The sequence below is a fragment of the Oncorhynchus keta genome, chromosome 15 (genome assembly GCF_023373465.1).
Source record: "Oncorhynchus keta strain PuntledgeMale-10-30-2019 chromosome 15, Oket_V2, whole genome shotgun sequence".
Taxonomy (NCBI): domain Eukaryota; kingdom Metazoa; phylum Chordata; class Actinopteri; order Salmoniformes; family Salmonidae; genus Oncorhynchus; species Oncorhynchus keta.
The window spans coordinates 14071959-14144047 of record NC_068435.1 but is presented as its reverse complement, the minus strand read 5'-3'; the positions used below and the strand labels follow the sequence as shown (position 1 = coordinate 14144047).

The 72089-nt window shown below is 44.2% G+C and overlaps 1 protein-coding gene and 1 pseudogene across 1 annotated transcript; both read right to left on the bottom strand.

Annotated features, from left to right (window-relative positions):
* Positions 1–14457: 14457 nt before the first annotated feature.
* On the bottom strand, positions 14458–20116 carry LOC118394463 (CMRF35-like molecule 8). The gene is made up of 6 exons (XM_035787665.2): positions 19905–20116; positions 19286–19627; positions 16875–17084; positions 16215–16319; positions 15696–15745; positions 14458–15364 (listed from the first exon to the last, which is right to left on the bottom strand). Exons 1-6 carry the CDS (start codon positions 19948–19950, stop codon positions 15044–15046), a joined length of 1074 nt encoding a protein of 357 aa, XP_035643558.1. The 5' UTR covers positions 19951–20116; the 3' UTR covers positions 14458–15043.
* Positions 20117–28453: 8337 nt separating this feature from the next.
* On the bottom strand, positions 28454–53636 carry LOC118395179 (polymeric immunoglobulin receptor-like; annotated as a pseudogene).
* Between the last annotated feature and the right edge of the window lie 18453 nt (positions 53637–72089).

Below are 72089 nucleotides of genomic sequence, written 5' to 3'. Positions count from 1 at the left end.
CCTCGTCTGGCGAGGAGGAATTTACCCTAGAGTCACAGCTCAGTGAGCCTCTGCCGGCAGTTTACCCTTGGAGCCACAGGTCATATTGGAGCCATATGTCAGCCAAATTGTGGTGGATATTATAAAATAAGGATCTGCTGGAGTTACACAGAGCAGTGTGGACAGTCTGAAATCTGAAGCATTGGGTGATAAGCACATATCTTTATAGTTCCTGTTCTTGGGTGGGACTCTCAGTTCCCTTTTCATCTATACAAGGACACAGGAGCAAACTGGTTTGAAACACAGGATTATACTCCCAAGAACAGGAGATTATAATAGGGCAGTTTCACACAGTTTCACAAGGTTAGTCACATACTCAGTTATGTGGACACATACAATTAAAATGTTACATTACAATGGCCCTCCCCTTCCTCTGAGGAGAAGATTCCACTGCAATATGTACATACAGTGGGGAGAACAAGTATTTGATACACTGCCGATTTTCCAGGTTTTCCTACTTACAAAGCATGTAGAGGTCTGTAATATTTATCATAGGTACACTTCAACTGTGAGAGACGCAATCTAAAACAAAAATCACATTGTATGATTTTTAAGTAATTAATTAGCATTTTATTGCATGACATAAGTATTTGATCACCTACCAACCAGTAAGAATTCCGGCTCTCACAGACCTGTTAGTTTTTCTTTAAGAGGCCCTCCTGTTCTCCACTCATTACCTGTATTAACTGCAGCTATTTGAACTCGTTACCTGTATAAAAGACACCTGTCCACACTCTCAATCAAACAGACTCCAACCTCTCCAAAATGGCCAAGACCAGAGAGCTGTGTAAGGACATCAGGGATAAAATTGTAGACCTGCACAAGGCTGGGATGGGCTACAGGACAATAGGCAAGCAGCTTGGTGAGAAGGCAACAACTGTTGGCGCAATTAGTGGAAAATGGAAGAAGTTCAAGAAGACGGTCAATCACCCTCGGTCTGGGGCTCCATGCAAGATCTCACCTCGTGGGGCATCAATGATCATGAGGAAGGTGAGGGATCAGCCCAGAACTACACTGCAGGACCTGGTCAATGACCTGAAGAGAGATAGGACCACAGTCTCAAAGAAAACCATTAGTGACACACTACGCCGTCATGGATTAAAATCCTGCAGCGCACGCAAGGTCCCCCTGCTCAAGCCAGCGCATGTCCAGGCCCATCTGAAGTTTGCCAATGACCATCTGGATGATCCAGAGGAGGAATGGGAGAAGTTCATGTGGTCTGATGAGACAAAAATAGAGCTTTTTGGTCTAAACTCCACTCGCCGTGTTTGGAGGAAGAAGAAGGATGAGTACAACCCCAAGAACACCATCCCAACCGTGAAGCATGGAGGTGGAAACATCATTCTTTGGGGATGCTTTTCTGCAAAGGGGACAGGACGACTGCACCGTATTGAGGGGAGGATGGATGGGGCCATGTATCGCGAGATCTTGGCCAACAACCTCCTTCCCTCAGTAAGAGCATTGAAGATGGGTCGTGGCTGGGTCTTCCAGCATGACAATGACCTGAAATACACAGCCAGGGCAACTAAGGAGTGACTCCGTAAGAAGCATCTCAAGGTCTTGGAGTGGCCTAGCCAGTCTCCAGACCTGAACCCAATAGAAAATCTTTGGAGGGAGCTGAAAGTCCGTATTGCCCAGCGACAGCCCCGAAACCTGAAGGATCTGGAGAAGGTTTGAATGGAGGAGTGGGCCAAAATCCCTGCTGCAGTGCAAACCTGGTCAAGAACTACAGGAAACGTATGATCTCTGTTATTGCAAACAAAGGTTTCTGTACCAAATATTAAGGTCTGACTGGGAGACCCATGGGGTGGCACACAATTGGCCCAGTGTCGTCCGGTTTAGGCGAGGTTTTGGCCGGCAGGGATGTCCTTGTCCCATTGCACACTAACAACTCCTGTGGTGGGCCGGGTGCAGCACACGCTGACACGGGCGCCAGGAGTATGATGTTTCCTCTGACACATTGGTGTGGCTGGCTTCCGGGTTAAGTGGGCATTGTGTCAAGAAGCAGTGCGGCTCGGTTGGGTTGTGTTTCGAGTCCGTTGCAGCGATGAGTTGCAGCGATGAGACAAGACTGTAACTACCAATTGGATACCACAAAAAATTGGTTAAAAAAGGGGTTAAAAAAACATGATATATATATATTTTTTAATTACTATCCATTTTAGAATAAGGCTGTAACGTAACAAAATGTGGAATAAGTCAAGAGGTCTGAATACTTTCTGAAGGCGCTTTATATAGCCAAGTTATCATTAATCATTGTGTATTTATTATGTTACTTTTTTCTATTTGTATTATTTCTCTTTTTTCTCTATCCGCATTGTTGGGAAGATCCGTAAGTAAGTATTTCACTGTTAGTCTACACCTGTTGTTTACGAAGTAAATTGAATTTAATCCATCGAGGTCCTACACGTCTCCAGGTCAAGTAATCATAAAGGAACAGTTTGTGACCCATATCACTTAACTTCCTGCCTAGTAATAAAAATGCAATGTTTAGAGAGAAGGGGGAGACTCCACCCAAAATGGGGTATAATACAGTTGAAGTCGGAAGTTTACATACACCTTAGCCAAATACATTTAAACTCAGTTTTCACATTTAATCCTAGTACAAATTCCCTGTCTTAGGTCAGTTAGGATCAGCACTTTGTTTTAAGAATGTGAAATGTCAGAATAATAGTACAGAGAATGATTTATTTCAGATTTGATTTCTTTCATCACATTCCCAGTGGGTCAAAAGTTGACATACACTCAATTAGTATTTGTTAGCATTGCCTTTAAATTGTTTAACTTGGGTCAAATGCTTCAGGTAACCTTCCACAAGCTTCCCACAATACGTTGGGTGAATTTTGGCCCATCCCCCTGACAGAGCTGGTGTAACTGAGTCAGGTTTGTAGGCATCCTTGCTCGCACACGCCTTTTCAGTTATACCAACAAATTTTCTATAGGATTGAGGTCAGGCCTTTTTCATGGCCACTCCAATACCTTGACCGTTGTCCTTAAGCCATTTTTCCACAACTTTGGAAGTATGCTTGGGGTCATTGTCCATTTGGAAGACCCATTTGCAACCAAGCTTTAACTTCCTGACTGATGTCTTGAGATGTTGCTTTAATATATCCACATCATTTTCCTTCCTCATGATGCCATCTATTTTGTGAAGTGCACCAATCCCTCCTGCAGCAAAGCACCCCACAACATGATGCTGCCACCCCCGTGCTTCATGGTTGGGATGGTGTTCTTCAGCTTTTAATTTTTTATTTTTATTTCACCTTTATTTAACCAGGTAGGCTAGTTGAGAACAAGTTCTCATTTGCAACTGCGACCTGGCCAAGATAAAGCATAGCAGTGTGAACAGACAACACAGAGTTACACATGGAGTAAACAATTAGCAAGTCAATAACACAGTAGAAAAAAATGGGCAGTCTATATACAATGTGTGCAAAAGGCATGAGGAGGTAGGTGAATAATACAATTTTGCAGATTAACACTGGAGTGATAAATGATCAGATGGGCATGTACAGGTAGAGATATTGGTGTGCAAAAGAGCAGAAAAGTAAATAAATAAAAACAGTATAAAAACAGTATGGGAATGAGGTAGGTGAAAAAGGGTGAGCTATTTACCTATAGACTATGTACAGCTGCAGCGATCGGTTAGCTGCTCGGATAGCTGATGTTTGAAGTTGGTGAGGAGATAAAAGTCTCCAACTTCAGCGATTTTTGCAATCGTTCCAGTCACAGGCAGCAGAGTACTGGAACGAAAGGAGGCCAAATGAGGTGTTGGCTTTAGGGATGATCAGTGAGATACACCTGCTGGAGCGCGTGCTACGGATGGGTGTTGCCATCGTGACCAGTGAACTGAGATAAGGCGGAGCTTTACCTAGCATGGACTTGTAAATGACCTGGAGCCAGTGGGTCTGGCGACGAATATGTAGTGAGGGCCAGCCGACTAGAGCATACAAGTCGCAGTGGTGGGTGGTATAAGGTGCTTTAGTGACAAAACGGATGGCACTGTGATAGACTGCATCCAGTTTGCTGAGTAGAGTGTTGGAAGCCATTTTGTAGATGACATCGCCGAAGTCGAGGATCGGTAGGATAGTCAGTTTTACTAGGGTAAGCTTGGCAGCGTGAGTGAAGGAGGCTTTGTTGCGGAATAGAAAGCCGACTCTGGATTTGATTTTTGATTGGAGATGTTTGATGTGAGTCTGGAAGGAGAGTTTGCAGTCTAGCCAGACACCTAGGTACTTATAGATGTCCACATATTCAAGGTTGGAACCATCCAGGGTGGTGATGCTAGTCGGGCATGCGGGTGCAGGCAGCGATCGGTTGAAAAGCATGCATTTGGTTTTACTCGCGTTTAAGAGCAGTTGGAGGCCACGGAAGGAGTGCTGTATGGCATTGAAGCTCGTTTGGAGGTTTGATAGCACAGTGTCCAATGACGGGCCGAAAGTATATAGAATGGTGTCGTCTGCGTAGAGGTGGATCAGGGAATCGCCCGCAGCGAGAGCAACATCATTGATATATACAGAGAAAAGAGTCGGCCCGAGAATTGAACCCTGTGGCACCCCCATAGAGACTGCCAGAGGACCGGACAGCATGCCCTCTGATTTGACACACTGAACTCTGTCTGCAAAGTAATTGGTGAACCAGGCAAGGCAGTCATCCGAAAAACCGAGGCTGTTGAGTCTGCCGATAAGAATTTGGTGATTGACAGAGTCGAAAGCCTTGGCGAGGTCGATGAAGACGGCTGCACAGTACTGTCTTTTATCGATGGCGGTTATGATATCATTTAGTACCTTGAGTGTGGCTGAGGTGCACCCGTGACCGGCTCGGAAACCAGATTGCACAGCGGAGAAGGTACGGTGGGATTCGAGATGGTCAGTGACCTGTTTGTTGACTTGGCTTTCGAAGACCTTAGATAGGCAGGGCAGGATGGATATAGGTCTATAGCAGTTTGGGTCCAGGGTGTCTCCCCCTTTGAAGAGGGGGATGACTGCGGCAGCTTTCAATCCTTGGGGATCTCAGACGATATGAAAGAGAGGTTGAACAGGCTGGTAATAGGCGTTGCGACAATGGCGGCAGATAGTTTCAGAAATAGCGGGTCCAGATTGTCAAGCCCAGCTGATTTGTACGGGTCCAGGTTTTGCAGCTCTTTCAGAACATCTGCTATCTGGATTTGGGTAAAGGAGAACCTGGAGAGGCTTGGGTGAGGAACTACGGGGGGCGGAGCTGTTGGCCGAGGTTGGAGTAGCCAGGCGGAAGGCATGGCCAGCCGTTGAGAAGTGCTTATTGAAGTTTTCGATAATCATGGATTTATCGGTGAAGACCGTGTTTCCTAGCCTCAGTGCAGTGGGCAGCTGGGAGGAGGTGCTCTTGTTCTCCATGGACTTCACAGTGTCCCAGAACTTTTTGGAGTTGGAGCTACAGGATGCAAACTTCTGCCTGAAGAAGCTGGCCTTAGCTTTCCTGACTGACTGCGTGTATTGGTTCCTGACTTCCCTGAACAGTTGCATATCACGGGGGCTATTCGATGCTATTGCAGTCCGCCACAGGATGTATTTGTGCTGGTCGAGGGCAGTCAGGTCTGGAGTGAACCAAGGGCTGTATCTGTTCTTGGTTCTGCATTTTTTGAACGGAGCATGCTTATCCAAAATGGTGAGGAAGTTACTTTTAAAGAATGACCAGGCATCCTCAACTGACGGGATGAGGTCAATGTCCTTCCAGGATACACGGGCCAGGTCGATTAGAAAGGCCTGCTCACAGAAGTGTTTTAGGGAGCGTTTGACAGTGATGAGGTGTGGTCGTTTGACTGCGGCTCCGTGGCGGATACAGGCGATGAGGCAGTGATCGCTGAGATCCTGGTTGAAGACAGCGGAGGTATATTTGGAGGGCCAGTTGGTCAGGATGACGTCTATGAGGGTGCCCTTGTTTACAGAGTTAGGGTTGTACCTGGTGGGTTCCTTGATGATTTGCGTGAGATTGAGGGCATCTAGCTTAGATTGTAGGACTGCCGGGGTGTTAAGCATATCCCAGTTTAGGTCACCTAACAGAACAAACTCTGAAGCTAGATGGGGGGCGATCAATTCAAAAATGGTGTCCAGGGCACAGCTGGGAGCTGACGGGGGTCGGTAGCAGGCGGCAACAGTGAGAGACTTGTTTCTGGAGAGAGTAATTTTCAAAATTAGTAGTTCAAACTGTTTGGGTATGGACCTGGAAAGTATGACATTACTTTGCAGGCTATCTCTGCAGTAGACTGCGACTCCGCCCCCTTTGGCAGTTCTATCTTGACGGAAGATGTTATAGTTGGGTATGGAAATCTCTGAATTTTTGGTGGCCTTCCTGAGCCAGGATTCAGACACGGCAAGGACATCAGGGTTAGCAGAGTGTGCTAAAGCAGTGAGTAAAACAAACTTAGGGAGGAGGCTTCTGATGTTGACATGCATAAAACCAAGACTTTTTCGATCACAGAAGTCAACAAATGAGGGTACCTGGGGACAAGCAGGGCCTGGGTTTACCTCCACATCACCCGCGGAACAGAGAAGGAGTAGTATGAGGGTGCGGCTAAAGGCTATCAAAACTGGTCGCCTAGAGCGTTGGGGGCAGAGGATAAGAGGAGCAGGTTTCTGGGCATGGTAGAATATATTCAGGGCATAATGCGCAGACAGGGGTATGGTGGGGTGCGGGTACAGCGGAGGTAAGCCCAGGCACTGGGTGATGATGAGAGAGTTGTATCTCTGGACATGCTGGTTGTAATGGGTGAGGTCACCGCATGTGTGGGGGTGGGACAAAGGAGGTAACAGGGGTATGCAGAGTGGATCTAGGGGCTCCATTGTGAACTAAAACAATGATAACTAACCTGAACAACAGTATACAAGGCATATTGACATTTGGGAGAGACATACAGCGAGGCATACAGTAATCACAGGTGTTGAATTGGGAAAGCTAGCTAAAAACAGTAGGCGAGGCTAATCAGCTAGCACAACAAACAGCAGGTAAAATGGCGTTGACTAGGCAACTGGGCCGACAGATAAAACAAACAAGCAGAATGGAGTACCGTGATTAATGGACAGTCCAGCGTGCGTCAGCTATGTAGCCAAGAGATCAGTGTCCAGGGGGCAGCGGTGGATGGGCAGGGAAGCTGGGCTGGCGAGTGTTATCCAGGTTTTTAAAAAAAAAAACTAACAATGACTAAATAGCTTGTAGCTAGTTAGCTGGTTAGCGTCTGGAGGTTCTTGAGTGTGTCATAAAAATAAAATAAAAATTAAAGGTGATAGCGATTCCGTATCACAGTGGGTGAGGCAGGTTTCCGGAAGGTATAAACAAAATAAAAATCAAAGAGAGATAGAAAGTAAATGGGTTCAGAGTGTTTGGGATGCGGTGAGCCAGATGGTTAGCAGGCCTGTGCTAACAAGCTAACAGTTCGTAGGCCCGGGCTAGACAAGCTAGCCGTTAGCAGGCCGAATTAGCAAGCAGGGAGATAGCGAGGGCTAGAGAGCTAACCTTTGGGGGACGTCGCGATGGGGTGAGTCTGTTTATTCCTCTTCTTGCGGTGACATCGACAGACCGGTCGTGGGCCCGGGTAAATTGTAGCCCAGGAGTATGCTACAGGAGCTCTAGTACGCTGGGTGAGCTGGAGACACAGCGTTTCAGAAAGCTCGCGGGCCTTGGCCAGCAGATGGATCTTTGGCGATGTCGCAACGAAAAAGCCTGTTGAAACCACCTCGGACGATTATGTCGGCGGACCAGTCGTGATGGATCGGCGGGGCTCCGTGTCGGCAGTAAAGGGTCCAGGCCAATTGGCAAAAGAGGTATTGTTGGGCCTCTTCGGCTAGTCGGGAGATGGGCTTAGCTCAAGGCTAACTGTAGCTTGTTTTGGGACAGAGACGTTAGCCAGGAGTAGCCACTCGGATTGCAGCTAGCTAGTTGCGATGATCCGGTGTAAAGGTACAGAGCTTGCGGTAGGAATCCGGAGATGTGGTAGAGAAAGAGCAGTCTGATATGCTCTGGGTTGATGTCGCGCTGGTGTCCTAGTTAGCTTAGAAGACCGCTAGCAATGGCTAACTGAGTACGAGCTAGTAGCTAGTTAGCTGGCTAGCTTCTGATGGTGGTTCCGGTTCTAAAGTAAAGTATAGAAAAAGCAGATCCGTACCACATTGGGTGATGCGGGTTGCAGGAGAGTATATTCAGCTCTAGTTTGAAAGTGAGATTAAAATATGTACGAAATATATACAGAAAAAAAACCGAAGAAAACTATATTTACACTAGACAGGATGGGACAAGACAAAACACACGTCCGACTGCTACGCCATCTTGGAAAAACCAAGCCTCCCTTTTTTCCTCCAAACATAATGATGGTCATTATGGCCAAACAGTTCTATTTTTGTTTCATCAGACCAGAGGACATTTCTCCAAAAAGTACGATCTTTGTCCCCAAGTGCAGTTGCAAATCGTAGTCTGGATTTTTCATGGCGGTTTTGGAGCAGTGGCTTCTTCCTTGCTGAGCGACCTTTAAGGTTATGTGGATATAGGACTCGTTTTACTGTGGATATAGATACTTTTTTGCCTGTTTCCTCCAGCATCTTCACAGGGTCCTTTGCTGTTGTTCTGGGATTGATTTGCACTTTTCGCACCAAAGTATGTTCACCTCTTGGAGACAGAAAGCGTCTCCTTCCTGAGCGGTATGACAGCTGCATGATCCCATGGTGTTTATACTTGCATACTATTGTTTGTACAGATGAATGTGGTACCTTCAGGCGTTTGGAAATTTTCCCCAAGGATGAACCAGACTTGTGGAGGTCTACAATTTTTTTCTGAGGTCTTGGATGATTTCTTTTGATTTTCCCAGGATGTCAAGAAAAGAGGCACTGAGTTTGAAGGTGGCCTTGAAATGCATCCACAGGTACACCTCCAATTGACTGAAATGATGTCAATTAGCCTATCAGAAGCTTCTAAAGCCATGACATAATTTTCTAGAATTTTCCAAGCTGTTTAAAGGCACACTCAACTTAGTGTATGTAAACTTCTGACCCACTGGAATTGTGATACAGTGAATTATAAGTGAAATAATCTGTCTATAAACAATTGTTGTAAACTTTCTATGTCATGCACAAAGTAGACGTCCTAACCGACTTGCCAAAACTATAGTTTGTTAACAGGAAATGTGTGGAGTGGTAGAAAAATGGGTTTTAATGACTCCAACCTAAGTGTATGTAAACTTCCGACTTCAACTGTATACTACCACTGGTGGAAATATGTCTTTGTCTTATTCAGCTGTGTAACCTAATGGGTGAATAAACTTGGTTTAATCTTTACTAATCGTAATTTAAAACCTAACAGGTGGCGCTGTGAGCAGGGTTCACCATGATTTACAGTCAAACTAGAAATTCTGAATCAGTGAACAGGAGCCAGCACCAGAAACAAGGTAGGCACAGTTCCTACACCTGTTATCACTCATTCTGAAATCTTGAGGAGACGAGAGTCGTGAAACATTTTCCGTCACCAAACTGTTCCTGGATGGTTGGGAGAAGTTGCCCTTGGAGGATGTGTTGGTACCATTCTTCATTCATGACTGTGTTCTTAGGCAAAATCATGAGTGAGCCCACTCCCTTGACTGAGAAGCAACCCCACACATGAATGGTCTCAGGATGCTGTACTGTTGGCATGACACAGGACTGATGGTAGCGCTCACCTTGTCTTCTCCTGACAACCTTTTATTCCGGTTGCCCCAAACAATGGGAAATGAGATTCATCAGAGAAAATGACTTTACCCCAGTCCTCAGCAGTCCAATCCCTGTACCTTTTGCAGAATATCAGTCTGTCCCTGATGTTTTTCCCGGAGAGAAGTGGCTTCTTTGCTGCCCTTCTTGACACCAGGCCATCCTCCAAAAGTCTTCGCCTCACTGTGCGTGCAGATGCACTCACACCTGCCTGCTGCCATTCCTGAGCAGCTCTGTACTGGTGGTGCCCCGATCACGCAGCTGAATGTGGAAATAGGAAGAATGCGTATTTTGTGGTTTATGAAAGTGTTGAAAACAAAGTGTTGAAAACAAAGTGTTGAAAACAAAGTGTTGAAAACAAAGTGTTGACAGTGGCGAGTAAGAAGCTAAACACGAACTCACTCATAAAAACAGCAGTTCTACTTTTGACATTTGAGTCATTTAGCAGACGTTCTTATCCAGAACAACTTACAGTCAATGCATTCATCTTAAGACAGCTAGGTGGGACAGCCACATATCACAGCCATGTGCTGTATTCGTTGACAGCCTCTTTCTAGTTATGGTTTTAAATGTTTTGAAATCTCACACTATCAATTTTTCTGTAGCTTTCTCTTATGCCTGCTAGATTACTGCAGACACGGTATTCTGAGCCATCCGATTGGCTAGCAGTAGAGATATTTAGTGCACTTGATTTGCTCTCTGGGCCCACCGGGAAGGCAGAGTTTGAACACATGAAATGGTTCCACCTGGCAACAATTCTACCACCAACAGCCCAAGATGAATAACAGCCCAAGATGAATAACAGCCCAAGATGAATAACAGCCCAATATGAATAACAGCCCAAGATGAATAACAGCCCAAGATGAATAACAGCCCAAGATGAATAACAGCCCAAGATGAATAACAGCCCAATATGAATAACAGCCCAAGATGAATAACAGCCCAAGATGAATAACAGCCCAAGATGAATAACAGCCCAAGATGAATAACAGCCCAAGATGAATAACAGCCCAAGATGAATAACAGCCCAAGATGAATAACAGCCCAAGATGAATAACAGCCCAAGATGAATAACAGCCCAAGATGAATAACAGCCCAATATGAATAACAGCCCAAGATGAATAACAGCCCAAGATGAATAACAGCCCAAGATGAATAACAGCCCAAGATGAATAACAGCACAAGATGAATAACAGCCCAAGATGAATAACAGCCCAAGATGAATAACAGCCCAAGATGAATAACAGCCCAAGATGAATAACAGCCCAAGATGAATAACAGCCCAAGATGAATAACAGCCCAAGATGAATAACAGCCCAAGATGAATAACAGCACAAGATGAATAACAGCCCAAGATGAATAACAGCCCAAGATGAATAACAGCCCAAGATGAATAACAGCACAAGATGAATAACAGCCCAATATGAATAACAGCCCAAGATGAATAACAGCCCAAGATGAATAACAGCCCAAGATGAATAACAGCCCAAGATGAATAACAGCCCAAGACAATAGAAAAATAGGAACACATGGCTTTATCGTTGGGCTTTGTACACAAATGCTTAGAGATCGACCAGTCGATTGCGATCCACCGGTTGGTGACTACTGCTCTAGAAAGTTGAGTAAAGTTCAATCTCGTGCTACTCTCCGTGGGCTGATTTTCTTCTTCATGGCAGTCTCGGGGTACTGCTCGCCAGCGCGCAGTGCAGTTTAGAGGCAACATTGATGGTGAGTATTACTCCTCTGTCCCATTGGATGACCTGACTGCAGGACACAAGTCAAAGACTGCAAATACCATAGACCACCACTAGATGGAGACCAACACCAGGGTTACAGACGTACAGGAAGAGACTGTTATATATCAGTTCACCACATGGCCACCAATCAAAGTAATTTTCTCAGGCAAATTACAAATTATTTTGAGAGGCAGTGTGTTTATGTATCTAGTTGACAGGGACAACACACATTCATAAACATTTCAATTTTCACGTTGATATATTTAGTAGTATTTACTATTTATTAGGATCCCCTTTAGTTGTTGCTGAAGCTACTACTCTTCCTGGGGTAGTCGTGGAAATATTTGGTCAATCATATTTCACAAATCCCGGAGCATGTGAGTTGAAATAGACTTTTTATTACTTCATAGTAAAAGCCGAGCTGGAATCATGAAAACAACTGCCTTCCAGCCTTTGCACAGAATACTTATACATTTGTCCTTCTTACATCATTCTCATAGTAACTCCTCTTAATGGCTTATCACTTCTGGCATTTAGCCACCATTATCATGTTGTCTTCAAATTAGGACATGCAACCTGTAGAGTCACAAAAATAGTTTCATGTAGGACCATAGCAACAGACCTTGGCACTCTACAGGATTAACCAATACATGACATCCTGCTGAATCCTCTGAAAGGGGAACCCCTGTTCTGGAAAAGATCCAAGAGGTGTAACCATAGTTGGCTATAACAGTTACAAGAATAACCACGTGCATGTCTAATGGTGTCCAATGACCTAGAGCACAAGGAGTGCACAAGTTTAGCTGGCTCCTTCTGAAATAAATAATTTGCACATGTGTACTGAAAAAATCACAATGGGGACCAAACATTAAACAAAATAACAAATAAAGTACATAATATACAGAAATATACAGCACTACATTTACATTGCAATTGAGCCATTCAGCAGACACTCCCATCCACAGCGACCCACAGCCAGTGGATTCATTTTAAGACAGCCAGACGAGACAACCACACATCAAAGTCATATCCTAACCATGTATCACATACATAATACAACACGTAATACAATGCAGAAAACAATACAACATGCATAAACATGTCTGTGTCTCTTCACAGTCTCCATCCTGCAATAAGGTGGTCTTTTATCTGTTAGCTTGAGTTACCTGGGGTGGCAGAGAGTTCCATGTAGTCATGGCTCTATTTAATACTGTGTTTCCCAGCCTCTGTTCTGGCCCTGAGGACTGTAAAGAGACCTCTGGTTGTCTTGTCTGGTACCAATGAGTGTCCGAACTGTGAACCAACTGCCTAAACAGACAGTTCGGTAGCTTCAACATCAACATCTCGCACAAAGACCAATAGTGATGCAGTCAATGTTTCCTCAACTTTGAGTCAGGAGAGACTGACATGCATGTAGTTGACATTTGCCCTCTGTGTACATCTAAGTGCAATATGTGCTGCTCTGTTTTGTATCAACTGTAACATACTGTATGTGAAAATATCAAATCAAACTTAAGGCCCCCATGCAGTTATTTCAATGTCATTTTTATATAGTTACTGTGTGTGTTTATTTGATAAAAATAAGTCAAATGTATATTTTTTTATAATGTATTTCCCTGAGCCTCTTTTGTTAGGAAACAAACACAGCCCTGATTGGCTGATAGGATGGCCTAGAGCCCACCCACTTACCTGGATGACCCGTCATTGGTCCCTTACAATCAGATCAGATTGTGGCTTCATGAACATGCTGAAATTCCAGGCATTCTTTTAAAACAGCTCTCACACAGAAAGGTAATTATCATAAATTTCACAATTTCCTAGTGTTATTTCCACCTATCATAAAAAAACTGGGAAGTCAAGTTTTTAACTGCACTTCCCCTTTAATTTAAATTGCATTTACAATCGCAACACAATTCACAATAAAACAATCAAATGAAAAAGTAGAAGCAAACAGGAAGCAGTAAAAAGGATAAATGAAAGAACATAAAACACAGAGGACGTCTAAAACAATCACTGGTTAAAGGCCAAGCTAAAAGGCACCCTTTATCAGGAGTTTATCATGACATCATTAATGCTTATTTAATCATTTACAAATGTGTAAAAAAAAAAAGTTAATAGACAGTTATAATGCCTTGGTCAAAAGCTGTGATACCTTTTTAAGTGCTTGCCAAATAGTGAGACAATATTTATCTGCAGATATGACCATGCAATTAAATGACATGAAGACAAGTTGAAGAGAGACATCAGGGAAGCACATCTGATGGAAGAGAGAAGTCAGGGAAACACATCTGATGGAAGAGAGAAGTCAGGGAAACACATCTGATGGAAGAGAGAAGTCAGGGAAACACATCTGATGGAAGAGAGAAGTCAGGGAAACACATCTGATGGAAGAGAGAAGTCAGGGAAACACATCTGATGGAATAGTGACATCAGGGAAACACATCTGATGGAAGAGAGAAGTCAGGGAAACACATCTGATGGAAGAGAGAAGTCAGGGAAACACATCTGATGGAAGAGAGAAGTCAGGGAAACACATCTGATGGAAGAGAGAAGTCAGGGAAACACATCTGATGGAATAGTGACATCAGGGAAACACATCTGATGGAAGAGAGAAGTCAGGGAAACACATCTGATGGAACAGGGAAACACATCTGATGGAAGAGAGAAGTCAGGGAAACACATCTGATGGAAGAGAGAAGTCAGGGAAACACATCTGATGGAATAGTGACATCAGGGAAACACATCTGATGGAAGAGAGAAGTCAGGGAAACACATCTGATGGAAGAGAGTCAGGGAAACACATCTGATGGAAACACATCTGATGGAAGAGAGAAGTCAGGGAAACACATCTGATGGAAGAGAGAAGTCAGGGAAACACATCTGATGGAAGAGAGAAGTCAGGGAAACACATCTGATGGAAGAGAGAAGTCTGATGGAGAGAAGAAACAACACATCTGATGGAAGAGAGAGGAAACACATCTGATGGAAGAGAGAAGTCAGGGAAACACATCTGATGGAAGAGAGAAGTCAGGGAAACACATCTGATGGAATAGTGACATCAGGGAAACACATCTGATGGAAGAGAGAAGTCAGGGAAACACATCTGATGGAAGAGAGAAGTCAGGGAAACACATCTGATGGAAGAGAGAAGTCAGGGAAACACATCTGATGGAAGAGTGACATCAGGGAAACACATCTGATGGAAGAGAGAAGTCAGGGAAACACATCTGATGGAAGAGAGAAGTCAGGGAAACACATCTGATGGAAGAGAGAAGTCAGGGAAACACATCTGATGGAAGAGAGAAGTCAGGGAAACACATCTGATGGAAGAGAGAAGTCAGGGAAACACATCTGATGGAAGAGAGAAGTCAGGGAAACACATCTGATGGAAGAGAGAAGTCAGGGAAACACATTGTGAGGACATGAAGCACATTATGCAGCTGTCAGCTAAAAACAGAGCTCAATGTTCAAGAGGCTGTTAGTGGCAAACGTAGTTCATGACATGTTTCTTGTGATTGGTTGCCAGTATGTGTATGTCCCTTGTGATTGGTTGTCAGTGACTCAGGTGTCTCTGGATTTGCTCACTGTGGAGTAGATGGGAGGAGCCTCAGAGGAGCTGTGTGGATGATTGACAGTAGAGTAGGCAGGGTTTTGAATTATGTTGGCATAGTCACCAGAAAAAGTGCCCTTTTTAGCGATGGCGACAGTGGCCTCATTGGGGCAGCTGGGGTTCTTGTGGAAGTTGACACTGGCATAGTTGAGAGAGTCAGAGGGGCTTGTGGGTAAATTGGCAATGGCGTAGATGGTGGGGGTCTCACTACCTGAACTGGACTGTAGGGGGCGGTCCTTTATTTCCTCATAGTCACCATCACCATGACAACCCTGGAGAGGAGGAAAAGGAGGAGAGGGACAGGATGAAAGAGGGAAGAACATGCATATATATATAGAGAGACACAATTTTATTTATTTTATTTTATTTTACTAGGCAAGTCAGTTAAGAACAAATTCTTATTTTCAATGACGGCCTAGGAACTGGGTTAACTGCCTATTCAAGCTTGTCAGCTTGGAGGTTTGAACTTGCAACCTTCCGGTTACTAGTCCTAACCACTAGGTGTGTGTGTGTGTGCTACCCTGCCGCCCGCTCTAACCACTAAGATACCCTGCCGCCCGAAATGACGCTCACAGGCAGGCGCTTTCACACACACACACTGACCTCTATGTTGAGCCGAGTGTCTGTGTTCACCCTGGGTGCTGAAGAGACAGCTGTGGAACACAACACACACACACACACACACACACACACACACACACACACACACACACACACACACACACACACACACACACACACACACACACACACACACACACACACACACACACACACACACACACAGTGTTATACACTTCACACATGTCAATATTGGGCTGCAGCAGTCTGTTCAGGAGGTTTTCAGAGCCCTGTTCTCAATGAGACCTCTATTTCTCAACCAGGGTCAAAGGAAGATTGTATATGCAAGTTTCTTGCAATTTAAGATTGGGTGTGAGTAACTTCCCCTTGTGTGTGTGTGTGTGTGTGTGTGTGTGTGTGTGTGTGTGTGTGTGTGTGTGTGTGTGTGTGCGAGTGTGTGCGTGTGTGTGTGTGTGTGTGTGTGTGTGTGTGTGTGTGTGTGTGTGTGTGTGTGTGTGTGTGTGTGTGTGTGTGTGTGTGTGTTGTGAGACTGTTTCTCACCTGTTTCCTTGTTGAATTTCCATCTATAGACTATGAGCAGGCTAACCACAAGCACCAATAGCAGCATGACCAGAGTCACAGATACTATGATGATCACTGTTGTATCTGAACACAGAAACAAACAGTACCATTAGAACACATACTTTACAATCAGCACTTCTGTTCAACTTACTTACTTTTACACTGTGAAGTAAGATCTGCCTCTCTTCCACTTCAGATGTGTAACTTTTCTGTTTACTTCCTGTCCTGACAGGATGTGGTGGCCAACAATGTGTAAACGCAGCCTCATACAACAAAAATGCTGTCGACTGGTATTAAAGTAATTATTGCAGGGGCATGTGGAATCGGAGAGACATGATCTTTTCACTACCACTCTAAACCAGGAATCTGGTATAGAAGTGTCCCAGATTACCTCAAGTCAGATTTGACGCCAGATCAGTCTCTTTACATCACAAAATGATGTGTTGAGAAACTGGTTTTAAACTGGTGCAGCGTAAAAAGGCTCATAGGCTGCATTGACACAGCTTTTTTCCACTAATTTGTCTTTTGAACAAAGATATCAGATATTTTCACATCCTATCTTTTTCAGGGCTGATCTGATTGGTCATATTTTTGGGCTGTTTAGATGTCTGTTTAAAAGCAGCCATAAAGTTTATTTACCAAATCCATTTTGTGTTGATGATGAGATGGATGATGGTGTTGAGATGGATGATAGATGAGAGATGGATGATGATAATGAGATGGATGATGGTGGTGAGATGGATGATGATGAGATGGAGGTGGCTAAGGATGATAGCGTTGGTGAACCTGGGTTTGATGCTGTTGTTTTTGTAGCAGGTTTTCTTGTGGTGGTGGTTATTGTTGGTGTCGCTAAAAAACAAAGGACCACAAAACACAGTTGTTGTGACAATGTGTGGACATTTTTCACTTGGCTAACACAAAAAAAATGTTGTCTACTGGTATTAAAGTAGTTATTGCACAGAGATGTGTTGTCAGAGCACCATGTCTTTACACTACACCACCAAGAGAGGGAATCTGATTCCAAAGTCAGATTTGACGCCAGATCCGTCTATGTACAATACACACATATGTTTATGTGATAGAATGAAATGTGCCTTAATAATAACTAAATAATAACACAGCATCATAATGTGTACCAGGAAGTAATATGCTCTTCATTTATCTGAATGGTGATAATATGATCTGTGTGCTCTAGTGATGTCTGGACCACAAACACAACAGTGAATTCAGCTCACTGCAGTGGCCTGCCCAATCACCGGATCTCAATCTAATTGATTATCTGTGGGATGAGATTGAATGAGCTATTTGGAGTAGAAATCCACTACCAGCCAACTTGATTCAACTGTGGGAAGCATTGGAGTCAACATGGGCCAGCATCCCTGTGGAACGCTTTGGACAGCTTGTAAAGTTCATGATCTGACGAATTGAGGCTGTTCTGAGGGCAGAAGGGGGTGCAGCTCAATATTAGAAAAGTGTTCCTAATGTTTTGTCCTCTCAGTCTATAGTCTGACTGCTGACATGGTATCGATGTTGTGGTTGTTCTGTACGCCACATAGATATCCCCCAGCATCCTCTTGGGTTAGCCTGGTGATGGTCACGGTGAAAACTCTGTCTGTCTTGTTGTGGAACAGTGAGAACCTCCCGTTCTGGCTTTTGGTTGTTATCACTTTAACATCACCTAGACAATTCGATCGTGTCTTTTCTTTGCAGAAGTATTTCTGATTGTCTTCATACTTTTCATCATAAACATAGTGGATGGAGACTGAACGTTCTTCATACTGTAGCCAGTCACTGCAGTGCGATTCTCGCAGCACCAATCTGTCATTTTAAACAAACATGTAGGCCTAACGCTCAGAAAGAAGTTCAGCCGATGTATTATCGAATAAATATATACCATAACAGAACAAGAAAGGTTTGGAAACTCCAATGACAAAAAATTGTACACCATGAAACTTCCTTGTCTCATGTCCAGACGCTGTCCTGTCCTGTTCCTTGTCTCATGTCCAGACGCTGTCCTGTCCTGTTCCTTGTATCATGTCCAGACGCTGTCCTGTCCTGTTCCTTGTCTCATGTCCAGACGCTGTCCTGTCCTGTTCCTTGTCTCATGTCCAGACGCTGTCCTGTCCTGTTCCTTGTATCATGTCCAGACGCTGTCCTGTCCTGTTCCTTGTCTCATGTCCAGACGCTGTCCTGTCCTGCTCCTTGTATCATGTCCAGACGTTGTCCTGTCCTGTTCCTTGTCTCATGTCCAGACGCTGTCCTGTCCTGTTCCTTGTCTCATGTCCAGACGCTGTCCTGTCCTGTTCCTTGTCTCATGTCCAGACGCTGTCCTGTCCTGTTCCTTGTCTCATGTCCAGACGCTGTCCTGTCCTGTTCCTTGTCTCATGTCCAGACGCTGTCCTGTCCTGTTCCTTGTCTCATCTCCAGACGCTGTCCTGTCCTGTTCCTTGTCTCATGTCCAGACGCTGTCCTGTCCTGTTCCTTGTATCATGTCCAGATGTTGTCCTGTCCTGTTCCTTGTCTCATGTCCAGACGTTGTCCTGTCCTGTTCCTTGTCTCATGTCCAGACGCTGTCCTGTCCTGTTCCTTGTCCGTTGCTCAATAAATGTTCTCCCTGTACCTGCTTTTCGTCTACCAGCGTCGATCCTTACACTCACATTTAAAGACAGAGCTATAGATGCAAGGACTGACCATCCACAAGATCAATATTGTAGTTTTAACCATGGTTTGAGTCTTTACAATGTTTTTGTTAACAATGACATCATTTACAAACAATGGAGCAAAGAAAGCAAATATTTTGAATTTACTGTGGTATTGAATTGAGCTCATGAGGCATTAATAAGTTATATATTTCAAGAATAAATGGGTAAATATCATTCATTCTAAAGTACAAAAGTTTGCAAACGTGAATGTAAATATGGAATGAAGTGGAAGGATCTCAAGTTAGGATTCGGGGTCAATAGCAGAAGCTTGATTAGGAATGTATATTATAAAATGTCTAGTTTGGAAGTGATAAAGTTTCGAGGATGAGAATCAAAGGTTTACAGTACCTCTAGAGACTGCAAGGTTGACTTCAGTGTAGACATCTACAAATGAATTGGTCACTCCACACCAGTATTTCCCAGCATCATTTAACGTCAGGTTGGTGATGGTCACAATGAAGACACTTTCCTTTCTGTTGTCCTTCAGCGAGTATCTCCCGTTAGAAGCACTGTTTTCCCCTGCCTCAGTCTTAATAACTTTGTCTTTATTAAAAACAGGACAATCCCCTTTACAGAGGTACTTCTGGTGGCTCCTCCACTCCTCTTTGTAGGGGCATCTGATCTCTGCCTTGCCCCCCTCATATCCTTCCACTGTGATCAACACTGCTGAACACACACTCCACACAGCAGCTGCAGGACACACCAACAGTCTCATTACAAACAGTACAAACACCCCAGCTTCCATTTCACATACTGTAAGAGTGGATTCTGGTCTGGTACACCACTGGTGATCACCATCACATCCATCAGTACATACTGGACCTTGTGTTCCTCAGTGTCCCCTCCCCTTTATCTAACAGCATTATCAGTGAGTGAATGGAGTTACACTGTAAAATGTTACAACCAAATGTATCCAACTATAGAAAGGAGTCACTGGACATGTGTTCATTCAGTCCGATGTACTCACCTAGGGGGAGGACAACCTTCAGTGTGAGGACCAGCAGGTTAACCATGATGACTTGTGGCTCCCAGCTAGTTCAAGTCTCTTTAGACCCTGTACACCCTGTTTACTCCAGTCCCCTCAATACTTCTATGTCCAGTTACCACCCCAGTACAGGAAGGTCTGCTCCTGCAGTGTGTATGAGAACCCCTCTGAGAGTGATTGTGTCTACGCTGAGCCACACAAGTCCTGCTGTTTCACTTCGTACTTCCTGAAACCATTTCACTTCTCAGGAACACTTTAATGTCCGTCAATAAACCATTTCTAAGAAATGTATAAAGAGTTTGCTCACCATTTATTAATAATTTATTCCTCCAATATATGTTAAATAAAAACAAAGTCCTGCTTTAAATGAAGTGCATCTTATAAAGCCTTTATAAAGCATTGTTAACCACTACATGAATGTGTTACAAATCCTGTTTTATAAAGGGTTCATAAATTTGTCTTAAATGTGTGACATAACCACCATAAGCTGTAGACCACACTGTTTACCAAGATATATTGTTAGCTGTCTATTCACCACCACAAACGATGCTGGCACTAAGACTGCACTCAACGAGCTGTATAAGGCCAAAATCAAATAAGAAAATGCTCATTCAGAGGCGGCGCTCCTAGTGGCCAGTCACTTTGGAGCAGTCATAGACGGATTACCAGGACATGTACTCAGAGCATGCTCTTACCAACTAGCAAGTGTCTTCACTTATTATATTTTCAACCTGTCCCTGACCGAGTCTGTAATACCTACATGTTTCAAGTAGACCACCTTCCCTGTTCCTGTGCCCCAGAACGCCAAGGTAACCTGCCTAAATAACTATCAACCCGTAGCACTCACATCTGTAGCCATGAAGTGCTTTGAAAGGCTGGTCTACCTAAATGACCTCGTACACTTGCACATCGACTCGGTACTGGTACCCCGTGTACATAGCCAAGTTACTCATTGTGTATTTATTCCTTGTGTTATTATGTTTCTATTTTTCTATTATTTCTCTATTTTCAATCTCTGCGTTGTTGGAAAGGGTCCGTAAACAAGAATTCCCCTGTTAGTCTACACCTGTTGTTTATGAAGCATGTGACAAAAGCAACTTGATTTGATTCCATCGAGGTCCTTTACGACTCCAGGGCAAGGAAGCTTACAGGAAAGATCAGCTGTATAGCCACTATACATTTACATATCTGCTCATTCTCTTATAGCTCTATGCTCACTCTACCTAGCTGTATATACTGTATGTAAACTCTGTTGTGTGTATTCGGTCTCTAAATTCGGTCTCTAAATGTTATCTATCACTATCACTAGCATGTTGTCTACCATTAGCATGTTGGCAAATCACTATCATGTTGTGTATCATTAGCATGTTGTCTATCACAAGCATGATGTCTGTCATTAGAATGTTATCTATCACTGCCATGTTGTCTAACACTAGCATGTTGTCTATCACTAGCATGTTTTATATCACTAGCATGTTGTCTATCATTAGCATGTTATCTATCACTAGTGTCATGATGTTGCACTCTTTGGGTACAGCGAGCACCATCCCCCTCTCTCTGTCTCCTACAACCAGGCTGCTGTGGTCAACCTACACTCGATCCCTCCGATGTCAACAACTACAGACCAGTATCCCTTCTCTCTTTTCTCTCCAAAACTCTTGAGCGTGCCGTCCTTGGCCAGCTCTACCGCTATCTCTCTCAGAATGACCTTCTTGATCCAAATCAGTCAGGTTTCAAGACTAGTCATTCAACTGAGACTGCTCTTCTCTGTATCACGGAGGCGCTCCGCACTGCTAAAGCTAACTCTCTCTCCTCTGCTCTCATCCTTCTAGACCTATCGGCTGCCTTCGATACTGTGAACCATCAGATCCTCCTCTCCACCCTCTCCGAGTTGGGCATCTCCGGCGCGGCCCACGCTTGGATTGCGTCCTACCTGACAGGTCGCTCCTACCAGGTGGCGTGGCGAGAATCTGTCTCCTCACCACGCGCTCTCACCACTGGTGTCCCCCAGGGCTCTGTTCTAGGCCCTCTCTTATTCTCGCTATACACCAAGTCACTTGGCTCTGTCATAACCTCACATGGTCTCTCCTATCATTGCTATGCAGACGACACACAATTAATCTTCTCCTTTCCCCCTTCTGATGACCAGGTGGCGAATCGCATCTCTGCATGTCTGGCAGACATATCAGTGTGGATGACGGATCACCACCTCAAGCTGAACCTCAGCAAGACGGAGCTCCTCTTCCTCCCGGGGAAGGACTGCCCGTTCCATGATCTCGCCATCACGGTTGACAACTCCATTGTGTCCTCCTCCCAGAGCGCTAAGAACCTTGGCGTGATCCTGGACAACACCCTGACGTTCTCAACTAACATCAAGGCGGTGTCCCGTTCCTGTAGGTTCATGCTCTACAACATCCGCAGAGTACGACCCTGCCTCACACAGGAAGCGGCGCAGGTCCTAATCCAGGCACTTGTCATCTCCCGTCTTGATTACTGCAACTCGCTGTTGGCTGGGCTCCCTGCCTGTGCCATTAAACCCCTACAACTCATCCAGAACGCCGCAGCCCGTCTGGTGTTCAACCTTCCCAAGTTCTCTCACGTCACCCCGCTCCTCCGCTCTCTCCACTGGCTTCCAGTTGAAGCTCGCATCCGCTACAAGACCATGGTGCTTGCCTACGGAGCTGTGAGGGGAACGGCACCTCAGTACCTCCAGGCTCTGATCAGGCCCTACACCCAAACAAGGGCACTGCGTTCATCCACCTCTGGCCTGCTCGCCTCCCTACCACTGAGGAAGTACAGTTCCCGCTCAGCCCAGTCAAAACTGTTCGCTGCTCTGGCCCCCAATGGTGGAACAAACTCCTCACGACGCCAGGACAGCGGAGTCAATCACCACCTTCCGGAGACACCTGAAACCCCACCTCTTCAAGGAATACCTAGGATAGGGTAAGTAAGGGTAAGTAATCCTTCTCACCCCCCCCCCCCCAAAAAAAGATTTAGATGCAAGTGGCTGTTCCACTGGATGTCATAAGGTGTATGCACCAATTTGTAAGTCGCTCTGGATAAGAGCGTCTGCTAAATGACTTAAATGTAAATGTAATGTAAATGTCAGAGAGGTCGTAAATTCCTGGAGGAGATTATCTCCTCATGGCCACAGTATATAGAGAGAGTGAGTTTTCATAGAGAGAACAAAGGAATTTCTTCCACCTCACAAAACTTGAGGTCCGAACAACATTTATGTTCTGGAGAAGGTATAAAAGATAGGTTAAGAATCCAGCTACGAACTGGTCCGTTTGGTTCAATTTTGTGAAACTCGTGGGAGATAATACCGCCACATTACCATAACGCTGTTTATACCATAGCCTCAGATATGAGGCTTACATGTAATCGTTGTATAAGATGAATGAGTGAGGATGATACTGTTTGTTAAATTGTGGAATGTGATTTTGGACTGTTTTAATGAAGGAAACTCCAATTCCCTTCAGAGTTGAACTAAATCAGAGGACCGCCCATGAGCACAGATATGGTCTGGCGTCATGAGACAGGCCCTTTTCTGTTCTTCTGAATAAAACCCTCACCTGGGTTTTCTATCACCAGACCATGTTTCTCTCAATTACGAGAGGACAAAGGTTGCAGACCAGCTTACCTCGATAACGATAGGGCCAAGGTTTGAGAGTTTACCACGTGGTTAAACTCTTAGACTATCGATACCGACAGAATAAGAACAAGTCTTTGATATTAATTACTCGTCTTCAGATAGGAATTCAGTATCATTGAACTCGAAGACCGACAACCGCCGAAACATCTATTCTATAACGACATGAATGAATGTCACTCTGAACTATCTTTCTAACCACAACAGAGAGAGGGCAGACAAACTCTCCAACAGAAATGAACTTTTCAACAGAGATCCCGACGACACAGTGAGCGTATATATATATATATATATATATATACAGTGCCTTGCGAAAGTATTCGGCCCCCTTGAACTTTGCGACTTTTTGCCACATTTCAGGCTTCAAACATAAAGATATAAAACTGTATTTTTTTGTGAAGAATCAACTACAAGTGGGACACAATCATGAAGTGGAACGACATTTATTGGATATTTCAAACTTTTTTAACAAATCAAAAACTGAAAAATTGGGAGTGCAAAATTATTCAGCCCCTTTACTTTCAGTGCAGCAAACTCTCTCCAGAAGTTCAGTGAGGATCTCTGAATGATCCAATGTTGACCTAAATGACTAATGATGATAAATACAATCCACCTGTGTGTAATCAAGTCTCCGTATAAATGCACCTGCACTGTAATAGTCTCAGAGGTCCGTTAAAAGCACAGAGAGCATCATGAAGAACAAGGAACACACCAGGCAGGTCCGAGATACTGTTGTGAAGAAGTTTAAAGCCGGATTTGGATACAAAAAGATTTCCCAAGCTTTAAACATCCCAAGGAGCACTGTGCAAGCGATAATATTGAAATGGAAGGAGTATCAGACCACTGCAAATCTACCAAGACCTGGCCGTCCCTCTAAACTTTCAGCTCATACAAGGAGAAGACTGATCAGAGATGCAGCCAAGAGGCCCATGATCACTCTGGATGAACTGCAGAGATCTACAGCTGAGGTGGGAGACTCTGTCCATAGGACAACAATCAGTCGTATATTGCACAAATCTGGCCTTTAAGGAAGAGTGGCAAGAAGAAAGCCATTTCACCTGGGAGTCACACCAAACATGTGGAAGAAGGTGCTCTGGTCAGATGAAACCAAAATGGAACTTTTTGGCAACAATGCAAAACGTTATGTTTGGCGTAAAAGCAACACAGCTCATCACCCTGAACACACCATCCCCACTGTCAAACAGGGTGGTGGCAGCATCATGGTTTGGGCCTGCTTTTCTTCAGCAGGGACAGGGAAGATGGTTATAATTGATGGGAAGATGGATGGAGCCAAATACAGGACCATTCTGGAAGAAAACCTGATGGAGTCTGCAAAAGACCTGAGACTGGGACGGAGATTTGTCTTCCAACAAGACAATGATCCAAAACATAAAGCAAAATCTACAATGGAATGGTTCACAAATAAACATATCCAGGTGTTAGAATGGCCAAGTCAAAGTCCAGACCTGAATCCAATCGAGAATCTGTGGAAAGAACTGAAAACTGCTGTTCACAAATGCGTTACATTTATAACTGCCCGAACAACTGCTTAAATGTCATTTTAAACTGACCTTTAACAATTGTTTTCAGATTTTGTTGGTGTCCTTTTGTTAAATACATCATAGATTAAAACTTTCTGGTCGACACATCCAAAAACATTTGATCAGATTTGTCATTGCTTTTTCTTTTTAGAAATTGCCATGGCCTAATTCCATACAATACAGTTCCCAATTATTCAGCAATTAGGGCGTTATTTGTAACCTTAAAAGGTGAATGAGGCGCGTTTTCCAGACGGAGTAATAATACTTGTTTACACATGTACAGTTTCAGGACGAGTCTGATTAATAACGGGAAATATGGGTATGTATTTTAGAAATGGCTGAAGCAGGTAGTTGTGTGAAATTGATTGCAGGACACGTCAAAGAATGCAAAGACTAAAGACCACCACTAGGGGGAGTCGAGCGCCAGGGTAACAGACGTGACTTGTAACATGACTGTAAACCTGGGGACTGTTAAATCAGTTCACTATAAACTCAGCAAAAAAATAAATGTCCTCTCACTGTCAACTGCATTTATTTTCATCAAACTTAACATGTGTAATATTTGCATGAACATGATAAGATTCAACAACTGAGACATAACCTGAACAAGTTCCACAGACATGTGACTAACAGAAATGGAATAATGTGTCCCTGAACAAAGGGGGGGTCAAAATCAAAAGTAACAGTCAGTATATGGTGTGGCCATCAGCTGCATTAAGTACTGCAGTGCATCTCCTCCTCATGGACTGCACCAAATTTGCCAGTTCTTGCTGTGAGATGTTACCCCACTCTTCCACCAAGGTGCCTGCAAGTTCCCAGATGTGTCCCTAGCCTAGGATGAGTCTGCAGGAAGGGTACCACATGAGGGAGGAGGATGTCTTCCCTGTAATGCACAGCGCTAAGATTGCCTGCAATGACAACAAGCTCAGTCCAATGATGCTGTGACACACCGCCCCAGCCCATGATGGACCCTCCACCTCCAAATCGATCCTCTCCAGAGCACAGGCCTCTGTGTAACAAATTAAAAGACATTGACAGTGCACAGTCCTGACTGGTCTAGAGCTCACCCCTTTACACAGATGAACAGTCATTGGTCTATTATTGTCACTGGCTGTGTACTGGAGGCGAAGTCAGGTGCAGGAGAGCAGAGTGAAGTGAACAGGCGCACACTTTATTCCGGTCAAATATCAAAAGCACAAACAACGGAACATAGACAGATGTCTGGCGCGTAACAAAAACAACAATAGACAAAGTACACATAACACAAACAATCTTACACAAAGACATGAGTGGGAACAGAGGAATAAATACATGTAGATTGATTGGGGAATGAAAACCAGGTGTGCAGGGAACAAGACAAAATAAATGGATACATGAAAAATGAAGTGGCGATGGCTAGAAAGCCGGTGACTTCGACCGCCGACCGACTTCGGTGGAATTCGTGACAATTATAATCAGATCTGGGCCAAAAACTCCATCCCACCTGACCAGGCTGAAAATCCAGGCATTTAGAAAAAACAGCTCTTACAGAAAAAAGGGCATTATCAAAAATGTCACTATTTCAGAGTGTTATTTCAACATCATATTGGAGAAATATCATAAAAGAAACTGGCAAATCATGCTTTTAACTGCACTGCCCCTTTAATTTAAAGTGCATTTAAAATTGCAACCCAATTTACATTAAAGCAATCAAATAAAAAAAAAGTAGAAGCAAACAGGAAGCAGTAAAAGGATGAATAAAATAACATAAATCACAGAGGACGTCTAAAACAATCACTGATTGAAGGCCAAGCTAAAAGGTACATTGTTAACTGTGATTTTAAAAAGGTGAGATTTAAACCGTGATTTAAAAACCTCAATGGTGTCTGCCCTTGTTTCTTGACAGGGCAAGCTGTTCCCTAGTTGAGGGTCTTTGATAGAGAATGCGTCTTGGTTCTGCATCTAGGTACGGTAAGCAGACCGTGGAGGCAGAGTGCCTTCAATGGGTTGTATTGAACGTTACATTAAGGCACCCTTCATAAGGAGTTTATAATTACATAATGAATTTCTGTCTGTAATAAAGCACTTTTGTGGGGAAAAACACATTTTGATTGGCTGGGCCTGGCTCACCAGTGGGTGGGCCTATGCCCTCCCAGACCCACCCATAGCTGCGCCCCTGCCCAGTCATGTGAAATACATAGATTAGGGCCTAATGAATTTATTTAAATTTACTTATATCTTTATATGAACTGTAAGTCAACAAAATCTTTGAAATTGTTGCATGTTGCATTTATATCTTTGTTCAGTATATCTCTCTAGGAGCTGAACACTCATCAATATTGTCCAGTAATTGTAATTCCAAGGTAAGATTTGAATGGAGAAAGTGACACTGCTTTCCTTTACATCCTATCAGTATCGACACATGTTCCAATTAATCACTTAGCGAATGTTCTCGCTGTTTGGTGTTTTAGAAAACACAAGTTACATCTTCGGCTGTAAGCCTAAGTTCCATCGCGATTGGAAACTCGGGCCCTGATCATGCAGCTGTTTTCTAAAAACAGAGGCTGTCGGTGGAACATGCAGTTATAACTTGTTAAGCGGAGCAGCACAGGGGAACCCAAGAGCAGACTCAGACCAGGAAACAGGGATGAATGAACCAAGAGATTTATTGTAACACAGGGAGAGATGAAGTGCAGATCCAGGGAAGCTTGGATGAGTTGTAGGAAACCAGATGTGGAGGCTGAGGTTGGAGTGAGCTGGGTTGGGACAGGGTGAATAGGTCCGGAGGGGAATCCAAGGGAGTGATGATGAGTTGTATCCAGAACATGGTAGCCGGGTTGTGAGATGTGGAACAGGAGACAGGAACCAAAGTCAGAGCAGCAAAACTGCAGTGAGAGGAGAAACAGCGTCAGGCAAGGAAACAGGCACAGCAGGATACAAGATCTTAAATAACAACAAATAGCTAGAAGCATGACTGACTGAACGGAGAACACGATCTGGCAGAGTGGAAGTGGCAGGACTGAGTATTTGTAGAGGTCATGATAATGGAACGGATTGCAGCTGGTGAGGATCCGCTCTGGCTCCAGCACACCTGTCTCCAACAACACAAACAGAAAGGGAGAGGTAGAGAGAGTGTACTGGAGGAGTGGCTGCAGGTCAAGGAGACACAGGATGTCCACTAGGGGGTGTGGCAGGAGCAGATGTGACAATAACTATTATAATAACATGTCACTTATGATTTGTTGCAAGTGTGTATATGTCCCTTGTGATTGGTTGTCAGTTAGTCAGGTGTCTCTGGGTTTGCTGACTGTATAGTAGATGGGAGGAGCCTCAGGGATTTGACCAATGTTGACAGTAGCTTAGTCACCAGAAGAAGTGCCCTCTCGCGATGGTCACAGTTGCTTCATTGGGGTAGCTGGCGTTCTTGTGGAAGTTGACGCTGGAGGAGTTGAGAGAGTCAGGGGGGCTTGTGGGTAGGTTGGCGTAGATGCTGGATTGTAGGGAGCAGTCCTTTATTTCCTCATAGTCACCATCACCATGAAAACCCTGGATAGGAGGAAAAGGAGAAGGACAGGAGGACATGATGAGAGAGGGAAGAACATACACTGAACAAAAATATAAATGGTACATGTAAAGTGTTGGTCCCATGTTTCCTGAGCTGAAATGATCCCAGAAATGTTCCTTACGCACAAAAAGCTTATTTCTCTCAAATTTTGTTCACACATTTGTTTACATCTTTTTTTAGTGAGTATTTTTCCTTTGCCAAAATAATCCATCTACCTGACAGGTGTGGCATATCAACAAGCTGATTAAACAGCATGATTATTACACAGGTGCACCTTGTGTTGGGGACAATAAATGAGCAACTCTAAAATCTTTAGTTTTGTCACACAACGCCACAGATTACTCAAGTTTTGAGGGAGCGTACAATCGACATGCTGACTGCAAGAATGTCCAGCAGATCTGTTGCCACAGAATTTTATGTTAATTTCTCTACCATAAGCTGCCTCCAACATCATTTTTTGAGAATTTGGCAGTACATCCAACCAGCCTCACAACCGCCGACCACGTGTAACCACACCAGCCGAGAACCTCCACATCCGACATCTTGACCTGTGGGATCGTCTGAGACCAGCCACCTGGACAGCTGATGAAACTAAGGAATGTTTGTCTGTAATAAAGCACTTTTGTGGGGAAAACCTCATTCTGATTGGCTGGGCCTGGCTCCCAAGTGGGTGGGCCTATGCCCTCCCAAGTCCACCTAAGACTGTGCCCCTGCCAAGTCATGTGAAATCCATAGATTAGGGCCTAATTTATTTATTTCAATTGACTGATTTTTTAAAATATGAACGGTAACTCAGTAAAATCGTTGAAATTGTTGCATGTTGCATTTATATTTTTGTTCAGTTTAGATTAGAACATTCTCTCTCTCTCTATCTCTTTTTCTCTCTCTCAAATCATTTCAATAGACTTTATTGACATTGCAAGTAAATTACTTACATTTTTTAAGTATACACAACCTAAATGCTGGGACCAACAGCAATAATAATAGTAGTAGTGGAAATGGGATTAGCATTAACAGCAACTTTCATAACAATATTAATGAGAATAATTATACATTAAAGCAATAGTAGTAACACCAGTCTCAACCTGACTGAGAAGACACATGACATCGTATGAAAGCCAAAAGAAAACTCAATGGGAAAAGTTATCAGATAGTCTGCCACCATGTACTGTCTGTTTAGAGACAAATAGCATTGAAGTTTACTTAGATTTTTTGTGGTGTCTTTCCAATAGGGGATATATAATTATTTTTGCTTTGTGATTATTTGGTTTGGCCAGATTGTCTGAGTGATGTCTTGACACTCTATGGGGTTGGTTTCGGTTAGTGAACTGAGCCTCAGAACCAGCTGGCTTAGGGGACTCTTCTCTTGTTTCATCTCTTGACATTGTAAAGCTGTGTGATGGAATGTTTTGGGATGACTTGTTTTGAGATGGTTGTAAAATTTGATGGCTGTAACGTCGTTCTTCGTTTGTAGAAAGAGAGTCGGACCGAAATGCAGCGTGGTGGTTACTCATGACTTTAATGACAAAAGCGACACATGAAATAACTATTACAAAATACAAAACAACAAACGGAACGTGAAATCTAATTACAGCCTATCTGGTGAAACTACACAGAGACAGGAACAATCACCCACGAAATACAAAGCGAAACTCAGGCTACCTAAATACGGTTCCCAATCAGAGACAACGAGAATCACCTGACTCTGATTGAGAACCGCCTCAGGCAGCCAAGCCTATACAACACCCCTAATCAGCCGCAATCCCAAATACTACAAACCCCAATACGAAAATACAATAACATAAACCCATGTCACACCCTGGCCTGACCAAATAATATAACGAGAGGAACTGAGAGGAAGCCCAGTACTGAGAGGAAGCCCAGTAATGAGAGGAAGCCCAGTAATGAGATGAAGCTCAGGTAGGTAGTAGGCTCCGGTAGATCCTGGCTGGCTGGCAGATCTGGAAGATTCTGGTTGACTAGCAGATCTGGAAGAGACTGGTTGACTGGCAGATCTGGAAGAGACTGGTTGACTGGCAGATCTGGAAGAGACTGGTTGACTGGTAGATCTGGAAGAGACTGGTTGACTGGCAGATCTGGAAGAGACTGGTTGACTGGCAGATCTGGAAGAGACTGGTTGACTGGCAGATCTGGAAGAGACTGGTTGACTGGCAGATCTGGAAGAATCTGGTTGACTGGCAGATCTAGAAGATCATGGCTGACTGGCGGATATAGCTGCTCTATGCAGACTGACAGCTCCTTGCAGACTGACAGCTCTGGCTGCTCCATGCAGGCTGACAGCTCCTTGCAGACTGGCAGCTCTTTGCAGACTGACAGCTCCTTGCAGACTGACAGCTCTGGCTGCGTCATGCAGACTGACAGCTCTGACTGCTCCATGCAGGCTGGCAGCACCTTGCAGACTGGCAGCTCCTTGCAGACTAGCAGCTCCTTGCAGACTGGCAGCTCTGGCTGCTTCATGCAGACTGACAGCTCTGGTTGCTTCATACAGACTGACAGCTCTGACTGCTCCATGCAGGCTGACAGCTCTGACTGCTCCATGCAGGCTGGCAGCACCTTGCAGACTGGCAGCTCCTTGCAGAGTAGCAGCTCCTTGCAGACTGGCAGCTCTGGCTGCTTCATGCAGACTGACAGCTCTGGCTGCTTCATACAGACTGACAGCTCTGACTGCTCCATGCAGGCTGGCAGCACCTTGCAGACTAGCAGCTCCTTGCAGACTGGCAGCTCTGGCTGCTTCATGCAGACTGACAGCTCTGGCTGCTTCATACAGACTGACAGCTCTGACTGCTCCATGCAGGCTGACAGCTCTGACTGCTCCATGCAGGCTGACAGCTCTGACTGCTTCATGCAGGCTGGCAGCACCTTGCAGACTAGCAGCTCCTTGCAGACTGGCAGCTCTGGCTGCTTCATGCAGACTGACAGCTCTGACTGCTCCATGCAGGCTGACAGCACCCCGCAGACTGGCAGCTCTTTGCAGACTGACAGCTCTGGCTGCTTCATGCAGACTGACAGCACCTTGCAGACTGACAGCTCCCTGCAGACTGACAGCTCCCTGCAGACTGACAGCTCAGGCTGCTCCGAACAGGCAGGAGGCTCCGGCAGCGCTGTAGGGGAGGAAGGCTCTGATAGCGCTGAACAGGCGGGAGGAGACTCCGACAGCGCAGGAGGGAAGGAAGGCTCTGATAGCACTGAACAGACAGGAGACTCCGGTAGCGCAGGAGAGGAGAAAGGCTCCGACAGCGCTGGAGAGGCGGGAGACTCCGACAGCGCAGGAGGGAAGGAAGGCTCTGGCTTTGCTGAACAGGCGAGGCGCACAGAAGGCCTGGTGCGTGGTGCTGGAACTGGTGCTACAGTATCGAGGACACGCACAGGAAGCCTGGTGCGAGGAGTTGCTACCGGAGGACCTGAGCCCTAGGACCGTGCCCCAGGACTACCTGACATGATGACTCCTTGCTGTCCCCGGTCCACTTGACTGTGCTGCTGCTCCAGTTTCAACTGTTCTGCCTTGTTATTATTCGACCAAGCTGGTCATTTATGAACATTTGAACATCTTGGCCATGTTCTGTTATAATCTCCACCCGGCACAGCCAGAAGAGGACTGGCCACCCCACATAGCCTGGTTCCTCTCTAGGTTTCTTCCTAGGTTTTGGCCTTTCTAGGGAGTTTTTCCTAGCCACCGTGCTTCTACACCTGCATTGCTTGCTGTTTGGGGTTTTAGGCTGGGTTTCTGTACAGCACTTTGAGATATCAGCTGATGTACGAAGGGCTATATAAATACATTTGATTTGATTTGATTTGACTGGTGTGTGGAGGTGGCTCTGGATAGACCGGACCGTGCAGGCGCACTGGAACTCTTGAGCACCGAGCCTGCCCAAGCTTACCTGGCTCGATGCCCACTCTAGCCCGGCCAATACGAAGGGCTGGTATGTGCCGCACCGGGCTATGCACCCGTACTGGAAACACCGTGCGCTCCATAGCATAACACGGTGCCTGCCCGGTCTCTCTAGCCCACCGGTAAGCACAGGAAGTTTGCGCAGGTCTCCTACCTGGCATAGCCATACTCCCATTAAGCCCCCCCCCAATATTTTTTTGGGGCTGCTTTTCGGGCTTCCAATCGCGTCGCTGTGCTGCCTCCTCATGCCAGCGCCTCTCCGCTTTAGCCGCCTCTATTTCTTCCTTGGGACGGCTATATTCTCCAGGCTGAGCCCAAGGTCCTTTTCCGTCTAATATCATCTCCCAAGACAAGAAGTCCTTATATCACTGCTCCTCACAATTAACAGGGAGAGTAGGCTCAGGTCTGACTCCTGACTCAGCCACTCTCTCTCTGAGCCCTCCCCCAATAAATATTTGGGGGTTACTTTCGGGTTTCGCTCTGCGCCGCCGTGTTTTTCTTTTCGACTCCATTCGCCTATAGCCCTCTTCGCACTGCTCCAGCGAATCCCAGGCGGGCTCCGGCAATCTCTCTGGGTCGGCCTCCCACCTGTCTATTTCTTCCCACGTCATATACTCCATTCCTCTGCTGTCCATAACGTCCTCTCTTTGCTGCTGCCTGTTAACACGCTGCTCGGTCCGAGTGTGGTGGGTGATTCTGTAACGTCGTTCTTCGTTTGTAGAAAGAGAGTCGGACCGAAATGCAGCGTGGTGGTTACTCATGACTTTAATGACAAAAGCGACACATGAAATAACTATTACAAAATACAAAACAACAAACGGAACGTGAAATCTAATTACAGCCTATCTGGTGAAACTACACAGAGACAGGAACAATCACCCACGAAATACAAAGCGAAACTCAGGCTACCTAAATACGGTTCCCAATCAGAGACAACGAGAATCACCTGACTCTGATTGAGAACCGCCTCAGGCAGCCAAGCCTATACAACACCCCTAATCAGCCGCGATCCCAAATACTACAAACCCCAATACGAAAATACAATAACATAAACCCATGTCACACCCTGGCCTGACCAAATAATATAACGAAAACACAAAATACAATGACCAAGGCGTGACAATGGCTCTTTTTTCTATTCGAATAACGAGGGGGTATTGGCCAAATTCTGCTCTACATGCATTATTTTGAGTTTTTCTTTGCACTTGCAAAACCATCTGGCAAAACTCTGCATGTAGTATTTCGATTGGATGTTTGTCCCATTTGGTAAATTCATTGTTAGAGACCGGATCCCATAGTTCGCTGCTATATGGAGCAATTGGTTCTATAACTGATTGGAACATTTTGAGACAGATTCGGATTGGAATTTCGATTTTAATGTTCCTTTTAATGGCATACAATGCTCTTCTTGCTTTGTCTCTCAGCTCCTTCGCAGTCACGTGGAAGCTACCTGTATTGCTGATATTTAGTCCTAGGTACGTGTAGTTTCTGGTGTGTTCTAATAGAACAATGTAAACATAGAATTTATATTTGTCATCCTGTTTTTCACACCTTTTCTGGAATATCATTATATTCTGTTTTTTTAGATTACAGTCAGAGTCCAGGTCTGACAGAACCCGTGCAGATGATCTAGGGGCTGCTGTAACTTCTCCTTGGTGGGAGACAGCAACACCAGGTCATCTGCATACAGTAGACACTTGATTTCAGTATTGTGTATGGTGAGACCAGGTGCTGCAAATTCTTCTAATGTTTTTGCCAATTCATTAATGTAGATGTTAAATAGTGTTGGACTTATTGGGCAGCCCTGTTTCACTCCACACCCCTGAGAGAAGAAGTTAGTTTGCTTGTTGCCAACTTTAACCGCACATTTGTTTTAAGTGTACATTCATTTCATAACATCATATGTTTTCCCTCCAATACCACTTTCTATTAGTTTATAAAAAAAATACCTTTGTGCCAAATTGAATCAAATGCTTTCTTGAAGTCAACAAAACACAAGTAGATTGTGCCTTTGTTTTGGTTTACTTGTTTATCAATTAGAGTGTGGAGGGTGTAAATGTGGACTGTTGTACGATAATTCCCCCAAAAAATCCAATCTGGTTTCTATTTAGGACGTTGTGTTCATCAAGGAAATTATGTAATTTGCTATTTATGATACTGCAGAGAATTTTTCCCAAGTTGCTGTTAATACAAATTCCTCTGTAATTATTTGGGTCAAATTTGTCTCAATTTTTATAGATTGGTGTGATCAATCCTTGGCTCCAAATATTGGGGAAAATACCTGCAGTGAGGATAATGTTGAAGAGTTTGAGTATAGCCAATTGGAATTTGTGGCCCGTATATTAGATAATTTCATTAAAAAGGCATTTTGGGGTTGGAGAGTGCATAGTTTTTCCAATAATTATTCTTCTGTGATACACAGGATTCTGATAGTCTTTGACTACTGATTCAAGGATTTGTCATTTTTATTGTATATGTTTTTGTTCTGGTCTCTTTGTTATATTGCTGTAGATGTTTGCAAAGTGATTTCTCCACATGTCCCCATTTTGGAGAGCCAATTGATGAGGTTTGTTTCATTTATTCCAATTCTCCCAGAAGTGGTTTGATTCTATGGATTCCTCAATTCCATCCAGCTGATTTCTAATGTGCTGTACCTTTTTTGTTCTTAGGGTGTGTTTGCATTGCTTCAGTGTTTCTCCATATTGAAGGTGTATATTTTTGTTGTCTGGGTCTCTGTGTTTTTGATTAGATATATTTCTCAATGATTTTCTTCAATTTTTGCAGTCATTTTTCATTATTTCATTTTTCAAACCATTTCCCATTATCTATTTATTTTGTCTAGCTCTTATGTTTCTTTAGATTAGCCAAGGAGGCTAATTTGTCAAATATAAAGTTTATGTTCCAAACGGCCACATTTACACCTTCATTGCTGTAGGAGAAAGTTAAGGCTAAAAAGTTGTCCAGGAGAGATTGTATTTTTTTGTACTGTTTGCACTCCATCTATAGGCCTGTTTAGTACCATGTCATTTATTGGGCCGTGATGCTTCATGGTTGGGTTCCGCTCTTCTTAGATACACTGTGAGTTTACTGTGGTCTGAGAGATGTGTTAGTGGTCTGACTGTGAAGGCTCAGAGACTCTGGGTTGAGGTCAGTAATGAAGTAGTCTACAGTACTGCTGCCAAGGGAAGAGCTGTTGATGTACCGACCAAAAGAGTCCCCTCTTAACCTACCGTAGACTATTGTCATGACGTTGCCCTCTTTGGGTATAGCAAGCCCCATCTCCCTCTCCCTGCCTCCCCCTTGCCTCCTTCAACTAGGCTGCTGTGGTCAGAGAGAGGTTGTAAATTCCTGAGAAGAACCTGCCACATGGCCACATAGTATAAGAGGCAGAGTAAATTTTCATGGAGCACAAAGGAATTTCTTCCACCTCACAGAACTTGAGGTACGAACAAATTTCATGTTCCGGAGAAAGTATAAAAGATCGGTGAAGAATCCAGCTACGAACTGGTCCGTTTGTTACAACTTGGGGAAGCTCATGGGAGATGGTGTGGTCACATTACCATAACTCTGTTTATATAATAGCCTAAGATATGAGGTTTACATCTAATTGTTGTATAAGATGAATGAGTGAGTATGATACTGTTTACACAATTTTACAATGTGATTTTGGACTGTTTAATGAAGGAAAACTCAAAAAGGGAATTGGAGTTAACTAAATCAGAGGACTGCCCCTGAGCCCAGTTAGGGTCAGGCGTCCTGGGACAGCCCTTTTCTGCAATTCCTGATAAAACCCAACTTTGAGAAATTATCACCAGAACATGTTTTTCTCCATTAGGAGGACAAAGGTTGTAAAACCATTGCTGAATCTTTGAACCATACCACGTGGTTAAACTCTTAGACTATCGATACCGACAGAATAAGAACAAGTCTTTGATATTAATTACTAGTCTGCAGCTAGGAATTCGGTATCATTGAACGCGAAATTAATGTCACTCTGAACTCTCCACTATAACCACGACAGAGAGAGAGAGGGAGACGGACAATTCTACAAAAGAAACAACTTTTCACCATCGATCAAGACGACACACTGAGCATAAATATATATATTGATTGCAATCGTTCCCGAATGAGTGAGCATTCATGTGCAAAGGATTAGCATTTCAGTTGTTATAATTATCACTCTGTAGTGACTTCTTAGTCAACCCCCACTTCCCCTTTTGTCTAACAAGCCACGATGCCGGTTCAGCCCACTAGGGCACATTCTCCTATCATTTATTGTAACCATATTTACTGTTTGTTTATGCATTTCTGTGAATTACTTAGTTAGTAATAAATAAATGATTTAAGACAATTGATGTATGGATGACTCATAGTGAAGACTGGGTTCGTGCAGATAACCAACAATTTACGACGTTTGGAATTAAACTAACGTGAGGTAAAGTAAATAATTCATTATTCAGAAGACTATGGATCAGATATGAAATGATCTGAAAGGTTATATTAGGAAATTATAACCTTGTAATCTGAATATTTTTCCTTGGTGCCCCGACTTCCTAGTTAATTACAGTTATATGATAAATCAGTTGATCGCGTAATACTAATTACAGAGAATCTTTGATAAAAACTATAAGTCTTCAATTTAATGATAGTACAGACACAACACTATGTACAGGCCCAGTGTTCAACAGAGCTTCCGGAGCTATACTCCATTTTTGTTTTTCACTTTGTCATAGTTGTTTCTGGGGGGGTATGTGGGGATGGAAAGGTTGTTGCTTCCTGGTAGGTGTTTGTCCCCATGACTGTTAATAGTGTCTGTTTCTTCTGTTGTTCTACCATTCAGGTCTCCACAGACCAGCATGTTGCCTTGGGCCTGAAAGTGACTCATCTCCCCCTGAAGAATTGAGAAACTCTCTTCATTGAAGTAAGGTGACTCTGAGGGGGAATGTACTGTATGTGGCACAGAGGAATATGTTATTATCTGATAAGATAGCCTCCTTGTTGATTTTTAACCAGAATAAGAATTCTCCTGTTTTGATCAATTCGATTGAATTAATTAGTTCAGATTTATACCATATTAGCATTCCCCCTGAGTCTCTGCCCTGTGTGATTCGTTTTCATTTGGTGGATGGTATGATTATCTCCCTATAACCTAGTGGACAGCCAGTGGATGGTATGATTATCTCCCTATAACCTAGTGGACAGCCAGTGGATGGTATGATTATCTCCCTATAACCTAGTGGACAGCCAGTGGATGGTATGATTCTCTCCCTATAACCTAGTGGACAGCCAGTGGATGGTATGATTATCTCCCTATAACCTAGTGGACAGCCAGTGGATGGTATGATTATCTCCCTATAACCTAGTGGACAGCCAGTGGATGGTATGATTATCTCCCTATAACCTAGTGGACAGCCAGTGGATGGTATGATTCTCTCCCTATAACCTAGTGGACAGCCAGTGGATGGTATGATTATCTCCCTATAACCTAGTGGACAGCCAGTGGATGGTATGATTATCTCCCTATAACCTAGTGGACAGCCAGTGGATGGTATGATTATCTCCCTATAACCTAGTGGACAGCCAGTGGATGGTATGATTATCTCCCTATAACCTAGTGGACAGCCAGTGGATGGTATGATTATCTCCCTATAACCTAGTGGACAGCCAGTGGATGGTATGATTATCTCCCTATAACCTAGTGGACAGCCAGTGGATGGTATGATTATCTCCCTATAACCTAGTGGACAGCCAGTGGATGGTATGATTATCTCCCTATAACCTAGTGGACAGCCAGTGGATGGTATGATTATCTCCCTATAACCTAGTGGACAGCCAGTGGATGGTATGATTATCTCCCTATAACCTAGTGGACAGCCAGTGGAAACATCACCTCTGCACCATGTTTCCTGTAGTCCTACAATATCAACATCATCAGTTTCTTTCAGGAAGTCTGGGTTCCTGCTCTTTAGCCCAAAAGCAGAGGACTTCAATACTTGTAAATTCCAATATGCAATGTAAAAAGATTTCAAAATGTTTTTTTCTTTACCTTAAAAATTAGACAAACCCTTACAATCCAACAAGAACTATAAAAATAGGATTTTTCAATCTTATTACGTAAAATCGTACTATGCAAATGTGATTTGTTTATCATTTAAGATAGCATTTGTGTCATCAACTTGGGTGGATGTAGCGTGAGGATGGTGGAATTCTTGTGCTCATCTTACCATGACCCTCGACCTATCACATGTGAGCATCCATGACCCTTGGCCTATCACATGTGAGCATAGTAGACTCAGCATGTGTTTAATGTCACTAATTTCGTTGGTGGGGTATGGGCCAGTTGCTCCTTTCACAGACTGTGCGTAGCTCTGCCTGCCGGACTGTGGCTCCTCCAGGTGTGGGTCTGCGGTGGTTGGGGCTCGTCTGGGTGGTTCTGAAGCTGGGCTGGTCCGTGCTGTGTTGGCTGTGGTAAGCATTGAGGTTGGTGCTGTGGCCGTGGCTGGGGGGGTCCAGGGTGCTGGTTCGGGTTGTTGTCTCGGTGATCTCGGAGGGGTGGAGATTGATCCGCTGTTCCTGGGTGGAGAGGTCGGGTTGAGGTTTAAAGCAACGTCCTTGAGAGTCTTGGCAAGGATGGGGACTGTCTTCCTGTAGAGATGAACATGGTCATAGAGACAGTCCAGATCGAGGGTGGGATGGTGGGCCAGGTGTACATTGGGTCACAGGGCACAGTCCAGATCGAGGGTGGGATGGTGGGCCAGGTGTACATTGGGTCACAGGGCACAGTCCAGATCCAGGGTGGGATGGTGGGCCAGGTGTACATTGGGTCACAGGGCACAGTCCAGATCGAGGGTGGGATGGTGGGCCAGGTGTACATTGGGTCACAGGGCACAGTCCAGATCCAGGGTGGGATGGTGGGCCAGGTGTACATTGGGTCACAGGGCACAGTCCAGATCGAGGGTGGGATGGTGGGCCATGTGTACATTGGGTCACAGGGCACAGTCCCGGGAGAGGCTGACATTATTCTTTGGATTGTGGCAGGGTGGAAGTTGACATCACGATCATTGAGTTGAGGAAGATTGTGGAGGCTTCCTCATCACTCCCCGTAGTGAAGACACCACCCTCTCCTGCTGAGCACGCAGGTCATTGCTTCAGGTGTGTATGATTATGTGGCTTGGCGACCCGAGCTGTGATAAATATATATATATATATTTATCACACAGACATGCAATGACGCTCACAGGCAGGCGCTTGCACACACGCACACACTGACCTCTATGTTGACCCGAGTGTCTGTGTTCACCCTGGGTGCTGAGGAGACAGCTGTGGAACACAGCACACACACACACACACACACACACACACACACACACACACACACACACACACACACACACACACACACACACACACACACACACACACACACACACACACACACACACACACACACACACACACACACACAGTGTCATACACTTCACACATGTCAATATTGGGCTGCAGCAGTCTGTTCAGGAGGTTTTCAGAGCCCTGTTCTCAATGAGACCTCTATTTCTCAACCAGGGTCAAAGGAAGATTGTATATGCAAGTTTCTTGGAATTGAAGACTGGGTGTGAGTAACTTCCCCTGTGTGTGTGTGTGTGTGTGTGTGTGTGTGTGTGTGTGTGTGTGTGTGTGTGTGTGTGTGTGTGTGTGTGTGTGTGTGTGTGTGTGTGTGTGTGTGTGTGTGTGTGTGTGTGTGTGTGTGTGTGTGTGTGTGTGTGTGTGTGTGTGTGTGTGAGTGTGTGTGTGTGTGTGTGTGTGTGTGTGTGTGTGTGTGTGTGTGTGTGTGTGTGTGTGTGTGTGTGTGTGTGTGTGAGAGAAAGAGAGAATTGTGTCTCATACCTACAGTATGCTTGTGTGTCTGACAGATGAACTCACCCAACTTCTATCAGAGTTGGGGTCAATTCCATTTAAATTAAAGTCATTCGAAAAGTAAACCAAATTCCAATTCCAAAGATATTCATATTAAGATAGGTTTCCATCCAATTGGTGACAGAATTTCATGGAAATATTCGTAAAACAGCAACTACAAAAAAAATCATTTTTTCCCACCAATGGTGTTTCCACTAAACAAATTTGTTGCGATTTGTGATGACATACTTTTCCGCTTAAATTTTCATGTACTGAATAAAAATCTAAAGTTTCATGTGTTTCCGTCACATTTTAAACTCCACCTATTGTTTGTCACAAAAACTGTTACATTAAATAGCAAATGTTTCTTCTCTGGACTTGGCATGTGTGCTCTAGTCAACAGCTCATAGATACAGTAGGCTGTGAGGGTACTGGGTAGGCTAGTCTACATTATGAGATTAATATGGATAAGCGCAATAATATTTGTATTTATCAAATGGCAGTCAAACATAAATCAATATGTCACCAGAATAAAACCAGCGATATTCATTGGAAAGGAGCATCAAGCTCATTACTGTGCACTTTCACCCTCCCTGTGAAGCTCATCAAAAGTTATTTAATCTGTAGCCGAATAAACTGCAGAGATTCCCGAGTTGTAGTGGGAGGACCACACACCACATCATTGCGTGACTCCAAGTTGACTTCGGTATGATTGTTATTGTATAAATATTTGCGCATAAAGGAGTTTCACCAGCTTTTCTCGTATTATTCATTTTACAGACACAAAAAGACCACACCATATCGAAAGATCAAATGATCTGTCAGCGTTTATCAAATTGTACTTAAACTTAGTTTCTATCACAGATGTGATTTTTTTTCAGACTGTACGACTTTATTTGCATCAAAACAGTGGGTGGAAACGTGGTTAATGAAAAGCATAGAAGAGAATCTGCATTGCTGGTTACTTCCTGAATTGAATGAGATGTACAGTACATTATAAAGTATTCACAACCCTTTACTTTACTTTTTAGTAAGTTCAGCATTACAGTTTAACAAGTCACACAAATTGCATGGACTTACTCTGTGTGCAATAATAGTGTTTAACATGACTATCTCATCTCTGTACCCCACACATACAATAGCTCCATCAGTTGAGCAGTGAATTTCAAACACAGATTCAACCACAATGACCAGGGAGGTTTTCCAATGCCTCACAAAGAAGGGCACCTATTGGGCGATGGGAAATAAATAAACTGACGCTTTTTAAAGTTATTAATTACCTTTTGGAAGGTGTATCAATACACCCAGTCACTGCAAAGATACAGGCATCCTTTCTAACTCAGTTGGCAGAGAGTAAGGAAACAGCTCTGGGATTTCACCATGAGGCCAATGGTGACTTTAAAACAGTGACATAGTTTAATGGCTGTGATAGGAGGAAATTGAGCACACAAAAAAACACAGCTGCCAGACATATGAAATGAAGTATTGCTTAAGCAAGACATGGGACAAGAATAGAGCAACAGTGACAGTTACAACAGTAAGAGTTCCTCGTCAGTTTTCACAGTCAGTCTCTGTCAAGACGGTCCAGAGACGGACCCCGAATCTTGAGAGATCTGTAGGAGAAGTAAGTCCTGAAAAAACAAATATTTTCCAAGTAAATGGTATTAATAATTTCTACTAGCCGTCTATGGAAGCAAAGGGGGTTGGGTGACTTCCATTCTATGAGGATAAATTTTTTTGCAGTCACCCTTCCTCATCGGATGATCTTAGAACAGACTCAAGGAGAGCAAGTTCAATGGGCACTCTCATATACCTTTGAGTACCAATCAAATATTATTAAGTAGGGGGCAGAGCCAAAAAAGATGACTTAATGAACCCTCTGAGGCTTTACATGTGTCACACAGTGGGGAGACCTGAGGAGAAATGATATGTAATTTGGAGTAATAGTCTATGCATGACTTTGTATTGTATCAATTTATATCTGCCAATAATGGAACAGGAGTGATTCTAGACAGGGCTTCTCCCCATAGATCATCTGAGATCTCAATATTTAACTCTTTACCGCAGGTCTCCTTGAGATGACTAGTAGAGGCAGTGCCCCATAGTGTAATGAATACGATGGGAGACAGAGTGCTGGTTTTAAGTGCAGGGCGCAGCAGGTGTTTATTTGTAAAAGACCACAGGAGGAGGCAGGTAGCTGGGTCCAGGGGCAGGCAGGAGGTCATACACAGGGACTCCAGAAAGGTAACAGTACAGGCAGGGTACTGGCTAATAAAAGGCTAATAACGTAGTCCGGGAGATCAGGCAAGAGGTTGACGACAGGAAATCTGATAGGAAAAAGTACAGGCAGGGAGGAGGCAAAAAGGCGTCGTTAGTGAGGATGGCCAAAAATCTACAATACACAGGAGGACTAATACGGAAATGAACAGCGCTCCGACTAGAATGTGTATCAAAACAAACAACACCTCACAATGATGGGGTACAAAGAACTGAACTAAATAGTGTGTGTGAATGACATACCGGTGTGGGAACAGGTTATCAGAATTCAGGTGGTTGGGATCTGGAGAGTGGTTGGGATCAGGGGATCTATGTGTTTGAGAGTTTGAGCTGGAAAGCGGGCTGGAAAGTGAGCTGCGTTCAGGGGATCTATGTGTTTGAGAGTGTAAGTTGGAAGCAGATGTTACACATAGATCATCTGTAGTTCTCCTTGAGATGACCAGTAGAGGCCTCTGTGTAGTTGGAGAAAAAGGGGACAAACTGTGATGAAGTGTTTTGAGTTGGGAGGGCCCTGTAGCAAATCATAAAACAAATGTTGTAGAAGGAGGGTGTCAACATTTGGAATTTTCCCTTTGATATAGTGTGACTTGTAAATAACAGATAAAATGTTTGAATTGATTCTTTAATACCATGTAAAATGATCTAGAGAGGATACCGTGTAAAATGATCTAGAGAGGATACCATGTAAAATGATCTAGAGAGGATACCATTTAAAGTGGTGCATGACCATTTAACTTACCTGGGACTAAAAATACATAGAAATCCAAAGCTCATCTTTAAGCTTAACTATAGTGAACTGGTTGCAAAGCTAAATCAAAACATAGAGAGCTGGAGAATACTGCCTCTTTCTATGATGGGGCGCATGGGGCGCATTAATGCAATAAATATGGTTTCTCTTCACAGCTTCCTTCATCTGTGTCAGGATCTTCCAATGTTTCTTATCTATTCATTTTTTAAGACTTTGGACTCAGAACTAGAAGCATCAGACCTGGAGGAATATAACTGAGAAAAGCAACTGAAGCAGTTGTTTATCTCTTTAGAATATGTCAGCAAGGTGCCTGCCTTAATTTATGGATTGCTTAAATACCATATCCCTTTTGTGTAGGTGCCCTGGTTCGTGCACATTCCACGAGACTAATGTGACACCTTTAACATCTGACTGATTCCCAAGATCGTTTCCTCACATTAATATCCAAGAAGATTTCAAATAAAACATCTTAAATATGTATGAATTTAAATAAAACTTCTCTGGCAGCAGAAAAAAAGAACAAAACACAGTAACAGACCCCAGAGAAACCCTCCCCTCCACTGTCTCCCCAGAGAAACCCTCCCCTCCACTGCTTCCCCAGAGGAACCCTCCCCACTGTCACCCCAGAGAAACCCTCCCTCCCCACTGTCTCCCCAGAGGAACCCTCCCTCCCCACTGTCTCCCCAGAGAAACCCTCTCTCCCCACTGTCTCCCCAGAGAAACCCTCCCCTCCACTGCTTCCCCAGAGGAACCCTCCCCTCCACTGCTTCCCCAGAGGAACCCTCCCTCCACTGCTTCCCCAGAGAAACCCTCCCTCCCCACTGTCTCCCCAGAGAAACCCTCTCTCCCCACTGTCTCCCCAGAGAAACCCTCCCCTCCACTGCTTCCCCAGAGGAACCCTCCCTCCCCACTGTTTCTCCAGAGAAACCCTCCCTCCCCACTGTCTCCCCAGAGAAACCCTCCCTCCCCACTGTCTCCCCAGAGAAACCCTCCCTCCCCACTGTCTCCCCAGAGGAACCCTCCCTCCCCACTGTCTCCCCAGAGAAACCCTCCCTCCCCACTGTCTCCCCAGAGAAACCCTCCCTCCCCACTGTCTCCCCAGAGGAACCCTCCCTCCCCACTGTCTCCCCAGAGGAACCCTCCCTCCCCACTGTCTCCCCAGAGAAACCCTCCCCTCCACTGTCTCCCTAGAGAAACCCTCCCTCCCCACTGTCTCCCCAGAGAAAACCTCCCTCCCCACTGCTTCCCCAGAGAAACCCTCCCCTCCACTGTCTCCCCAGAGAAACCCTCCCCTCCACTGTCTCCGAAGAGAAACCCTCCCTCCCCACTGTCTCCCCAGAGAAACCCTCCCCTCCACTGTCTCCCCAGAGAAACCCTCCCCTCCACTGTCTCCCCAGAGAAACCCTCCCTCCCACTGTCTCCTCAGAGAAACCCTCCCTCCCCACTACCTCCCCAGAGAATCCCTCCCTCCCCACTACCTCCCCAGAGGAACCCTCCCTCCCCACTATCTCCCCAGAGGAACCCTCCCTCCCCACTGCCTCCCCAGAGAAACCCTCCCTCCCCACTACCTTCCCAGAGAATCCCGCCCTCCCCACTGTCTCCCCAGAGGAACCCTCCCTCCCCACTACCTCCCCAGAGGAACCCTCCCTCCCCGCTACCTCCCCAGAGGAACCCTCCCTCCCCACTGCCTCCCCAGAGGAACTCTCCCTCCCCACTGTCTCCCCAGAGGAACCCTCCCTCCCCACTACCTCCCCAGAGGAACCCTCCCTCCCCACTGCCTCCCCAGAGAAACCCTCCCTCCCCACTGTTTCTCCAGAGAAACCCTCCCTCCCCACTGTTTCTCCAGAGAAACCCTCCCTCCCCCACTGTTTCTCCAGAGAAACCCTCCCTCCCCACTGTTTCTCCAGAGAAACCCTCCCTCCCCACTGTCTCCCCAGAGGAACCCTCCCTCCCCACTGCCTCCCCAGAGAAACCCTCCCTCCCCACTGTTTCTCCAGAGAAACCCTCCCTCCCCACTGTTTTTCCAGAGAAACCCTCCCTCCCCCACTGTTTCTCCAGAGAAACCCTCCCTCCCCACTGTTTCTCCAGAGAAACCCTCCCTCTCCACTGTCTCCCCAGAGGAACCCTCCCTCCCCACTACCTCCCCAGAGGAACCCTCCCTCCCCACTGTCTCCCCAGAGAAACCCTCCCTCCCCACTACCTCCCCAGAGAAACCCTCCCTCCCCACTGCCTCCCCAGAGAAACCCTCCCTCCCCACTACCTCCCCAGAGAAACCCTCCCTCCCCACTACCTCCCCAGAGAAACCCTCCCTCCCCACTGTTTCTCCAGAGAAACCCTCCCTCCCCACTGTTTCTCCAGAGAAACCCTCCCTCCCCACTGCTTCCCCAAAAGAAGTACCCTTCTCTACATCTCACGTAAATGAGGACCGCCGGGCATGATGGCTAGAACAAACCCAATACTATGCTAGTTAGCTAGCAGCAGTCAGACTTAACTAACAGCCCTCTCCGCGGTTCTTGGAAAACAAATCAATATTCTACCGTTTATGAATAAACATCAAATCCACTGTTTGCTCAGTCAAAGTGCTGCCAATGACTGGAACGAACTACAAAAATCTCTGAAACTGGAAACACTTATCTCCCTCACTAGCTTTAAGCACCAGCTGTCAGACCAGCTCACAGATGACTGCACCTGTACATAGCCCATCTATAATTCAGCCCAAACTGTATTTTTCCCCCTACTGTATTTATTTATTTATTTATTATGCTCCTTTGCACCCCATTATTTCTATCTCTACTTTGCACAGTGTTCTACTGCAAATCTACCATTCCAGTGTTTTACTTTCTATATTTTATTTACTTCGCCACCATGGCCTTTTTTTGTTGCCTTCACCTCCCTTCTCACCTCATTTGCTCACATCGTATATAGACTTATTTTTCTACTGTATTATTGACTGTATGTTTGTTTACTCCATGTGTAACTCTGTGTTGTTGTATGTGTCAAACTACTTTGCTTTATCTTGGCCAGGTCGCAATTGTAAATGAGAACTTGTTCTCAACTTGCCTACCTGGTTAAATAAACGTGAAATAAAACAAATTATGAAATAAATATCCCAAAAATGTGTGGCGAGTGATTTCACCCTTTCAGGGGTTTGCTGTAGTTTTTATACGTAACTTGGTGAAGACTCCTGTCATGCAAATGTGATGAACATGTAGCTTGGCTGGAAAACACAGGATGTATTTCACTTCTGCCTCTCTCATGGTCTGCATCATTGCTCCATCACCTCCATGGTGTAGTCGGGGAAGATGAGAACCTTTTGGTCTTTTTATTCCATAGATTGCTGTCGTCCAAGTCGTAGAATGAGCTCCTTTTCCTGAAAGTGATGTACCCTTGCGATTATGGTGCGTGGCTTGGCACCTGGTGAGGGCTTTGCCCGTAGATAGCGGTGTGTACGGTCAACGATGAGCGGCTTTGGGAAGTTGTCATTGCCCAGCAGCTTGGGAATGAGCTTGGAAACAAACTGTGGGTTTCCCTTGTTCATCATCCTCCAAAATCCCCACAAGTTTGATGCTCAGCCTGCGACTCCTGTCTTCTCAATTGAGAACCTTGGCTTGGAGCGCCTCATTCTTCTTTTTAAGCAGCGCACTTGTGGTTTACAGAGATCCAATCTGGGTGTTATGATCAGACAGGGCCTCATCAGCCTCACCCTTCAGTTCCGCCTGTGATGTCTTTAGACACTCTAACTTTGTTTCAGGCCTATCACAACGATCATTGATAGTTTTTATTACAGCCTCTTTCATTTTTTGACACATTGCTGTGGCAGTGTCTTGTTGCTGCGCATCTGGAGAGTTGTCATCACCAGACTCAAAATGGCGCTAGCTGCTGCTTGCTAGGGCCTTTGCGTTAGCTGTTTGATTGTTTTTTGTCGCCATGTTTCACTGCTAGTTAGTGCATGGGGAATAAAATAAACAACGTGTATATTTTTGGGAAATAAAATAAAGATTAAAAAATCTGCAGAGAGGATATCTGAAGGAACACTTCTACCCCATTCGCAGAATCACTAGTGCCACTGTCACGCCCTGACCTTAGAAATCCTTTTAATGCTCTATTTGGTTAGGTCAGGGTGTGACTAGGGTGGACAATCTATGTTTTCTATTTCTTTGTTGGCCTGGTATGGTTCCCAATCAGAGGCAGCTGTCTATCATTGTCTCTGATTGGGGGTCATATTTAGGCAGCTCTTTCCCACCTAGTGTTTGTGGGATCTTGTTTTTGTGTAGCTGCCTGTGAGCAGCCTAGAACATCATGTTTCATTTTCTTCTATATTATTTTTGGTGAGTTTCATATTTATTAAACATGTGGAACTCTAAGTACGCTGCACCTTGGTCCATTCATTTAGATGAGCATGACAGCCGCCGAATAAAAACAATTCTAAGCATGCATCCTGTTTGCAATGAGGCGCTAATGTAAAACTGCAAAGAAAGGGTCACAGAAATTAACTTTATGTCCTGAATAGAAAGCATTATGTTTGTGGCAATTTCGACACAACACAACACTCTTCATTTTCAAGCATGGTGGCTGCATCACGTTATGTGTATGCTTGTTATCAGCAAACACGGATAAAAATAAATGGAATAGAGCTAAGCACAGGCAAACTCCTAGATGAAAACCTGGTTCAGTCTGCCTTCCAAAAGACACTGGGAGACAAATTCACCTTTTAGTAGGACAATAACCTAAAACACAAGGCCACATGTACACTGGAGTTGGACATTGAATGCTCCTGAGTGGTTACACTTAAATCAGCTTGAAAATATATGGCAAGACTTAAACATGGCTGTCTAGCAATGATCATCAACCAACTTGACAGAACTTTTTTAAAGAATAATGTCCAAATATTGTACAATCCAGGTATGCATCTCTCGAAAGAGAGTCGGACCAAAATGCAGCGTGGTTAGTTCGCTCTTAGAGACTTACCCAGAAAGACTCGCAGCTGTAATCACTGCCAAATGTGATTCTAACATGTATTGACTCAGGGATTTGAATAGTTATGTAATTTAGATTTTTCTGTATTTAATTTTCAATACATTTGCTAAAATTATTGTGTGCCAATTTCTTCAATTTTGAAGTCAGACTGTATTGCAACAAAATGTGTAATAAGTCAAGGTGTATGAATACTTTCTGAATGCACTGTAAATGTACCTTGATCGCTGCAATCGCTGACAGGCGTATAGAAGGAAGTGTGGTTTCTGCTCTTCCTGTTCAGATATTTTAGTTGTCATTTAGCCAACTACATGTATCTCTCTCTCTCTCTCTCATACATAGGTGCCAAGTGGAGGTTGCTAAGGATGACTGAGTTGGTGAAGCTGGGTTTGTTACTGTTCTTGTAGTAGTTTCTGTTGTGGTTACTGTTGGGGCTGCTAAAAAACGAAGTATTTTTGTTGTCATATCTCTCTCTCTCTCTCTCTCTCTCTCTCTCATATGGGAGTTTATCAATATTGGATTTGTTTTAAAATTCTTTGTGGGTCTGTGTATTTTGAGGGAAATGTGTGTTTCTAATATGGTCGTACATTTGACAGGAGGTGAGGAAGTGCAGCTCAGTTTCCACCTCATTCAGCAGTCAGTGTGCACATAGCTTGTCGTCTCTTGAGAGCCAGGCCTGGCTTCGGCAGCCTCTGTCAATAGCAAGGCTATGCTCACTGAGTCTGCACATAGTCAAAGCTTTCCTTAAATTTGGGTCAGTCACAGGGGTTAAGTATTCTGCCACTGTGTACTCTATATTTAGGGCCAAATAGCATTCTAGTTTGCTCAGATTTGTTGTTAATTCTTTCTAATGTGTCAAGTAATTATCTTTTAGTTTTCTCATGATTTAGTTGGGTGTAATTGTGTTGCTGTCCTGGGGCTCTGTAGGGCCTGTTTATGTTTGTGAAAAGAGCCCCAGGACCAGCTTGCTTAGGGGACTCTTCTCCGGGTTAAACTCTCTGTAGGTGATGGCTTTGTTACGGAAGGTTTAGGAATCGCTTCATTTTAGGTGGTTCTAGAATGTAACGGCTCTTTTCTGGATTTTTATCAATTGCTGGTATCGGCCTAATTCTGCTCTGCATGCATTATCAGGTGTTTTACATTGTACTCAGAGGATATTTTTTTCTGAAATATGCATGCAGTATCAAATTTGGTGTTTTTCCTATTTTGTGAATTCTTGGTTGGTGAGCAGACCCCAGACCTCACAACCACCATTCCTTTTGATGGCGTAGAAGGCCCTTCTTCTTTTGTCTCTCAGAACTACACAGCTTTGTGGAAGTTACCTGTGGCACTGATGTTTAGGCCAAGGTATGTCTAGTATTTTTGTCTGCTCTAGGGCAACGGTGTCTAGACTAAATTTGTATTTGCGGTCCTGGCAACTGAATTATTTTTGGAACACCATTATTTTTGTCTTACTGAGATTTACTTTCTGGGGTCTCTTTATCTCTCTCTCACTTTCTCGTTTGCTCTCTCGCTCGCTCCCGCCCACCCCTCTCTCTCTGTCTCTTTTTATCTCTCTCTCTCTCCTAAATTTAACACAGTTAAAGTCGGTTGAGTAATACTGTATGAGCTATGCCAAACAAATGTTCTTTTATATTCTTGATAACATCTTAACTGCCATGACAGGTTTCTGAGACAGATGTAGACACATTTAATAGATTACATAGGAAGTTAAGATGTGTTCCAGTTGTTTTTAACGCCTCAACTCACACAGGCACACCCAGCCCTCTCCCTCATTATATTCCTGTCACGCCCTGATCTGCCTCACCTGTCCTTGTGCTTGTCTCCACCCCCCTCCAGGTGTCACCCATCTTCACCATTATCCCCTGGGAATTTATACCTGTGTTTTCTGTCTGTCTGTGCCAGTTTGTATTGTTTGCCAAGTCAACCAGTGGTTTTCTCTCAGCTCCTGGTTTTTCCTAGTCTCTCTTTTTCTCATCCTCCTGGTTTTTGACCCTTGCCTGTCCTGACTCTGAGCCCGCCTGCCTGACCACTCTGCCTGCCCCTGACCTCGAGCCTGCCTGCCGCCCTGTACCGTTTTGTACTCTGCCCTGGCTATGAACTCTTGCCTGTCTCCAACCTGCCTTTTGTCTATCCCTTGGATTATAATAAATACCAGAGCTCCAACCATCTGCCTCTAGTGACTGCATCTGGGTCTCGCCTTGTGTCGTTATAATTCCATCTAAGCTTCTCAATTCACTGACATACAACTGTGTCCTGATCAATCTGTCTCACAATGCAAAACAGGCAAATTAAAAAACAGTCTTACTCTTGATATCAAGCTGGACTGCTGACAGGGTATCGAGAGCTTGGTTGTTCTGTACACCACAGAGATATCGCCCAGCATCCTCTTGGGTTAGTCTGGTGATGGTCACGGTGAATGCTCCGGCTGTCCTGTTGTCGAACAGTGAGAACCTCCCGTTCTGGCTTTTCGTTGTTGTCACTTTTACATCATCTATGCACCTCGACTGTGTCGTCACTTTGCAGAAGTATTTCTCATTGTCTTCGGTTTTTTCATCATACATACAATGAATGGAGACTGTCTGTTCTTCATAGCCAGTCACTGCAGTGTGATTCTCACAGCACCGATCTGTCATTTTAAACACACATGCAGGCTTAGAGCTCAGAAATAAGTTCAGCCGATTTATTATAAATACATACTGTTACGAATAAATGAGTGAAGAGGTGTGGAGTCAGGCACAGAGAGCAAAAGATGTGGGAAAAACAACACGCTTTAATGTCCCGGAAACATAACATGAACAAAAGTGGAAACACAAATGAACAGAAATATAAACGGACAGCGTGAAACCCAAATGCCAACAAAATACACTCAAACAAGAAAACAGGCGAACAAGCCCGCACGAAACAGAAGCGGGCTGAACAGACTATATATAACCCTATCTTAACAACCAAACAAGAAACAGGTGCTACCAATTAGACAGAACTAAACGAACACAGAACAACGGATCGGCGATAGCTAGTAGACCGGTGACGACGACCGCCGAGCGCCACCCGAACAAGAAGGGGAGTCACCTTCAGTAATATTCGTGACAGTACCCCCCTGACGCGCAGCTCCCGCAGCGCACCGACGCTGGCCTCGGGGACGACCCGGGGGCCAAGGCGCTGGGCGATCCGGACGGAGGCGATGGAATTCACTCAACATAGATGGGTCTAGAATATCCCTCACCGGAACCCAGCACCTCTCCTCCGGACCGTACCCCTCCCAGTCAACGAGGTACTGCAAGCCTCTCACCCGGTGTCTCGAGTCCAGAATAGCTCGTACTGTGTACGCCGGGGACCCCTCGATGTCCAGAGGGGGCGGAGGAACCTCCGGAACCTCATCTTCCTGCATGGGACCAGCTACCACCGGCCTGAGAAGAGACACATTAAACGAGGGGTTAATACGATCCACAACGACCAGGATTGTAGTGTTACCCTGAGAGGGGGGAAGGTCAGTCAGAAAATCCACCGATAGATGGGTCCACGGCCGTTGTGGAATGGGAAGAGGTTGTAATTTACCTCATGGCAGGTGTCTAGGAGCCTTACTCTTACTCTAGCTATCGGCGATAGCTAGTAGACCGTCGATGACGACCGCCGAGCGCCACCCGAACAAGAAGGGGAGTCACCTTCGGTAATATTCGTGACACATACCATAAGAAGTAAGGTTTGGAAACTCCAATGACAAAGAATTATACACCATGAAACTTCCTTGTCTAATGTGTTAGTTATCTGTCCTCCAATACATGCTAAATACATGTGTGTTTGATCCCACTGTTCACGGAAGTTGAATGAGCAGACTAATTCATTCCAACTTGAGATGAATTCCTTTATGTTGATGATCATGTAAATCATGCATTGAGGTTGAGTCAATTAAAAACACAGTATGCATGAACTGTTAAGCAATCAATGTGTAGGGATCTCAAGTTGGGAGTCGGGCTAATAGCAGAGACCTCATTAGGAATGTTTAATGTAAAATGTTAAGTATGAAAGTGGTAATGTTTTGAGGATGAGAATCAAAGGTTTACAGTACCTCCATGCCCTTCAGGGTCCAGTCCAAATCGTTCCACTCCACACCAGTATGTTCCAGCATCATCTGACATCAGGTTGGTGATGGTCACAATGAAGACTCTGACCCCTTTGTCGTCATATAGGGAGTATCTCCATTTAGAGCTTCGTTCTTCATCCTCAGTCTCAATATCATTGTCTCCCAAAAATGTTATACACTCCATTTTGCTGCCTTTGCATATGTACTTCTGGTGGCTCCTCCACTCCTCACTATAGGGGCAACTGATCTCTGCCTTGCCTCCCTTATATCTTTCCACGATCAACTCTGCTGAACACACACTCCACATAGCAGCTGTAGGACACACCAACAGTCTCGTTACAAACAGTACAAACACCCCAGCTTCCATTTCACATACTGTAAGAGGGGTTTCTACTCTGAACGAGTTACACTGTAAAATGTTACAGCCAAATTTATCCAACTATAGAGAGGAGTCACTGGACATGTGTTCATTCAGACTGATGTACTCACCTAAGAGGAGGACAACCTTCAGTGTGAGGACCAGCAGGATAACCATGATGACTTGTGGCTCCCAGCTAGTTCAAGTCTCTTTAGACCCTGTACACCCTGTTTACTCCAGTCCCCTCAATACTTCTATGTCCAGTTACCACCCCAGTACAGGAAGATCTGCTCCTGCATTGTGCATGAGAACCACTCTGAGTGTGTGTTAGTGTGTGTAGTGCAGGAAGATCTGCTCCTGCATTGTGCATGAGAACCACTCTGAGTGTGTGTTAGTGTGTGTAGTGCAGGAAGATCTGCTCCTGCATTGTGCATGAGAACCCCTCTGAGTGTGTGTTAGTGTGTGTAGTGCAGGAAGATCTGCTCCTGCATTGTGCATGAGAACCCCTCTGAGTGTGTGTTAGTGTGTGTAGTGCAGGAAGATCTGTTCCTGCATTGTGCATGAGAACCCCTCTGAGTGTGTGTTAGTGTGTGTAGTGCAGGAAGATCTGCTCCTGCATTGTGCATGAGAACCCCTCTGAGTGTGTGTTAGTGTGTGTAGTGCAGGAAGATCTGTTCCTGCATTGTGCATGAGAACCCCTCTGAGTGTGTGTTAGTGTGTGTAGTGCAGGAAGATCTGTTCCTGCATTGTGCATGAGAACCACTCTGAGTGTGTGTTAGTGTGTGTAGTGCAGGAAGATCTGCTCCTGCATTGTGTATGAGAACCACTCTGAGTGTGTGTTAGTGTGTGTAGTGCAGGAAGATCTGCTCCTGCATTGTGCATGAGAACCCCTCTGAGTGTGTGTTAGTGTGTGTAGTGCAGGAAGATCTGCTCCTGCATTGTGCATGAGAACCCCTCTGAGTGTGTGTTAGTGTGTGTAGTGCAGGAAGATCTGCTCCTGCATTGTGTATGAGAACCACTCTGAGTGTGTGTTAGTGTGTGTAGTGCAGGAAGATCTGCTCCTGCATTGTGCATGAGAACCCCTCTGAGTGTGTGTTAGTGTGTGTAGTGCAGGAAGATCTGCTCCTGCATTGTGCATGAGAACCCCTCTGAGTGTGTGTTAGTGTGTGTAGTGCAGGAAGATCTGCTCCTGCATTGTGCATGAGAACCCCTCTGAGTGTGTGTTAGTGTGTGTAGTGCAGGAAGATCTGCTCCTGCATTGTGCATGAGAACCCCTCTGAGTGTGTGTTAGTGTGTGTAGTGCAGGAAGATCTGCTCCTGCATTGTGCATGAGAACCCCTCTGAGTGTGTGTTAGTGTGTGTAGTGCAGGAAGTTGTTTGACTAATTACTTCCTGAAATAATTTCACTACTCTGTAAAACTTTTTAATATCATCCAGCAATAATCCGTAAATGAGTCATTTACAAATAGCTTTCTCGTCATTCATTAATCATAATATATATGGACAATTATTCAAACAACTTTTAAAATATGTATTAACAGTTATTAATTAGGGTGCAGGTAGCCCAGCAGTTAGGAGCATTGGGCCAGCTTGCTGGTTCAAATCCCCAAGCACACTAAATTAAAAATATGCCTGTGCCCTCGAGCAAGGCAATTAACCTTAATTGTTCCTGTAAGTTGCTCCGGATAAGAGAGTCTGTGAAATGACAAAAATGTAAATGATTAATAAGATATAGATCCTTATATTATAAACTTACATATGGAATTATTTTAAGATGGTCATGCCATGGCTCATTTAGGTATCTGATTTTTAGTTTAAGGACCCTTTTAGGTATAAAAAAGGTTCTATTTAAAAATGATGTTATAAAATATTGAATCTATCCATAGACACGCATTGATTAACACATTCATAAATGTCAAAAAATATGTCAAAAAATGAATCATAAGGAATGAGTTTTTGAAGTGTCTGTCTTATAACTAGGAGATATAAGAAAGCTTGACACATATTTAACCCCTTATTTTTGTTGGCACAAAACTGCCTCCATACTTCCATTCATTTATATGAGTTACCTTCAGACGAATTACGTGAACACCCTCGTGTTTGTGACAGTCTACACTTTCTACAGTGGGGTCATATTCGTTTGTAGCCCAAATGGTTCGGATGCTACAGACAAAAGACTCCCGACAAATCCCGTGGCACTTGTGGGGGGTCGTAGAGCATAACCAAACTGTTCGGATAACCAAACTGTTTTTGGCATGTCTCCTATCTGACAAACAGCACTGTAGCTCTATGGCATAGGTGGATGTGGTGGATTGAGATGCAGCACATGCAAAATACATTTCTCTAGCTTTAACTCAAGTATTAATAAACACCTTAATGTCATGACGTTGCCCTGTTGGGTGAGGTTTATGACCCCCCCATAAATACCTTTCCCCCTTTTCTCTCCACTCTACAGAATGGACTCTTGGAAAGCCCTTTGCTAACTTAGAGAGAGTATGGTAACATCAAAAGGTTGGGAAATGGAACAATATTTCCCTTTCTCAACCAGTTGAAAGTGTCCATTGGTACATAAAGAATATGATGTCAGATCAGTTGGTGTTCTTGGGATATTTATATCTGATGATAGGGTGACATAAATTGCATCTTGGAAAGTCTACATATTCTAGTTATCAGATTCACATGGAATTGTTGTACAATTTAAATGTTTAAATATGAAACTATTTGTGAAAAGATTAACTGTAATTTTAGCTTCTAAATGAGAGAATTGTTTTCATAAGTAAACTATGCTCACTCAGTGGCCACAACCAAGTGAGCAGACATCGGTTGAGAACTATGAAACACACCCTTCTCTCCCCCAATACAAAAGCCCGTTGACGGAAGTCAAACTCAGTTCCCGATGACGTTCCCGATACATTTAAAAGGGCTAATTTCAACTACAACCTAACGAAATTAACATTTAATTCCAGGAATGTTAGGACTGCTGTCCTAACGTGTAAAAGGGTGAATTTCAAAGTGGAGGTGACGATCACCACACTGGAATGGTGAATTTCGACTAGACCAGCCAAAACACAGTGCGAGCTGATTATGGCAACTTGGTATGAACTTTGAACGATTATTCATTAAAGAAGAAGTGATACATCCTAGACGTCAAGTTATCAGCTGCAGCTGTAAACTTACGTGGCCTAGGAAAGGACAGACAATCTCCTAATAACGACAGGGTACTTTAATGGATCTGCTCTACAACACTAAGAAATATTATTCAAAGGACAATGGCGATCTCTGCTGGGTAAGCCAGTCTTCCGTCTTCGACCCATCTATCGAAGCGCAGCTCAGCGTTAATATATATATCTTGCATTTTCCTTTTCCGAATGGCCGGTTATTAGAATGCATGCGATTCTGTAGTTACGGTAGCATAGCTTCTCAAGTACCGATGGAGACCCAATCTCTTTGTCCCTCAGTCTTCCCGCTCTTTCATTCAAACCCAACTCCTTCCTTTGTGTAACCAGCCGTCATATCGGGTTAGCCCACTATGGGCGTTTCATGACATTATTAGTAATCAATGTGTGATCTATCGTGTGTATATACATATATATATATATGTAATTCTGTGTGATTATTTAGGTATTTAGTAAATAAATAATTAACTCAATTTGTGTATTTCTGATTCAACTTGTTAGCTAGGGTTAGTGCTGATAACCAAGTACTTACGACAAGCAGAATGAGACCGATCGAGGTGACGATTAATAATCGTTGCCTCTCCTTGTTCGGGCGGTGCTCAGCGTTCGACGTCACCGGTCTTCTAGCCATCATTGATCCTTTTTTTCATTTTCCATTGGTTTTGTCTTCTCTTCCCACACACCTGTTTTCTATCCCATTCATTACCTGTTGTGTATTTAACCCTCTGTTTCCCCTCATGTCGTTGTCAGAGATTGATTTGTTGTCAGTGTAGTGTGATTGTTTGTATAGGTGCGTGTCGGGTCCTCGTACCCATGTTTTGTTTGTTTGTACATTTATTGTTATGGAGCATACTCTTGGAACTTTATTAAAAGACTCCATATTTACACTCCATTTGACTCTCCTGCGCCTGACTTCCCTGCCACCTATTACACCTATGCGTGACAAAGAGAGTGGATTCAGGAGATAGCCGCTCGATTTAAATGAATGCTTCCGTGGTGCCCCAGGTTATTAATGGTTTAATTCTTGCATGGTTTAATTCAATCACGTAATCAATTAAACGTTAGGTAATCAATTTGATGAAATAGCATGTTGTATAATTTAATCAGTCAGAGACATGACATTGCTGTTTATACTAACTGTGAGCCATGTCCAGAGTCGAGGCTTCTGGGATTCTGAATCACGTTCACAGGTCAAGAAATTCTGCACAGACATCTCAATGGCAACCGATTGGTTAGTGGACCGATTGGATTCTGGGTGCAGAGATTACCTTGTAGATCATTAATATCTTATTCTTTATCAGTCTGTGTTTCACTGAACCATTTTCTACATGGAACATTGTAAGACTGGTACATTTTTTTGCTATGACCATCCATAGGAGACCCTGGAGAGAGAGGGCAGGGAGGAGATCCACAAAGCCATGTAATCCCTGCTCTCCAGGCTCCTGGAGCAGAGTAGGACCACCATCCAGGCATTCTGGACTTACCTGGCAAAGGACTGCAGACTGCAGGCCCCCCTGACCAGCATACAACCAGTTAGGTTCCCACTTCTAAAGCAACGTTTATAAATCTGTGGAACTAGTACCCCTGAGGGTAATTGGTCTATCCACAGGAGATACTGTGTTATTACCATTTAGCAGGTGTCCAGGCATTGTCCACCTCGGTCCACAGGGCGGTCACTCATCCAGATAGCGGTTGGTCAGCTCTGGGGCCACAGAGGAGATCCTCATCAAACAGGTGTTTGGATCTGGTGAGAAACGCTGGAACCACAACCCGAAACCTGATGACTGTAAACTGATGACTGTAAACCTTGTATTGTAAGTTGATAGGAGTGCACTGTACATTTGTATTGCACTTTCACTGTAAATATGTAGCCTCTTCCACTTTCACTGTAAATATGTAGCCTGTTGCATTTCACTGTGAATATGTAGCCTGTTGCATTTCACTGTGAATATGTAGCCTGTTGCATTTCACTGTCAATATGTAGCCTATTGCACTTTCAAATTAATTTTATTGTGTATTATTCTGTATTTTTATGTATTATGTACTTTGTCTTTTTAACCACATTACCAAATGAATTTTCCCCTGGTGAGATAATAAAGTTGATCTAATCTAATCTAGATATAATTTATCCATCAGACAACGGTTAGATATGGTGAACTCGCAGAAACCATACAACACTATCTCACCATAACAGGAATTTAAATAATAACAACGTGGAGAGCAGGGCTAAAATGTGTTCTTTCTACAGGAAGTGCCAAAAAGTGCGTTAAAGTGGGTGGTGAGTATTACTCCTCTGTCCTATTGGATGACCGGACTGCAGGACACAAGTCAAAGACCGAGAGACTGAGAGACTGAGAGACTGAGAAACGGAGACCAAGAGACTGAAAAACATCTTCTATCTCAAGGCCATCAGACTATTAAACAGCCATCACTGACATCGAGTGGCTGCTGCCAACATACAGACTCACTCTCTAGCCACTTTAATAATTAATAATTGGATGTAATAAATGTATCATTTGTCACTTAAACAATACCACTTTATATAATGTTTACATACCCTACATTACTCATCTCAGATGTATATACTCTACTCTATACCATCTACTGCATCTTGCCTATGCCATCCATATATTTATATGTACATATTCTTAATCATTCCTCTTCGCTTGTGTATAAGGTAGTTGTTGTGAAATTGTGAAATTACTTGTTAGATATTACTGCACGGTTGGAACTAGAAGCACAACAATTTCGCTACACTCGCATTAACATCTGCTAACCATGTGTATGTGACCAATAAAATTTGATTTGACTACAGAACAGGACACAAGTCAAAGACTGCAGAACACAAGTCAGACTGCAAAGGCTAAAGACTACCACTAGGGTGAGTCCAGCACCAGGGTAACAGACGTACAAGTAAGAGACTGTTATATCAGTTCACTATGACCACCAATCACTGTGTGATTTTCTCAGGCAAATGAGGAATTATTTGAACTTCATTAGCATACTGGTTATTGTTCAGAATTTTGGATGACTGACGTGCCCAGAATAAACTGCCTGTTACTCAGGCCCAGAAGCTAGGATATGCATATACTTGGTGGCATTGGATAGAAAACACTCTGAAGTTCCTAAAACTGTTAAAATAATGTCTCAGTAAAACAGAACTGACACGGAACGCAAAAACCAGAGGAAAATCCATAAGGATTTTTTTTTTTAGGTCACAGGCCATTTCAATGTTAGCCTATGGGAAATACAAATAGATAGGACCCATATTGCAATTCCTATGGCTTTCACTAGATGTCAACAGTCTTTAGAAAGGGTTTCAGGCTTGTGTTTTGAAAAATTATTGAGTAGTTGTAGTTTTTCCAAGGTGTCTCTCATTAGAAATGTAGTCTTGTTGGAGCGTGAATGAGGTGCACGCTCTTCGTTATTTATCTTCCCTATTGAACATACTATTCTCCGTCTTAAATATTATTGTTTATTTAGATATTAGAGTACATGAGGATTAATTAGAAACATCGTTTGACTTGTTTGGACAAACTTTACCGGTAACTTTTTGGATTAGTTTGTATGCATGTTGAACGAGTGGATTACTGAGATCATTGGCGTCAACTAAACTGATTTTTTGGATATAAAGAAGGACTTTATCGAACAAAACGACCATTCATTGTGTAGCTGGGACCCTTGGAATTGCAAACAGAGGAATATCTTCAAAGGTAAGTGATTTATGTAATCGATATTTGTGATTTTGTGACGCCTGTCCTGGTTGAAAAAGTATTTTGACTGATCTGTCCTCAGATAATCGCATGGTATGCTTTCGCCGTAAAGCCTTTTTGAAATCTGACAACGCCCCACAAGAAGTTAAGCTTTTAAATTATGTATGACATTTGTATTTTCATGACTGTTTAATATTATGAATTTTGGATTTCGCGCTCTGCAATTTCCCGCTAGTGGTTCATGCGCCCAAACAGGTTTTAAGAGGGAGTGTGTTCATGTATCTTGTTGACATTGCACATTCATCAACATTTGAAGAGTTTCATTCCAAAATGCTAGATATCCATTTTCAGAAATGTTGGTAAATGTGCTTTTATTGTTCTAAGAACTGATGAAAGATGTGTATTTTTATCTACTGTATCACTTGGTTTAATTTCAGAGCAACAAATAATCATGTTTTGTTGCAAAACGCTATATAGCAGGCTCACTCTCAGAGTAATAAGTAGTATCGGTGTATCACATCGGACAGGCTCCTGAACAGCTTCTATCCACAATCATAAGACTGCTAAATAGCTATCTGAGTTGACCCTTATATATATATATTTTTTTAAAGTGGAATTATGCTTTTAGAAATGTTTAATAAATTCATTAAAAATGAAAATCTGAAATGTATTGAGTCAATAAGTATTCAACCCTTTTGTTATGGACTAAATAAGTTCTTAATATGCTTAATATGTCACATAATAATAATAATAATAATAAGTTGCATGGACTCACTCTGTGGGCAATAATAGTGTTGAACGTGATTTTTGAATGACTACCTCATCTCTGTACCCTATAATTATCTGTAAGGTCCCTCAGTCGAGCAGTGAATTTCAAACAGATTCAACCACAAAGACCAGGGAGGTTTTCCTATGCCTCGCAAATAAAGGAAACTATTGGTAGATGGGTAAAAAAAAATCAGACATTGAATACCCCTTTGAGCACAATAAAGTTATTCATTATACTTTGGATGACGTATCAATACACCCAGTCACTACAAAGATACTGGCGTCCTTCCTAACTCCGTTCCGAAGAGAAAGGAAATCGCTCAGGGATTTCACCATGACGCCAATGGTGACTTTAAAACAGTTAGAGTTAAAATAGCTGTGATAGGAGAAAACATTGTAGTTACTCGATAATAATAACCTAATTGTCAGAATGAAAAGAAGGAAGCCTGTTCAGAGTACAAATATTTAAAAACATGCATCCTGTTTGCAACAAGGCACTAAAGCAATACTGCAAAAAATATGGCAATGTAATTTTGAATAAAAAGTCTTATGTTTGCGCCAAATCCAATACATTAATGAGTATTACTCTCCATATTTTCAAGCATAGTGGTGGCTACATCATGTTATGGGTATGCCTGTAATTGTTAAGGACTAGGCAGTTTTTCAGGATAAAAAATAAACAGAATGGCGCTAAGCACAGGCAAAATCCTAGAGGAAAACCTGGTTCACTCTGCTTTCCACCAGACACTGTGAGATTAATTCACCTTTAAACTGGACAATAACCTAAAACACAAGGCCAAATCTATATCGGAGTTACTAACCGAGAAAGTGAACCTTTCTCAGTGGCCGAGTTACATGTTTAATTTAAATATCCTTGAAAATCTATGGTAAGACCTGAAAATGGTTGTCTAGCAATGATCAACAACCAAATTGATGGTGCTTGAATAATTGTGAAAATAATCATGATAAATGTTGCACAATCCAGGTGAGGAAAGAGGTTGCACATTTCAGGTGTGGAAAGTTCTTAGAGATTTACCCAGAAAGACTCACAGCTTCAATAGCCTTCAAAGGTACTTCTAAAAAGTATTGACTCAGGGGTCTGAATACTTATGTAAATGAGGTGTTTCTGTATTTCATTTTTTATAAAATGTTTCTAAAAACATGTTATCACTTTGTCATTATGGGGTGTTGTGTGTTCATTTTTGAATTCAGACTGTAATACAATAAAATGTGGAATAAGTATGAATAATTTCTGAAGGCACTGTATATCTTGATGTCACCTTACCCATTTACATATCTACCTCTATCACTCTAGTATCCCTGCACATTGTAAATATGACACTGGAACTGACTGACCCTGTATATAGTATTTTTTTATTTTTTTATTTTACATTTATTTAACTAGGCAAGTCAGTTAAGAACAAATTCTTATTTTCAATGACGGCCTAGGAACAATGGGTGCCTGTTCAGGGGCAGAACAACTGTTCAGGGTTTGAACTTGCAACCTTCTGGTTACTAGTCCAACGCTCTAACCACTAGGCTACCCTGCCGCCTCTACACTCTAACCACTAGGCTACCCTGCCGCCTCTACACTCTAACCACTAGGCTACCCTGCCGCCCCAGTATGATTACTTATGGCTCTTCTTATTTCTTTATTTTATTTATCTTTTGCTTTTGTTCTACCTTATGTTAGTTTTACACAGTCAAATGTAATAAATAACTACATTTTTAATTCACAACTGTACAAATTCTACATTTGTGACATCAATATTTAAATACATACTTTTTTATGAAGATCTTTTTTTAATGAGATCTTTATGTAAAATATTTACATTTTACAATGTTGTCATTTAGCAGATGCTTTTTTCCAGAGCAACTTGCAGCAAATGCTTTCATCTTTACAGTCAAATATACACAATACAAACTTTATATTTAAGCTAAACGCTCTATATCCATTATTTAGCTGTAATGGAATGTTTACAAAACCCATTTTAACACACATCTAAAATCTATGAATTAAAGAAAACTAAGAAAAGTAATATTTTACACACACATGAAGGTACCTACGATAAATCATTTCTGATGAAAAAATTAATTTGTGAAAGATTGGTGGACATAGACTTTGGGAACAAAATTCTTCATTTCAATTTAAACATTGATGTAAAAATGTATTGTATATAAAACATTGTGTCTATCGGTGTGTGTGTGTCTGTAACGTATACGCTAGGAGTCAGGAAGCAGGTGGAGAAGCCTTAGACTTCTCCTTCTCCTCCTTGTCCTCCACCTCTCTCTCTCCAGCGTCGACATGACCTGATATCCAGGTCTCTGCACATCAGATGATTACTGGTTTATTTTGTTGTCTTTTAAACCTTAGCCTCTTCTATTTTCTTCTACACTGTTCCCTATTTTTCTTCAATCTGTTATTGTTAATCAGCCTCTTTCAGAATGATTTTGTGTAGTATACAAACAGTCTGTGTGTTTGCGTGTGTGTGCGCGCACGTGCGTGTGTGCATGCACGCCTGTGTTCCAGTGTGCAGGTGGTAAGGTGGTGGGGGTCAGGGAGGTGTGTGGGGTTTGCCTCCTCAGTGGAGGAGCCCTGAGCCCCTGTTTCCAGTGTCTACACACCTGCTGTCACTTCCCAAAGTAAGACCACCTCTAAATCCATCTTACCCACCTCTGAATCCATCTTATCCATCTTCTAAATCAATTTTACCCACCTCTAAATCCATCTTATCCGTCTTCTAAATCCATCTTACCCACCTCTAAATCCATTTTATCCCACCTCTAAATATTGTTTTAATCATGAAGTCATATCTTCTGTTTTTGATCAATGAAATGCATTTTAATGTCATAGATTTAGCCGGTGGTAAGACAATGGCTGCAATGAGGTTTAAATAAATCAGCAATCAGGATTAGACCGACCTGTTGTATATTTTCTAACAGTAACCATGTACTTTACTGTACATCAACTGAGAGTTTGTGATCACAGTGATAATTGGTGTGAAGCTTGTGGCTACCAATGTCCAGTAATGGAACAGTCAACAGTATATCAGTAGGCATTCCTCTGTCTTTGTCTTTGACAGTGGGAGGTCCATCTGCTCTTCCTGCACCAGGCGCTGGGGCAGCTCAACAAATAGAGAGGCTGAATCCAGGGGCTTCGTGTGTGTGTACCTTATTTCTCTCTCCACCTCCTGTACTCCCAGGTTGGTCAGACTTCAAAAACTCAGGAGCAGAGCTCCTCTGAGACCATCCTACACAAGTATGAACGAGACTTCATCGTGGGAGAGGTGAGTTAACCTAACTTTTTGGAGCCTACTTTGAAATCAATGGGACATTTGTGCAAACACTTAGGATACACTTTTCCTCAGTTAGGATTCAACCCTTCAAAGTGGTGTGGATATCTCATTAAATCTCTAAGTCAAGCTAATTATAATAATTTGGTGGGTGCTTATATTTTTTCTATTTCACACAATGTACAATACAAGTGTGAATTGGAAATGTGTTTTTTGCATATCCCAACTCTCCCTGAGACACCCTCGGAGAGTGGGGTCACATCAAGGGTCTGCCATTTTCAACGGCGACCCTGGAGCTGATTTTTCATCTTCTCAGCTCGGGGATTCGAACTAGCAACCTTTCGGTTATTGGCCCAACGCTCTAACCGCCCATATTTCAAACCGGTTCCATCACTATTTATCTGTAATATGCAATACATATGTTTGTGGTAGATATTGTTTAATGATAAGATGTTCTGTGTTTGTTCCTCTTTCAGCAGGGCCCCAAAGACACCCAAGCATTCTTGTGCACTCATACACCAAGCTCTGGATATTTGCTATGATCTCGCGTGCACACACACACACTTTCCCTCTTTCTCTCTCTCTCTCTCTCTCTCTCTCTCTCTCTCTCTCTCTCTCTCTCTCTCTCTCTCTCTCTCTCTCTCTCTCCATCTCTCGTGGTCTCTCTCTCTCTCTCTCTCTCTCTCTCTCTCTCTCTCTCTCTCGTGGTCTCTCTCTCTCTCTCGTGGTCTCTCTCTCTCTCTCGTGGTCTCTCTCTCTCTCGTGGTCTCTCTCTCTTGTGGTCTCTCTCGTTGTCTCGCTCTCTCTCTCGTTGTCGCTCGCTCTGTCTCTCTCGTTGTCTCTCTCGTTGTCTCTCTCTCATTGTCTCTCTCTCTCTCTCTCTCTCTCTCTCTCTCGTTGTCTCTCTCTCGTTGTCTCTCTCGCTCTCTCGTTGTCGCTCTCGCGTTGTCGCTCTCTCTCTCGTTGTCGCTCTCTCTCTCTCGTTGTCGATCTCTCGCTCTCGCTCTCTCTCTCTCGTTGTCGATCTCTCGCTCTCTCTCTCTCGTTGTCGATCTCTCGCTCTCTCTCTCTCTCTCTCTCGTTGTCGCTCTCTCGCTCTTTCTCTCTCGTTGTCGCTCTCTCGCTCTCTCTCTCTCGTTGTCGCTCTCTCGCTCTCGCTCTCTCGTTGTCGCTCTCTCGTTGTCGCCCTCTCGTTGTCGCTCTCTCTCGATGTCGCTCTCTCTCGTTGTCGCTCTTTCTCTCGTTGTCTCTCTCGTTGTCGCTCTCTCGTTGTCGCTCTCTCTCTCTCTCTCGTTGTCGCTCTCTCGTTGTCGCTCTCTCTCTCTCTCTCTCGTTGTCTCTCTCTCTCTCATTGTCGCTCTCTCGTTGTCTCTCTCTCTCTCTCTCTCTCTCTCGTTGTCTCTCTCTCTCTCTCTCTCTCTCTCTCTCTTGTCTCTCTCTCTCGTTGTCTCTCTCTCTCTCGTTGTCTCTCTCTCTCTCTCTCTCTCTCTCTCTCTCTCTCTCTCTCTCTCTCTCTCTCTCTCTCTCTCTCTCTCTCTCTCTCTCTCTCTCTCTCTCGTTGTCTCTCTCTCTCTCTCGTTGTCTCTCTCTCGTTGTCTCTCTCTCTCTCGTTGTCTCTCTCTCTCTCTCTCTCGTTGTCTCTCTCTCTCTCTCGTTGTCTCTCTCTCTCTCGTTGTCGCTCTCTCTCTCTCTCTCGTTGTCGCTCTCTCGTTGTCGCTCTCTCTCTCTCTCTCGTTGTCGCTCTCTCTCTCTCGTTGTCTCTCTCTGTCTCTCATTGTCGCTCTCTCGTTGTCTCTCTCTCTCTCTCTCTCGTTGCCGCTCTCTCGTTGTCTCTCTCTCGTTCTCTCTCTCTCTCTCTCTCGTTGTCTATCTCTCTCTCTCTCTCTCTCTCTCGTTGTCGCTCTCTCGTTGTCGCTCTCTCTCTCTCGATGTCGCTCTCTCTCGTTGTCGCTCTCTCGTTGTCTCTCTCGTTGTCGCTCTCTCTCTCTCTCTCGTTGTCGCTCTCTCGTTGTCGCTCTCTCTCTCTCTCTCGTTGTCGCTCTCTCTCTCTTTCTCTCTCGTTGTCGCTCTCTCGCTCTCTCTCTCTCGTTGTCGCTCTCTCGCTCTCGCTCTCTCGTTGTCGCTCTCTCGTTGTCGCCCTCTCGTTGTCGCTCTCTCTCTCTCGATGTCGCTCTCTCTCGTTGTCGCTCTTTCTCTCGTTGTCTCTCTCGTTGTCGCTCTCTCGTTGTCGCTCTCTCTCTCTCTCTCGTTGTCGCTCTCTCGTTGTCGCTCTCTTTCTCTCTCTCGTTGTCGCTCTCTCTCTCTCTCTCTCTCTCGTTGTCTCTCTCTCTCTCATTGTCGCTCTCTCGTTGTCTCTCTCTCTCTCTCTCTCTCTCTCGTTGTCTCTCTCTCTCTCTCTCTCGTTGTCTCTCTCTCTCGTTGTCTCTCTCTCTCTCGTTGTCTCTCTCTCTCGTTGTCTCTCTCTCACTCTCTCTCTCTCTCTCTCTCTCTCTCTCTCTCTCGTTGTCTCTCTCTCTCTCGTTGTCTCTCTCTCGTTGTCTCTCTCTCTCTCGTTGTCTCTCTCTCTCTCGTTGTCTCTCTCTCTCTCTCGTTGTCTCTCTCTCTCTTTCGTTGTCGCTCTCTCTCTCTCGTTGTCGCTCTCTCGTTGTCGCTCTCTCTCTCTCTCTCGTTGTCGCTCTCTCTCTCTCTCTCGTTGTCTCTCTCTCTCTCATTGTCGCTCTCTCGTTGTCTCTCTCTCTCTCTCTCTCGTTGCCGCTCTCTCGTTGTCTCTCTCTCGTTCTCTCTCTCTCTCTCTCTCTCTCTCTCTCTCTCTCTCTCTCTCTCTCTCTCTCTCTCTCTCTCTCTCTCTCGTTGTCTCTATCTCTCTCTCTCTCTCTCTCTCGTTGTCGCTCTCTCGTTGTCGCTCTCTCTCTCTCGATGTCGCTCTCTCTCGTTGTCGCTCTCTCTCTCGTTGTCTCTCTCGTTGTCGCTCTCTCTCTCTCGTTGTCGCTCTCTCGTTGTCGCTCTCTCTCTCTCTCGTTGTCGCTCTCTCTCTCTCTCTCTCTCTCTCTCTCGTTGTCTCTCTCGTTGTCTCTCTCGTTGTCTCTCTCTCTCTCGTTGTCTCTCTCTCTCGTTGTCTCTCTCTCTCGTTGTTGCTCTCTCTCTTGTTGTCGCTCTCTCTCTCTCGTTGTCGCTCTCTCTCTCTCGTTGTCGCTCTCTCTCTCTCGTTGTCGCTCTCTCTCTCTCTCTCTCTCTCTCTCTCTCTCTCTCTCTCTCTCTCTCTCTCTCTCTCTCTCTCGTTGTCGCTCTCTCGTTGTCGCTCTCTCGTTGTCGCTCTCTCGTTGTCTCTCTCTCTCTCTCTCTCGTTGTCGCTCTCTCGTTGTCTCTCTCTCTCTCTCTCTCTCGTTGTCTCTCTCTCTCTCTCTCTCTCTCTCTCTCGTTGTCTCTCTCTCTCTCTCTCTCTCTCTCTCTCTCTCTCGTTCTCTCTCTCTCTCTCTCTCGTTGTCTCTCTCTCTCTCTCTCTCTCTCTCTCTCTCTCTCTCTCTCTCTCTCTCTCTCTCTCTCTCTCTCTCTCTCTCTCTCTCTCTCTCTCTCTCTCTCTCTCTCTCTCGTTGTCTTTCTCTCTCTCTCGTTGTCTCTCTCTCTCGTTGTCTCTCTCTCTCGTTGTCTCTCTCTCTCTTGTTGTCTCTCTCTCTCTCGTTGTCTCTCTCTCTCGTTGTCTCTCTCTCTCTCTCTCTCTCTCTCTCTCTCTCTCTCTCTCTCTCTCTCTCTCGTTGTCTCTCTCTCTCTCTCTCTCTTGTTGTCTCTCTCTCTCTCTCTCTCTCGTTGTCTCTCTCTCTCTCTCGTTGTCTCTCTCTCTCTCTCTCTCTCTCTCTCTCTCTCTCTCTCTCTCTCTCTCTCTCTCTCTCTCGTTGTCTCTCTCTCTCTCTCTCTCGTTGTCTCTCTCTCTCTCTCTCTCTCTCGTTGTCTCTCTCTCGTTGTCTCTCTCTCTCTCTCTCTCTCTCTCTCTCTCTCTCTCTCTCTCTCTCTCTCGTTGTCTCTCTCTCTCTCTCTCTCTCTCTCTCTCTCTCTCTCTCTCTCTCTCGTTGTCGCTCTCTCTCTCTCTCGTTGTCTCTCTCTCTCTCTCTCGTTGTCGCTCTCTCTCTCTCGTTGTCTCTCTCTCTCTCTCATTGTCTCTCTCTCTCTCGTTGTCTCTCTCTCTCGTTGTCTCTCTCTCTCGTTGTCGCTCTCTCTCTTGTTGTCGCTCTCTCTCTTGTTGTCGCTCTCGCTCTCGTTGTCGCTCTCTGTGTCTCTCCTTCTCTCTCATCCTTAAAAGGAAGGATCCACAACAGTCCCATACAACAGATGGTTTAATTTTTGTAGCTACGGACACTGAGAATGTCTCTGTTTTTAACTCAAATAACTTGAAGGCTGACACTTAGCTCTGGAATGTTGTTTTTGTAAATTTTCAGGAGTTTAGCAGAACTCCAAGATGGATAGACTTTTGCCAAGCAGGAGAAAGATGTTTTCCCCCTCCGCCAGTATTTGGTTGCTACGGTGACCTGCTCCTCAAGGCCCCAAAATAAGGGGTGAGGAATGCGGTGCTGTGGACGTTAACGATCGAAGGGGTGAGGAATACGGTGCTGTGGAAGTTAACGATCGACGGCTCATGAAAGAAACCCTCTATATTTGGAGACACTGAGCGGGACCACGCTTCACAGTTGGCAGTGATATTGTTTTTCTTGACAGTGTTTCAGCTTTGATGGATGATAATGATGTATGTGTGCCAACATTGATTTGTAATTATGAACGTTGTATGTGTGGGGTTGTGCTCTGTTGTGCCAGTGCACAAGTATAGCTGAAGAACACATTTAAGACACCTCTAGGTGGCACTCATATGTCAATCAATCTATGAAAGGCCCAACATCATGTAAAAACTGTCATGAAACATTTGTTACAATTCTCAATGAACAGTACCATTGGGACTCAATGTCTTTATCGGAGGCCCATCAATAGACTGACTCTGAAGGAGAGAGAGAAAGGGGAAACTTGCCAAGGCACAAGGTAGGGGGATGTTGCCATTCCTTTCATTTCCAAAACAAACATGAGATGAGATGAACATTGTGAACCAGATGGGTTTAATGTATCTGGTATTCGAACAAGATCAGGCCAGGATGTACTCTGGCTCTGTTCAGCTCTACAAACCTCTGTCATGTTTTCACTATCAGGACTCTCATAACAAAGCCTCCATTAACACTTTATAAAGCCTATATAGATTGTGCTGAAATCATTCACAAGTACATGTCATGGGTGGTAAAAAGAGTCAGGCCACATTTGTCAAAGAACTACATATTGTTATGTCTCTCTGCAGATTAAAGGCTACTGATTATGTCAGCCTTGCTTGCCAGGTTTGAGACCAACAGCAATCTACATACTGTATGTGCATTCGGGAAGTATTCAGACCCCTTGACTTTTTCCACATTTTCTTACGTTACAGCCTTGTTCTAAAATGGATTAAATATTTTTTTGCTTTCATCAATCTACACACAATTCCCTATAATGACAAAGTGAAATTACAAATATTTGCAAATTTATTAAATATAAAAACAGACATACCTTATTTACACAAGTATTCAGACCCTTCGCTATGAGACTTGAAATTGAGCTCAGGTGCATCCTGTTTCCATTGATCATCCTTGAGATGTTTATACAACTTGATTGGAGTCCGACTGTGGTAAATACAATTGATTGGACATGATTTGACACACCTGTCTATATAAGGTCCCACAGTTGACAGTGCATGTCAGAAAAAACAAAACCATGCGGTTGAAGGAATTGTCCGTAGAGCTCCAAGACAGGATTGTCACAGATCTGGGGAAGGGTACCAAAAAATGTCTGCAGCATTGAAGGTCCCCAAAAACCCAGTGGCCTCTAATTGTTAAATAGAAGAAGTTTGGAACCACCAAGACTCTTCCTAGAGATGGCCACCCAGCCAATCTGAGCAATTGGGTCAGGGAGGTGACCAGGAACCCGATGGTCATTCTGACAGAGCTCCAGAGTTAATCTGTGGAGATGGGAGAACTTTCCAGAAGGACAACCATCTCTGCAGCACTCCAGCACTGCAGGACTTTATGGTAGAGTGGCCAGATGGAAGCCTGGGACTGGGAGACTAGTCAGGATAGAGGGAAAGATGAACGGAGCAAAGTACAGAGAGATTCTTGATGAAAACCTGCTCCAGAGCGCTCATGACCTCAGACTGGAGCAAAGGTTCCCCTTCCAACCAACGACCCTAAGCATACAGTCAAGACAACGCAGGAGTGGCTTCAGGACAAGTCTCTGAATGTCCTTGTGTGGACCAGCCAGAGCCCGGAATTGAACCGGAATGAACATCTCTGGATAGACCTGAAAACAGCTGTGCAGTGACGCTCCCCATTCAACCTGACAGAGCTTCGGAGGATCTGCGGAGAAGAATTGGAGAAACTCCCCATATACAGGTGTGCCAAGCTTGTAGTGTCATACCCAAGAAGACACTAAGCTGTAATTGCTGCCAAAGGTGCGACAGCAAAGTACTGAGTAAAGGGTCTGAATAGTTATGTAAATGTAATATTTCAGTTGTTTTTTTTATACATTTGCAAAAATGTCTAAAACCTAGTTTTTGCCTCGTCATTATGGGGTATTGTGTGTAGATTAATGAGGAGGAAAATATAATTTAATACATTTTAAGGCTGTAATGTAACAAAATGTGGAAAAAGTCAAGAGGTCTGAATACTTTCCAAATGCACTGTAGGTTACTGTTTACAAATGCCCAAAACTGCTCTACTCCCTCTACCACTGAGAATCTTTCTGGTTCAACCCTACGTTTAAGTCATCTTTGTTTTGAAAGACTAAAATGTTTCTCTGACATTTTTGTTTCATGTTTGGGTTGTGAGTTGAGACAAAATGGGGCTGTGTGTGTGCACATACAGAGCTGATCTCTCATTCACATTCTCAAGATGAGCTTCCACCACATCCTGTCACTGTGTTGTCATTCATGGCCCTGGAATTCGTTGGAATAATATGATAAGTGAAATTCCCACGATAGGCGTCCTCTTTTCACAGCTTTAGGACATTCCAGAGAATCTGCACAGCCATTTGGCTGTGAAGAGATCACACGGGTGTTCCTGTTGTGCCATGACTGATCTGAGGAGGATGAGGGGAGCTTGACTTCCAGGCATGACCCCTCTCTTCCAATACCATTGTTATGGAGAGGAAGTGGTGCTTATTGTTTTTGCCCCTGTGGGCCCAGCCTAGACTACTGGGGTTAGGGTTAGGGTCAGCCTAGGCAACTGGGGTTAAGGTTAGGGTCAGCCAAGGCTGTGGTTAGTGTTAGGGTCACCTTAAAATGGGGTTGGGGCTAGGGTTAGGGTCGGCCTAGGCTGGAATTAGTGTTAGGGTTAGCCTAAGATGGGGTTAGGGTCAGCCATGGCTGGGGTTAGGGTTAGGGTTAGGTCAGCCTAGGGCCTAGGCTATTGGGGTTAGGGTCAGCCTAGGCTGGGGTTAGGGTTAGGGTCAGCCTAGGGCCTAGGCTATTGGGGTTAGGGTTAGGCTAGGCTGGGGTTAGGGTCAGACTAGGATGGGCTTAGTTTTATGGTAAGGGTTAGCCTAGGCTGGGATCAGACTAGGCTGAGGTTAGGGTTAGCCTAGGCTGGGGTTAATGTTAGGGTCAGACTAGGCTGGGGTCAGACTAGGCTGGGGTTAGTGTCATCATGGGTTGGGGTTAGTGTTAGGATTCAGTCTAGGCTGGGGTCAGACTAGGCTGGGGTTATGGTCAGACTAGGCTGGTGTTAATGTTGGGGTTCAGTCTAGGTTGGGGTCAGACTAGGCTGGGGTTAGTGTTAGCATTCAGTCTAGGCTGGGGTCAGACTAGGCTGGGGTTATGGTCAGACTAGGCTGGGGCTAGGGTCAGACTAGGCTGGGGTTAGTGTTAGGGTTCAGTCTAGGCTTGTGTTAGTGTTAGGGTTCAGTCTAGTCTAGTCTGGGGTTAGGGCTAGGGTTAGGGTCAGCCTAGGCTGAGATTAGAATAAGGCTTAGTCTAGGCTGGGGTTAGGGTCAGACTAGGATGGTGTTAGTGTTATGGTTATGGTTAGCCTAGGCTGGGATCAGACTAGGCTGGGGTTATGGTTAGCCTAGGCTTGGATCAGACTAGGTTAGGGTTAGCCTAGGCTGGGGTTAGTATTAGGGTTAGCCTAGGCTGAGGTTAGTGTTAGGGTCAGACTAGGCTGGGGTCAGTCTAGGCTGG

Bases quoted from the DNA above. Each gene is read 5' to 3' on its own strand.
- LOC118394463 (XM_035787665.2), bottom strand. From the start codon at position 19,950: ATGGTTAACCTGCTGGTCCTCACACTGAAGGTTGTCCTCCCCCTAG. The intron at 17,085-19,285 runs GTACTGTAAACC...TTTGTTTTTTAG, and splicing joins CAACCTTGCAGTCTCTAGAG to CGACACCAACAATAACCACC. The intron at 15,365-15,695 runs GTCAGTGTGTGT...CCTCCTCTCCAG, and splicing joins ACACTCGGCTCAACATAGAG to GGTTGTCATGGTGATGGTGA.